Below are 72,089 nucleotides of genomic sequence, written 5' to 3'. Positions count from 1 at the left end.
ACACCCTTTGTGTTGGTGGTCCACCTGGCTCCAGGGATACATATGTCCTCTAGAATCTTATCCAGGCCCTTGTCTGTTCTCATCATTCTCCTGTTGAAGGAGTCTGGATCGTCTTTCAGCTGAGGTAGCTTTAAGATCTCTCTGATCTTATCAGGGATGGTATGAACAATCTTTCCTCTGACCATGGTCCGATATTCATAGAAAGCAGTTCCAGATAGTTTTTGCTTGTCAGTCTGCCACATATTAGCATAGAACTCCTGGACCATATTCCTTCCCACTTTCGTTTCAGGATTAGCTAGGACTTTCCAGTTCCTGATTCGAATTTGCTCCTGGATCTCCGGATATTCATCTTCTTTTAGATCGAATCTAACTTCCGGGATCACTGATCTCAGACCCATTATTTTGTTATAATGGTCTGAATGTTCTTTAGATAAGAACTTCCCTTGATTCCAAAGTGGTTTTGGAACGCTCTCTTTCTTGCCTCTTGGAGTGGGTTGTTTTCCTTTGGGAGCCATGATCTTAGTGATCGCGGATAAACACACCAAACTTAGAGGTTTGCTTGTCCTCAAGCAAAAGAAAAGAAAGGAGAGGGATAGAAGGAGAGCTAGGTGCAATTGTTGATGGGAGGGGAGGGAGGCCGAACTCAAATTTATAGGGAGGGAGGGTGGGTTTTCGAAAAAAAGAGATAAAGATATGATAAAAAGATTTATTTGGAAAAGATAAGATAGAAGATATGATAAGAGAAGATATAGTTTAAAATTGAGAGGATATGAAAGATTTTTGAAAAAAGATAGATTTAGATTTTGAAAAAGATAAAGTGGAGGTTTTGAAAAAGATATTGATGAGTTGAAAAGATAGATTTGTAAAAAATTTTGAAAAGAGTTGGATTGAATTTGCAAAGAGGGTTGGTGCTTATGGATTAAGATATATTTGATATTTTTAAGGTAGGGTTTTTAGAAATTATGGAATTTAGAAATCAAGGTTCTTAACATGTTTATGTAAGAAATCATTAATTGAAGTAAGAAAATCAAGATTGGAATGAAAAAATATGAAGAAAAATGAACTTGCCTCCTCCCCATCATCCTGGCGTTTGAACGCCCAAACACTGCCTGTTTTGGGCGTTCAACGCCCAAATGCTGCTCTCCTGGGCGTTCAACGCCCAGCTGCTGCCATTACTGGCGTTCAACGCCCAGTGGGTGCCCATTTCTGGCGTTGAACGCCCAGATTGCTACCATTACTGGCGTTCAACGCCCAGTGGATGCCCATTTTGGGCGTTGAACGCCCAAAATACACTTTTACTGGCGTTTTCTTGCTAGTGAGCTCTTTTTCTCTGTTTTGTGTGCCGAGTCCTTCTGTAACTCTGTGGACTTATACAAATGATTCCTCACCTTAGTGTCAGTGAACTATATATAAACAAATAAAAATAAAAATAAAAATAGGGCAAAATACTTAGAGGATTGTTGCCCCATGGCTGGGTTGCCTCCCAGCAAGCGCTTCTTTATTGTCTTTAGCTGGACCTTGCTGAGCTTTTAATCTAGCTTCAGCCTTGAGCACTCTTGCTCAATGTTGCCTTCAAGATAGTGCTTGATTCTCTGTCCATTGACAATGAACTTCTTATCAGAATCAATATCTTGAAGCACCACATAACCATATGGTGATACACTTGTAATCACGTATGGTCCTCTCCACCGGGATTTCAGTTTCCCGGGAAATAGCCTGAGTCTAGAGTTAAACAACAGAACCTTCTGTCCTGGTTCAAAGATTCTAGATGACAGCTTTCTGTCATGCCACTTTTTTTATTTCTCTTTATAAAGCTTGGCATTTTCGAACGCTGTGAATCTGAATTCCTCTAGCTCATTTAGCTGGAGCAATCGTTTTTCTCCTGCTAATTTGGCATCAAAGTTTAGGAATCTGGTTGCCCAGTAGGCCTTATGTTCCAGTTCCACGGGCAGGTGACATGCCTTACCATACACGAGTTGGTATGGAGAGGTCCCTATAGGGGTCTTGAATGCTGTTCTGTAAGCCCACAGAGCATTATCCAAGCTCCGTGCCCAATCCTTTCTACGGGTATTTACTGCCCGTTCCAGGATTCTCTTTAATTCTCTGTTAGAGACTTCAGCTTGCCCATTAGTTTGTGGATGATATGGAGTAGCCACCTTATGGCGAATTCCATACCGAACCATGGCAGAGTAAAGCTGTTTATTGCAGAAGTGAGTGCCCCCATCACTGATGAGTACTCTAGGGACACCAAACCTGCTAAAGATATGTTTCTGGAGGAACTTCAGCACTGTTTTAGTATCATTGGTGGGTGTGGCAATGGCCTCAACCCATTTTGATACATAGTCAACTGCTACCAGAATATAAGTGTTTGAGTATGATGGTGGGAAAGGTCCCATGAAGTCAATTCCCCATACGTCAAACAACTCAATTTTCAAGATTCCTTGTTGAGGCATGGCATAACCATGAGGCAGATTACCAGCTCTTTGGCAACTGTCATAGTTACGTACAAACTCTCGGGAATCTTTATAGAGTGTGGGCCAATAGAAGCCACATTGGAGGACCTTGGTGGCTGTTCGCTCACCTCCGAAATGGCCTCCATATTGAGATCCGTGGCAATGCCACAGGATCCTCTGTGCTTCTTCTCTAGGCACACACCTATGGATTATTCCGTCTGCACATATCTTAAAGAGATAAGGTTCATCCCACAAGTAGTACTTTGCATCAGTAATTAATTTTTTCTTTTGTATCCTGTTGTACTCCTTGGGTATGAATCTTGCAGCTTTATAGTTTGCAATATCGGCAAACCATGGTGTTTCCTGAATGGCAAATAAATGCTCATCTGGAAAAGTCTCAGAGATCTCAAGAGAGGGGAGGGGCGTCCCTTCTACTGGCTCTATCCAGGATAGATGATCAGCCACTTGGTTCTCTGTCCCTTTTCTGTCTCTTATTTCTATATCAAACTCTTGCAGAAGCAACACCCATCTGATGAGCCTGGGTTTTGAATCCTGCTTTGTGAGTAGATATTTAAGAGCAGCATGATTAGTATACACAATCATTTTTGATCCTACTAAGTATGATCTGAACTTGTCAATGGCGTAAACCATTGCAAGTAATTCTTTTTCTGTGGTTGTGTAATTTTTCTGGGCATCATTTAGAACGCGACTAGCATAATAAATGACATGCAGAAGCTTGTCATGCCTCTGTCCCAATACTGCACCAATGGCGTGATCACTGGCATCACACATTAGCTCAAATGGTAACGTCCAGTCTGGTGCAGAAATGACTGGTGCTGTGACCAGCTTAGCTTTCAGCGTTTCAAACGCCTGCAGGCACTCTGTGTCAAACACAAATGGCGTGTCAGCAGCTAGCAGATTGCTTAGAGGTTTTGCGATTTTTGAAAAATCCTTTATAAACCTCCTATAGAATCCTACATGCCCCAGAAAGCTTCTGATTGCCTTAACATTGGTAGGTGGTGGTAATTTTTCAATTACCTCTATTTTTGCTTGATCTACCTCTATTCCCTTGTTTGAGATTTTATGCCCAAGGACAATTTCCTCAGTCACCATGAAGTGACATTTTTCCCAGTTTAAAATTAGGTTGGTCTCTTGGCATCTTTTCAGAATAAGTTTCAGGTGATCAAGACAGGAGCTGAATGAGTCTCCATATACTGAGAAGTCATCCATGAAGACTTCCAGAAATTTTTCCACCATATCAGAGAAAATAGAGAGCATGCATCTCTGGAAGGTTGCAGGCGCATTACATAGCCCAAATGGCATCCTTCTATAAGCAAACACTCCAGATGGACATGTGAATGCTGTTTTCTCTTGATCCTGGGGATCTACTGCAATCTGGTTATAGCCTGAGTAGCCATCCAAAAAGCAGTAATAATCATGACCTGCTAGTCTTTCTAGCATCTGGTCTATGAATGGTAAAGGAAAATGATCCTTTCTGGTGGCTGTATTGAGCCTTCTGTAGTCAATACACATGCGCCACCCTATAACTGTTCTTGTAGGAACCAGTTCATTTTTTTCATTATGAATCACTGTCATGCCTCCCTTTTTTGGGACGACTTGGACAGGGCTCACCCAGGGGCTATCAGAAATAGGATAAATAATCCCAGCCTCTAGTAATTTGGTGACCTCTTTCTGCACCACTTCTTTCATGGCTGGATTTAGCCGCCTCTGTGGTTGAACCACTGGTTTGGCATTATCCTCCAATAAGATTTTGTGCATGCATCTAGCTGGGCTTATGCCCTTAAGGTCACCTATGAACCACCCAAGAGCTGTCTTGTGTGTCCTTAGCACTTGAATTAGTGCCTCCTCTTCCTGTGAATTTAAAGCAGAGCTTATGATCACTGGAAAAGTGTCACCTTCTCCCAGAAACGCATATTTCAAGGATGGTGGTAATGGCTTGAGCTCGGGTTTAGGAGGTTTTTCCTCTTCCAGAAGAAATTTCAGAGGCTCTTTCATGTCCTCTGAATCCTCTAAATCAGGCTGAACATCTTTAAAGATGTTTTCCAACTCTGATTCAAGACTCTCAGCCATGTTGATCTCTTCTACCAAAGAGTCAATAAGATCAACTTTCATGCAGTCTTTTGATGTGTCTGGATGCTGCATGGCTTTGACAGCGTTCAACTTGAATTCATCATCATTGACTCTCAGGGTTATTTCCCCCTGTTGGACGTCAATGAGGGATCGTCCAGTTGCTAGGAAGGGTCTTCCTAGAATGAGAGTAGCACTCTTGTGCTCCTCCATTTCCAACACAACAAAGTCAATGGGAAAGGCGAATGGCCCAACTCTGACAATCATGTCTTCAATCACGCCTGATGGGTATTTAGTGGAACCATCAGCTAGTTGGAGACATATCCGGGTTGGTTTAACTTCTTCAGTTAAGCCAAGCTTTCTGATAGTGGATGCAGGTATTAGGTTGATGCTTGCCCCAAGATCGCATAAAGCTGTCTTGGTACAATTACCTTCTAATATGCATGGTATCAGAAAACTCCCAGGATCTTTAAGCTTTTCAGGAAAGCTCTTCAGAATGACTGCACTGCATTCTTCAGTGAGGAGAACTCTTTCTGTTTCTCTCCAATCCTTTTTATGACTCAAGATCTCTTTCATGAACTTGGCATAAGAAGGTATTTGCTCAAGTGCTTCTGCAAATGGAATCTTTATTTCAAGAGTCCTGAGATAATCTGCAAAGCGAGCAAATTGCTTATCCTGCTCCTCTTTCCGGAGTTTTTGAGGATAAGGTATATTGGCTTTATATTCTTCAACCTTAGTTGCTGTAGATTTACTGCCTACAGAAGTGGTTGAAGAAGCCTTTTTAGAGGGGTTGTTATCAGCATTTGTGTGTGTCTGATCCCTCACTGGCAATTGAGTGCCAGAGTTAGAAACTGGAGTGACGTTAGATGCCAACCCTTTGTCTGTTCCTGGCATCTGAACGCCAGAATTATGCCCATTTTGGGCGTTCAGCGCCAGATCCTGCCCATTTTGGGCGTTCAACGCCAGATCCTTGCCCATTTTGGGCGTTCAAGCCAGATCCTTGCCCATTTCTGGCGTTGAACGCCAATCCTGCTTTGTTTCTGGCATTGAACGCCAGTTTTGGCCATGATCTGGGCGTTCAGCGCCAGCCTTCCACCAATTTTCTGGCGTTTTAGCGCTAGAATTATTTTTCCCTGGGCTCTTACTGTCCTCAGGTGAATCTTGGGTGGTTTGCTCATTTCTTGGCTTTTTGCTGCCTTGAGGTGGGGTATTTAATGTTTTCCCACTTCTTAGTTGAACTGCTTGGAATTCTTCTGTTATTTGCCTTGACAGCTGCTGCTTTGTTTGCTTAAACTGTTCGTCCATATGTATATTAGCCATCCTTGTCTCTTGTAGTCTATCTTTGAACTCGGCTAACTGCTTTGTTAGAAAGTCCAATTGCTGATTGAATTCAGCAGCTTGTTTTACAGGACTGAGTTCAGCAGTTGCTGTTTTAACCTCTTCTTTCATGGAAGGGTCACTGCTTAGGTACAGATGCTGATTCCTGGCAACTGTATCAATGAGCTCTTGAGCCTCTTCAATTGTCTTTATCATGTGGATAGATCCACCAGCTGAGTAATCCAAAGACATCTGAGCTCCTTCTGCAAGCCCATAATAGAAGATGTCTAACTGAACCCACTCTGAAAACATTTCAGAAGGGCATTTTCGTAGCATCTCTCTGTATCTCTCCCAGGCATCATAAAGAGATTCATTATCTCCTTGTTTAAAGCCTTGGATGTCCAGCCTTAGCTGTGTCATCCGTTTTGGGGGAAAGTATTGATTCAGGAATTTTTCTGTCAGCTGTTTCCATGTCCTTATGCTGGCTTTAGGTTGGTTATTCAACCACCTCTTAGCTCGATCTTTTACAGCAAATGGAAACAGTAATAGTCTGTAGACATCCTGATCTATTTCTTTATCATGTACTGTGTCAGCAATCTGTAGAAACTGTGCCAGAAACTCTGTAGGTTCTTCCTGTGGAAGACCGGAATACTGGCAACTTTGCTGCACCATGATAATGAGCTGAGGATTCAACTCAAAGCTACTGACTCCAATGGAGGGTATGCAGATACTACTCCCATATGAAGCAGTAGAGGGGTTAGAATATGACCCCAGAGTCCTCCTGGACTGTTCATTTCCGCTTAGGTCCATGATGGAGAAAGGGAGATGATATAAAAATTATTTTTATTTATTTATTTATTTATTTATTTCGAAATCAAAATAAAATAAATAAAAATGAGTGAAAGATTTTCGAAAAAGTGAGGAGAGAGAAAGTGGTTAGGAGATTTTGAAAAGGATATGATGATTTTTGAAAAAGGTTTTAAATTTTGAAATAAAAATCTAAATTTTAGAAATAGATTTCGAAAAAAAGATGCTTTAAAATAGAGAGAAAAGATATTTTTGAATTTTTAAGAAGAGAGAGAAAAACAATAAGATAGCACAAGATTTAAAATTTTTAGATCTAATGCTCCTTGTTTTCGAAAATTTTTGGAGGAAAAACACCAAGGAACACCAAACTTAAAAATTTTAAGATCAAGACATAAGGAAAACTCACGAACACTTTGAAGACTCACAAGAACACAAGAACATGAAGGAAGAACACCAAACTTAAAATTTTTAGAAAACCAAACTAAATTTTTTGAAAAACACAGAAAAATCAACAAGAAAACACCAAACTTAAAGTTTGGCATATGATTTAATAGAGAAATTATTTTTGAAAAATATTTTAAAAAGAAAATAAGGATTCTGAAATTTTAACACGACAATAATAAGAGACTCTAAACAAAAAAAGAAATTTTTCCTAATCTAAGCAACAAAATAAACCGTTAGTTGTCCAAACACGAACAATCCCCGGCAACGGCGCCAAAAACTTGGTGCACAAATTGTGAATCACACTTTTCACAACTCGTACCACTAACCAGCAAGTGCACTGGGTCGTCCAAGTAATACCTTATGTGAGTAAGGGTCGAATCCCACGGAGATTGTTGGTTTGAAGCAATCTATGGTTATCTTGCAATTCTTAGTCAGGAAGTCAATTTTATTTATCAGTTGAATTGCGAATAAACAAGAGAGCATGGGTTAAAGGTTACTTGTTATGCAGTAATGGAGAATATGTTGGAGTTTTGGAGATGCTTTGTCTTCTGAATCTCTGCTTTCCTCTGTCTTCTGATTCACGCACGCACGTCCTTCTATGGCAAGCTGTGTGTTGGGGCATCACCGTTGTCAATGGTTACATCCCCTCCTCTTGTGAAAATGGTCCAAATGCTCTGTCACAGCACGGCTAATCATCTGAGGTTCCCGATCATGCTGGAATAGGATTCACCCTCCTTTTGCGTCTGTCACTACGCCCAGCACTCACGAGTTTGAAGCTCGTCACAGTCATTCAATCCCTGAATCCTACTCGGAATACCACAGACAAGGTTTAGACTTTCTGGATTCTCATGAATGCCGCCATCAATCTAGCTTATACCACGGAGATTCTGATTAAGGAATCTAAGAGATATTCATTCAATCTGATGTAGAACGGAGGTGATTGTCAGACACACGTTCATGGATTGAGGAAGGTGATGAGTGTCACTGATCATCACCTTCTCCATAGTTAGGCGTGAATGGATATCTTAGATAGGAACACGCATGTTTGAATGGAAAACAGAAATACTTGCATTAATTCATCGAGACACAGCAGAGCTCCTCACCCCCAACAATGGAGTTTAGAGACTCATGCCATCAAAGAGTACAAAGTTCAGATCTAAAATGTCATGAGATACAAAATAAGTCTCTAAAAGTTGTTTAAATACTAAACTAGTAGCCTAGGTTTACAGGAAATGAGTAAACTATAGCAGATGGTATAGAGATCCACTTCTGGGGCCCACTTGGTGTGTGCTGGGGCTGAGATTTAAGCAATTCACGTGCATAAGGCCATTTTGGGCGTTCAACGCCAGGTTTGGATCCATTTCTGGCGTTGAACTCCAAATTATAATCCTTTTCTGGCGCTGGACGCCAGAATTGGGCAGAGAACTGGCATTGAACGCCAGTTTACGTCATCTATCCTTGAGCAAAGTATGGACTATTATATATTTCTGGAAAGCCCTGGATGTCTACTTTCCAATGCAATTGGAATCACGCCATTTCGAGTTCTGTAGCTCCATAAAATCTACTTTGAGTGCAGGGAGGTCAGAATCCAACAGCATTAGCAGTCCTTTTTCAGCCTGAATCAGATTTTTGCTCAGCTCCCTCAATTTCAGCCAGAAAAATACCTGAAATTACAGAAAAACACACAACTCATAGTAAAGTCCAGAAATATGAATTTTTCCTAAAAACTAATGAAAATAAACTAAAAACTAACTAAAACATACTAAAAACTATATGAAATTAACCCCAAAAAGCGTATAAAATATCCGCTCATCATGGAGCTACAAACATTGGTGGGAATTCCTGGATGAATACAAGCATAAGCCACCATAACAGGGAGCTCACTAAATGTCCAACTTAAGGACTCTAACTAAAAGTGCTAGGTGGGAGACAATCCACCATGGTATGATCGTTCCTTCTTCATTTTTTATTTAGTTTTATTTGTTTTCAAGTTTTATTTTATTATATTGAACCTGGAGTTTTGCATCACATTCATATTAACATTACATTCTACATTTTTTCAGATTTAAAAAAAAAAAAACACGCACGTGACGCGGCAGCGTCGCTGACGCGTCCGCGTCACAAGTGCGTTGTGAAGAAAAGAAAGCAAACAGAAAGTCACGCAAAAGCGTGGCTGGAGGCGCGCCATTAGCACAAATTGAATCCACGTGACCGCGTCGATGACGCGTCTGCGTCATTTGGAAAAATAGCCTCCCACGCGACCGTGTCACCCACGCGGCCGCGTGACCTGAAATCGGCGTAAAAATGGTGTATGGCAGAAAGTTGAGCTGGAGTTGGGCTGGACTCATGCTGGAAGCCCAAGCCCTACCACGCGAACGCGTGCCCCATGCGTCCGCGTCATTTTTAAAAGAAAGGCCACTCACGCGACCGCGTCGACCAGGCGATCGCGTCACCCAGAATTTTGGCAAAAAGAGTTTTGAACAGAGAGTTGCGCGACCGCGAGGCTGCTCTCGTGACCCACGCGTTCGCGTCACCTGACCTTCTTGCGCACCACGCGACCACGTCACTCACGCGTCCGCGTCACAAGCGGCGCACAGAATATCCAGTTCAGCCAAATTTCTTATCTTTTCTTCTCTAATCCTTATTTTTCTTATCTTTTCTTATTTCTCTCTTCTTCCTTTCTTATTTTCTTTCACCTCCATCTTATTTTACTTAATTTATTTGCATATTTCATTCATTGCATCTTAATTTTGTGCATATTTTTATTTTCTTTTCTAAAATTAATTATTTCTCCTTTGGTGTTAAAATTTTCTTATTTAACTGTTGCATCTTCTCTTGAATTATTTTAGGTGCTTAGAGACTTGTTTTATTCTGGTTAGATAATATTATTTATATCAATGCCAATCTTTTATACCTGTATTACTTTTACATTGACATGAATTTATATTATCTCTCCTTACCCACACTCTCTTCCCTATTGTTGCAACTTTTTGCACTCTTGATTTGCCATGTACTTCTATTATTTTCTCACTTGCATGTTGTAGCTACCATGTAATTGAGACCCTTATTTTTGGCATTAACCAACCCCTGTTTTATTTGGTCTTTGCTTTGGGTTACTTTTCTTCCCTTTTTCTTTCAGGATGGCCACCAGGAAGAGAATCGGGAGACATTTACATGGGAGAGACAAACAAGTTCCTACGCACATTCCTTGATGAGAAAAGCATCAGTTGAAACAACCCGTCCACCTGCACATCTCAACATGCACCGAGGACGGTGCAATCTTTAAGTGTGGGGAGGTCGATACCGACTTCCAGGGGTTAGTTACCTTCTTTTCAACACCAATACTCTTATTTTCTTTATTTGTTCATTGTTGCATCTGCATATTTGATTGCATGTTTATTTGATTTTGTGCATTTAGTTACTACTTGGTTAAAGTAACAAAATTCTTCTAAAGACCCTATTTTTGAAAAATTTCACTAATTTAAATTGAAAAAAAATTTGTGTTAAATTTGTTTGAAGTTGTATTTGGAACATGGTTTTTGAGCCAAAGAACACACAACCTGTGAGATTTTGAGCTTATTTACATGGTTACATAAATTTTTATTCCTGTGTGTTTCCTTCTCTATGATTGTAATCTATATTTTGTTCCAATCTATATGTCCATTATTTAGTGTATTTACATGCTTGCATATGATTGAGGCCATTGTTTGATTTTAGCTCACTTATCCCAAATAAGCCTACCCTTTAAATCACCCTTGTCATCCACTTTGAGCCTTTTAATCCCCATTTATTCTATATTTTACCACATCACTAGCCTTAAGCGGAAAACAAATTAATTATCCCAATTGAATCTTTGGTTAGCTTAAGATAGTGTGTTAATTAAGTGTGGGGAAACTGTGGGAACTTGGGTTAATAAGGGAATGTATCATGTTTCTAATTTTGAATATTGGAAAATTTGGGTACCTATTCATGTAAAACAGAAAATTAAAAATTCCATATGCATTGATATGTTATTCTAGTTTTTATGTCTCTCTAAAAAAAATAAAAAATAAAAAATAAAAAAATAAAAAGAGAGATAAAAAAGAAAAAAAGGAAAAAAAATATATAATATAAATAAATAAATAAGGGGACAAAAATTACTCCAATGTTAAGTTAATAAAAGATCAATGCATATGTGATAAAATTAAAGAAAAATTGATACATGAGTATGTAATGCAAAAGTGAAGACTATGGATAGCTAGGCATGATTTTAGAGTTATATAGAGTATATGTATGTTAGGTAAAAGTTTAGGTTAATTAAAGATTCAATTCAGAAAGCTCACTTAGCCATATACATATACCCTTACCCTTACCTTAGCCCCATTACAACCTTGAAAAGACCTCATGATGTTTGCATTGCTATATTAAATATTGTTGATTGGTTAGGTGAAAAACAAATTTTAGAAAGCATGACTAGAGAAGAGTAGAGTGATTGACCCTATACACTTGAGAGATTAGAGTGATATACACTACTAGTAAGGGTTCAAGGCTTAATTCTATGCTCCCTGCTTTCATGAGCTATCTTCTTACAAATTTACTTGCTTTTTATTGTATGAATTGAATTAGTGAAATCTGATTTATTTTTGTCTTGGAGAACTTATTTATTTTTAACCAAGTAGGTAGAAACATTTCTTTGCATGTAGTTGCATTCATATAGATAGGTTGCATTTCATACATTCTACCATTCCTCTTCATCTTTATAGCTTCTCTTGAGCTTAGCATGAGGACATGCTAATGTTTAAGTATAGGGAGGTTGATAAACCACTATTTTATGGTTTATCTTGTACTCAATTGAGTGGTTTTTATCAACTCTTTACCCACTTATTCATACTATTTGCATGTTTTACATTTTCCTTCCTGGTTTTGTGCTATGATTGAAAACATGCTTCTTTGATCTTATATTTGCTTATTATTAATCCTCTCTTATTACCATTAGATGCCTTGATATGTGTGTTAAGTGTTTTCAGAGATTATAGGGCAGGAATGGCTCAGAGGATAGAAAGGAAGCATGCAAAAGTGGAAGGAATACAAGAAGTTGGAGAAATTGCTAAGCTGTCCAGCCTGACCTCTTCGCACTCAAACGGCTATAACTTTAGCTACAGAGGTTCAAACGACGCGGTTCCAGTTGCGTTGGAAAGCTAACGTCCGGGGCTTCGATTTGATATATAATATGCCATAGTTGCTTTGACGCTATGCGACGCGACCACGTGCTCCATGCGGCCGCGTCGCAGTGACGAAAATCAGCATATTTGAATTCGCAACCAGCGAATTCTGGGCTGTTTCTGACCCAGTTTGCGGCCCAGAAAACATAGATTAAAGGCTATAAAGTGGAAGAATGCATCCATTCATGAGGAGGCTCTCATAATTCACTTTTCATGTTTTAGATGTAGTTTTAGAGAGAGAGGTTCTCTCCCCTCTCTCTCTTAGGATTAGGATTTAGGACTTCTCTTAGTTTTAGGAGTGACTCTCGATCCCAGGTTTAATGTTCTTTTCTGTTTAATTTCGTTTCCATTTTTATTCACCTTAGTACTTTAATTGATATTTATCTTTTGAATAATTGGCTTATGGCTTTCATGTTATGATTTTCTTTATTAATGCAATTGAGGTATTTTCAGATTTGTGATTTATATTTAGCTTTTTACATTCTTGGTTTTAGTTAAGAAATCAGTAACTCAGGAGTTATCCAATTCAACAGCATAATTGATAATTGTTATCTTGCCAATTGAATTGAATTTCAATAATCCCAATCTTTTCTTAGGAAATAAATAGGATTCGAAGATCAAACTAATTAATCCCTTGACTTTCCTTTACTTTAGTAAAGGTTGACTAAGTGGAATTAAGATTCAACTTTCATTATTATTGATAAGGATAACTAAATCTGGACTTCCAATTTCTCATACCTTGCCAAGAGTCTATTTTATTATTATTATTTTATTTTACTTGTCATATAACATATTCCCACCTTACTTCCTAAACCCCAAATTTACAAACTCATAACCAATAATAAGAACATACCTCCCTGCAATTCCTTGAGAAGACGACCCGAGGTTTGAATACTTCGGTTATCAATTTATTTAGGGGTTTGTTACTTGTGACAACCAAAAACTTTTGTAAGAAAGGTTGATTGCTTGGTTTAGTAACTATACTTACAACGAGTTTATTATAACTTCTAAACCATCAATCTTCGGTTCTTCACACTTATGACAAATTTCAATTTTATATATATATATATTATTTTTATTTATTTATTTTCATTTTAGCATTTTGCTTTTTAATTTGATTGAATGTTATTTATTTTAATTAACTTTAATAAATTAAACAAAAATAAAAAAGGATACATTAAAAAATAAAAAATTATTGAATATGAAATAGAATAAAAAGAACCAATAATGAAAATAAATAATTTGGCGGCAGTTTATAGAATCGCTGCAAAAAGATTGTAATATTTGTATTTTGGTTTTAGCAGCGGTTAGGGGTGCACATGGGCCGGATGAAGCCGGGTTTGATGTGACACAGATCCGACCCGAAATATACACCGGGTCTATTTATTAGACCCGAACCCGATGAAACCAATACACTTTCGAACCACAATTATACCGGGTGAAAATCGGGCCGTTAACATTACATTACGTTGATACCTTCTTGTAAGCTAGCATGTAAAAATATCCATGTTTCCAAGACTCCAACCATTATTTAACATGGTAAAATTCACTTAGAAAAATATAACAAGAACCAACCCTTCTTTAAAATTAAAGCATAACCACAATCAATACTAAAGCAAAACCACAATCAATACTAATATTGTATAATAATACCAAATATTTAAATCAATACAAATAATACAATATTATGCATTAGTCTAAAGTCTTATGCATTCTAAACATAAAACATTAACTTATAGTCTTATAATGACTAATAACACAAAATATTAAGGTTTACAATACTTAAATTCCACATAAGAATAGTCATGATCCATCACTAATAACACAAAATATTAATTGTGTATGATGACTGAGCCACCGGGCCGACTTCGGGTGACTCGAGCTATGGCCCGGACCCGACCCGAAATAATGACCGGGTCTATTTTTGAGACCCTTACCCGGCCCTAAACCCGATGAAATCACACCAAATTAGCCCCTAAAGTGTTCGGGACCGGGCCGGGCCTTCGGGCCGGACCGGGTCTGTGCACCCCTAGCAGCGGTTGTGAAACCACCGCAGTAAAAATGACAAGTTTTGGTTCCTTGTTGACATATTATGGCGGTTCAAAACCGCCACTAAAGGATAAGCCGATAAGCAGTATTTGTTTCAACTGATTAACTGCTGTTGAATATGTGTGTATGGTAGTTCATTTATTTTATTGGCAAAGTATCATAACCGATATATACATTGGATTCTAATCAGCACGCGAAGCGCGGGTTGTATTATACATGCTAGTTTAGTTTCATATTTAAATGGAATCAACTTATCTTTGTCTTAATTTGCCTTCCACAACGGTTCTTAATGCCAATTTTCCATTAATTAGAGAACACTGCAGGTCTTTAAACACTACAGCGCTCAATTCTCTCAAAGTCTCAACCACATTAATATCAGTGTTTTCAAAGGCATTTCATTTCAGAGACTAAATTTTGATAGAAAAACAATACTTCCGCTACAACCTACAGACTGAATAATTTACAGGCAAAAACAACAATATGCTTCCACCACTTTGCATTGACTTCTTTACGAGCTAATTACTCTAACTCTGAGTTAGTAATTGACTTTCGCTGTGTCACACTTTGCCAAGGCGAATACGTAACGGCCCGTGAAATAAGGTATACTATGAATGCAACATATGCAGTTGTTAGCACGCACACTACAGTGCCGACTATTGCGCCATTCACTTCGTGCGAGAAGAATTCCAGCAGAAGGTAGCCATTGATCACTATCACCAGAGCAGTCACGAGCCATGAAATAATCTGCAAACACATAGGAAGCCACTCAGCAATCAGCACTTTAATCTAACAAAAACAAAAAATCGAGCAGAGTATTGGGAAGAATTCGCAGTTAGTACAGAAACCAAATTCGATTGAAGTTCAGAGTAAACAGATCCTCTAAATTGAAAAATTCACTTCTATGACAAGAATAGATTTCCACCATTGATTAAATACTTTTGTAGGAGCCATGACAGAATGCACCTCGCTGATCAATGGTGGAAACCTACAGTAACCTGGTCAAGTGGATTTTCCAATTGAGTGAATACACTCTTATAGTCCAGTGATGTTTTTAAGAACCCTAACAACCAATGTCAATTCATCAAAGCTAAAACCAAATATACCATAGAGCAAGTTCAAAACAAGCAGCAGCATCAATCGACCAAAATTAACAATCAAAAAAAAAAAAAAAGAAAAAGATGAAATTACAAAACTAAAGTAAATCTTAAAATATCAAAGTTTAAACAAGCCTTCTCTAGCTTCACAGATGACATTACAAACTTGTAATTAAATTATAATCAACAATTAAGCTTGCAAGTAAAGCATGTATGAAGTATAAACAGACCATGCATGTGAGTGCATTGACTGCTCAGAATGTTTTTGGGCTTCTTGTATAATAATAGGATAGATATTCAGGCAACTGACACAAACTTCAATTAAGTGAGCATAAAAGTACAATTTCATCTACAAGATAACACAAACAACATTCTAGATGTTTGGCATATGACTCATGCCAATTATGGAATTTCATGCAATTTCCAACTGCGGGATTATCCAATAAACTGAATTGCATAATATAAGATATTGAACACACCATGATGAAAATAAATAAATAAATAAATAACAAGTATAAATAATATTGAGTTTGGCATTTTAGAGTAGTGAAACTGGTTCTCTAGACACACAACACCTCCCCTTTAATTTCTCAAGACAGGATAGTAAAATTGTGCTTCCGTTAGTTTCGTCAGAAGCAGACTCTAAATTCTTTATTGCAAAGGAGACTAAGGATTCACATCAGTTCTAACTTGTCGGTTGCCTAAACTGCAGGACAGAAAAAACCAAGTAGCTGCTTCTGAATTACCTCCATCAGTCCATCCTAATTCAACCAAGTTTAATTTAATGGATCAATAGAAGATATATATTTATATAACGGGCAGTCCGATGCACAAGCATCCCGTGTTAACGCAAGGTCATGGAAAGAGCTGCAACCAAAGGATGTAATGTATGCTGCCTAACCTGATAATTACATCAGTGGCTGTTTTCACGGCTTGAACCCGTGACTATATATAAACAGAAATTTCGTACAAAATGAAATTATTTGACATCACAAAGTACTTCAAATGTAAAAATATATTGATAATATGTATCTAGTAAGTGACTAATGTGATGAAAGTGGAGACGAGAGGATCATATATACCTTGAGGACGGGGCCAATTCTGAAACTTCCCATTATCTGCTCCTTTGACACCAAACAAAGCAAGGGAATAAGTGCAAAGGGGATTTGAACTGACTGAAGAACATTAAGCCACTCATTCAGAACATCTAACGATTGCTCAGAGGTGTCGAAAATAAGAGCAACTATCATAGTTGGAATAATTGCAAAGCTTCGTGTAATTAGTGCTCTCATCCATTTTTTCAACCTTAAATTTAGGAAACCCCCCATGATAAATTGACCTGCATAGGTACCCGTAAGAGTGCTACTTTGTCCTGCTGCTAATAACCCAATACCCCATATATACAGTATTGGAAATAGTCCACCCCCATACTTCTCCTGAAGATACTGTCCTGCATTTACAAGACCAATGTTGTTTGCTAGTTCCGTACCATAAAACCCCTTAGCAAAAACGGTTGTGACAAATATATTAATAACAAAGGAGACTATAAGGGCCATGGTGGACTCTATTGAGTAATAATTAAGAGCTTCTTGAACTCGGCCTTTATTCCGGTGATCAACCCTCCTTGATTGAACAAGCGCAGAGTGCAAGAACACATTATGAGGCATAATAATGCAGCCCACAACTCCAACAGCCTGCTGTATAGTTCTAGAGCTAAGCTTCGGAATCAAAATACCTACAAAGGGTAAAGCATGCGCTGTATCAGCTCTAAAGCAACATAACACATAACGATTTACTTTCTAGCAAAGCAATTTGGAGAATTTACTTAAAGTAAACTTTGGATAAGTTCAAATGAATGAAATCAACTACTTACCAAGAAGCAACTCCTTGCCACTGGGCTTTGTTTCACCAAACATCCATGCAAAGGCAACCGCCATTATCGCAATGAGAACAGCAAAAACAGCTTCCAGTTTCCGCACACCATAATTCTCCAGAAGAAGAAAAACAAAACTATAACAAACAAAACAAAACAAAATAAAACAACCATATGTCTCAATGTTTGACTTGGGATTACTACAAAATACAAAGACATGATTTAACAAACAAAAATGCTTGTTTTAGTAACTTCCATCCAGGTTCCAACATTTTAATTAAAACTCAAGGATTCCATTCCACTGAAGATTCGCCCGGAAATAAATATTTCTTTTCTTTCTTTCCCTCTAATCTCAAATGAGACCATCAAAATCATTGATACCTTCATAAAAGCAACAATTTTGAACATATCTTGCAAAATGTTACTCCTCGAAGTTCCAATCTATTACTGTCACTTTTTGGTGTGCCCTTTTCGTAGCTCCTTGGATCAATGTATAGCAACAGTAACAATGCCAGAAACACCAACATTGACAGATAAAACTCATAGTAGATGTAAAAAAAAAAAATCAGCTATCAAATCAGTCACCAGTATAAAATACATGTTGAACTACAAAATACGCCCTAAAAATGAGGGGAGATAGCATTTTTGTAAAACGAATTTTTGTAAACCGAAGAAACCAATAAACACCTAAGGATAAAACTTGCTAAACTAGACTACAATTTGAAAAACATACAGTTTGGCACAAATAATGTAAATCTAAAATCTAACGAAATTATGCTAAACTGACCACAAAAAAAAAAAAAAAAAAAGCAGGCCAAAAAAGGAAATATAAAATTTACCAATCAAGAGCAGTTATGGTGACTCCAGCCCAAAGAGGCACAAAGCCATTACTAAGGATCCTTATAGCAATAGCACTACCAATAACCTCCTGAATATCAGAACCAATAAGTGCCACCTCAGCCATAACCCACAGCACGTTCCGAGCCCACGTCGGGTACTCCTCCCGACAAAGCTCCGCGAGGTGCCTGCCCGTTGCCACGCCGAGCCGGGCCGACAGCAGCTGGATCAGCAGGCCCATGGCTGTGGCCCACATGAGCAGCCACAGCAGCGAGTACCCCGCAATGGCACCGGCCTGCAGGTCTCCTTCCAGGTTCCCTGGGTCCAAGAACGCTATGCTCATGAGAAAGCCCGGGCCCGTGAATAGCCATAGCTTCCTCCATGAGAACGGCGGGGCCCGGGCCCAGTTCCCGGACTCGTACTCTGACTCGTCGATTCCAACTACCACGATCTTCTCGGAAGAATCGTAGGCTGTTTCCTCGAACTCATCGGCTTGTTGCGGTGAGTCCAGTAAGAGCGGTTGCTCGTGTTCTTGTGGAGTTGGAGGCATGGTTATGGCTATGGCTATCGAATTGAATAATGTTTGATTGATGGAGGGTTATTATGTGTGAGAGTTCTAATGGGTATTGTGAAGGGTCACTGTCCCCTTTTATGCTTTTCTGGCTTTTGAATTTCATTCATTTATCATGATCCGCTTGAAAGAAACTTAAATCTAAACTAAAATGAGTTAATTTAGTAGAAATGACTAATTAGCTGAATTTTGGGGAAAAAGAAATTATCTACAGAGTTGGCAATTGGGGAGTGGAATTTTAAAAAACCAAATTGAAGAGAGGTTATATTATTGTATTATTATTTACCACTCCAAAGTAGAGATTTTAAGGTTTTTTTTTTAAATTAACATTCTCAATAAATAAAATTAAGAATTTAATTATCTTGTGTTTTAACTTCTAAAGACATATTTTAAAAACACAATAATAAATTTTTTTAAAATTTTTGATATATTCAATGTATTAAAAATATAAAATAATTTATTTTCTAGTAACTTTTAATAAATGATTTTTTACGATATTCTTAAAATTTACTTTAAAGCACATATTAGCAAGCCTCATTAAAATGCAAATCTTTCTGTCTTTCTTGTTTCAACACAGCTTTATTTATTTTAGGATAAAAGTGAGTACTTTTATTCCCGAAATTGAAAGGTTAATTTATTTAACAACGGCTTTAAGGATAAAGATCTGGACTATTTGCACAACTTGTGTGTTTAATTGTATTTAAGATATATAAATTATATTTAATGGTTTGGGTATCTTGTAGTCGTAGTTGTAATCACATGAGGAGAAAGTGTTGTTTGTTAATGTGACTTGTTTCTTAGCTTTGCTATGCTTTGATACTGATATGCCATGCTCGTGTTGAATTGTACGGCTGAGGGGTCGTATGAGTGCAGAGCACACATGCGTGTGTGGGCGCAACATGTAAGTTTAGCTACATGTCAGCTTCGGAGAAATGATTCAACTTATTTTACATCCATGTCATCGTTATCTGCATGGTGGGAAAGGAATAAAATGATGGGAAAAGAATAAAAATGGATATTATTATAGGATAATGGATATTTAATTATTTATTATGAAACCAAAACATATTTGTATAGGATTTTATACGCAAGGGAGTAAGTGGATTTAGATCATTCTATCAACCGTATTATCTATTCATAGTATATATTAAAAATAGTAATTAAATTAATTATTTGTATAAAATATATATTAAAAATAAATTAAATAATATATTTATATATAAATATATGATGATTATCTTTTAGTATACATATGATGTTTTGTAATTTGATTATTCTATTAAAATTGAATCGATTTAATTTAATTGTTTTTAATAATTAATGAGTAATCATCAGTATAATTGGATCCATTCTTATTGGACTAGATATCAAATTTAGTCTTCCAAAAATTGATCTAATTTGAGTATCTAATTTTATTCTATATATTTAATTAAAAAATATAATTTATAATGTTGATTGTGATATTAATCTATTATAATGTTGATTTGTGATGACAATTTGTAGTTTTAATCTAGTTATTTTTTTCTTTTTTTTTTAAGTATTTATAGCATTTTTCATCACTTTTCTATAATTTTTTATTATTTACTTTTTTTTTTATTTTAATCGGGTATCTGAATACTAGAACTAATTCTAGCTGATTTTTAGTCGAACTAGATTAATTCGAATCTAAATAAAAAATATACTGAATCTAGTTTAAACCGATCTGATTAGATTTTAATTAGTTTGGGCATTTTTTTATATTTAAATTGTACCAATTCAACTCAATTATATTTATGCTTTTTGAATTAATAGTTAAATTCCTTTTTGAAATATCACTCATTCTTTAAATTAGTCCTTAAATGATTTTTTTAGTTATATTAGCCTTTGAAAAATAAAACGTGAGTCAAATTGGTCTTTCCGTTAATTAGATGATGACATATCACGTTAAGTGTCACGTGACATGATGACGTGGTACATTAATACAATGTGTCACAAGATGATTAGTTGACGTGTCAAGACACCTAACACATCATGTGTCCGCTTTTTAATTTTGATATTGGAACGATGATGGTGTATGAGAATGATATGGGGGTGGTAGGTGTCTAACCAAGATGTGGGTTCAGGGAACTAAGAACTCTGGACCCTCCGAGTGCAGAAACAATACCCACGGTCCGAGTTCGTTGCATTTGTATCTGCTTGGAGTAGAACTCGGACCCTCCGAGTTGGCTAGGATCACGCACCGTCCGATTTCTGCTGTACCCAATCGCACGGTCCGAGTTGGCTGGGAGGAGGAACACGCGTCGCATCCCCGCTGATCCAGGAACGGTGCCCCTAGAAAACACACAAAGAAGCCACTCTCTCACCATCCGAAGACACACTCACACACCTTTCACTCTCACAGTCTCCTTCTTCTTCCTTTCTCTTCCTTTCTCTGGGCTTTGCATGGTGGAGGAGCATTAACAATGTCCAAAAAATACAAAATCAAAGATGTTAATCGATCTGAGCTGCATATTATTCATTATCTCAGTGATCTTGATTATGTAAGTATTTTTTTTAATTTTTTAAAATTTTATAATTTTCATTATATTTATAGTTATTAATATTTTAAATTTTATTATTATGATTCTTATTAGAGATGCTGCTGAAGAATAGTAATAGAATGGTTAAGACTAATTTTTAAATTTTTTTGGTTTGATGAATTTAAAAATTTTTTAACAGATTATTAAAAATGTTTATGGGGATTAGGAAATTTTTTATGATTATATTGTTGTTTGACATGAAGTTCAAGAACATAAATAGAAAGATTATGATTATTTAATGATTTTTTGTTGGGTTTGTTTAAATTAAATTAATATTACAGATTATTAAATATATAAATTAATATTAGAAAATTTTTTAATATTATGTTGTTGTTAGAGGTGGAGTTGAACAAAAAAAATAGAATGATTATGAGGAATTTTTTAATATTAGTTATATTTTTGTTTAAAATTTTTTTGCTGAATATTAGTTAAAAATATGATGATAAGAAAATCTTTTACGATTATGATGTTGTTATGTTTTGTTTTATTGGCTGTAATATGCAGTAGATAATGTAAATTTTTTTATTTTTTTTAATATATTATATGTAAGTCAATCTTATTTAAATGTGTTTTTAAATAGTTAATATAACTGTTTTTGATTTTGGTTAAATGTTAATTTTATTGTTAGTACAATAAAGTTGTAATGCTGAATGATTAGTAGCGTTATTTTAATTAATCCATGTTATAATTATTTTATTGAGAAAATTGAAATATTTTTAATTTTAGTAATTATTATTAGGAAGCTAATTATTACCGTTATTAGAGTATGAATGATGGGATATACTCATTGTTACTATTTTTTTATACAGAGGAAAAAAATGTTTAAGAAAAGAGTAATTAAATTAAATTTTATTGTAGATGTTGTAATATTGTTGAGAATATCGATTAGGAATATATGTGTTTGTAATGAGTTTCATTTGCAATTATGAATAATTTTTAGGATTAATTACATAATTTTAGAAGTTATTAGAAGAATTAGTTGTATAAGGATTCAATAAATTGATTGATGATGGTAAGTTAGTAATTGTTAATTATCTGACTGGTAAGTTGTTATGTTTTTTTGTAGAGTTCAAGAATGTTGACATGTAACCATCCGCTTCCTCCGGATCGGTACAACGATAGGGTGGAGGATCATTTGCGAATTACCGGGTTCTATCATGCGTCTCAGATTGGGATAGTGCAGTGTCAGAAAGCGTTGGTAAATGCTCTAATCGAACGTTGGCACCCAGACACACATACATTCCACCTTCCCATTGGTGAATGCGCTGTGACACTTGAAGATGTAGCTTTAATTCTTGGTCTTCCCACAGATGGTCTTCCAGTAACAGGTATGACTATGAGTAGTTTTGAAGCCTTGGAGGCTGAGTGTTTGCTTGAGTTTGGCGTTGCACCGCGAAGGGAGGACTGTAGATCTAGCTGCATAAAACTCACGTGGCTGAGGAATGTAAAAGAGAATATAGAACTAACTGATGAAATAAATATACAGAGGTATGTTAGGTGCCACATTATGTTGCTGCTTGGAACCATCCTGCTTGGGGATAAGTCAGGAGCAGGTGTTCATTGGAAATTTCTACCCTTGTTACGTGACTTTGTCAATATTGGACAGTATAGTTGGGGCTCGGCATGCCTTGCACACCTTTATAGGGCATTATGCAGGGCATCTCGCTATAACTGTAAGGAAATAGATGGTCCACTAACACTTCTGCTCGGATGGGCTTGGATCCGACTGCCATATCTATCGCCGGTTCCTAGAGAACCCCGCAGTTTTCCCCTAGCAAACAGGTAATATTATGTTACAATGTACCCATTTCTTGATATTTAAGATTCAGTTGAGCTAATTGAGAATATCATTTTAGGTGGCGTAACTGGGAGCGTACTGACCGACGATTCAGATATTTGAAGCTAGATCACTTTAGGAAGGCCTTTGATGAACTTCAGGAAGGACAGGTGTGTTTTAGGGTTAACAAGTTTTCTACCAAAGCATAATGCATTTTAATTTTTATTTGAATTGTGGATTGTAATGATGAGTATCCCGAATTTTTCCAGTTTGTCTGGGTTGCTTATGCTGTGGATTGTGTGGACCCAAACATAATTCCTGCTGAAATCTACATGCAATCGGTTGTCTGGAGCGCTACAGTTCCATTAGTGTCATTTGAATGTATCGAGTGGCATGCCACGGATAGGGTCAGGCGACAGTTCGGTTTCGTTCAGGACATACCCAGTCCAGAGCAGAATTTAGCTAAGGCGCATGGAGAGGTTCTGACTGGTCCTAAGAATCTTAATTGGGCCACGGCACCGAGTCATTCAAAATGGGTGATGCACTGGACAAACAGGTATCACTACCTTCTTGATCAGCTTCCCATGCCTTCACAGCATCCCTTGGACTATTACATGAACTGGTACCGTACAAAATATGGAAACCGCTTATCCTTGTCGAATGTTGTGGGTGAGGAGAATGATGAAGGTAACCAGGACATGGATGCAGGTAATGATGATATGGAAGGGGGTAATCAGGATTCAGATGAGGGTAGTCAGGATATGGATGAGGACAATAAAGATCAGGAGCCACAAATATCACTTCCAAATCCGCCTCAACAAGAACAACCTCAGCCCTCAACCCAGTATCTACCTCAGACACAGTTCACCCCATCATTTCCAGCGTAGCAACAATATTGGGGTATGTCACAGTTTGATCCAGGCGAAGGAGGTTCTTTTAGCCAGTTGCTTGGGTTCATGGCTGCAGATGCAGCACAGTCACAGTATGGCCATCAACCTGATTTCATGCCAGGCAGGTATTCATTGGATGCCAGGTATCCAGGCCATACATCATCCGTTGCTTCTGGAGGGTTCGTATCTGTTGATTCTAGTAGGAGCGATGGTGGACGGGATGTCCTTAATAGTCAAAATCCTAGCCGTGTTAACATGGGACCTCTTCAGGAAGACACTAACACACAAGAAGGAGACACGGATGAGGAGGAAGATATTGAAGAGTTTGATGAGGATGAAGAATCTCGTAACGATGGTATTATGTTAAATATTTTACTTTATGTTTTCCATATTTGAGTTTATATTGTTAGTAAAATTGGGCTCTCTTGTTGGCTTTTTCTTCTTGATTTGTTGTGTATATGTTGGTTATGGATATGTAATATGCCGCAGCTAGTTGTTTATTCCTTTATTGTATACAGGTCAGGCACTCAGTCCGGGTGACAACATCAAAGGTTACAATCTACGGATTGATCCCCCACGTCGGAGCGCTAATCGTTTCACTCCTTCTGTATTTAAAAAAGCGGCCAAGAAATGCAAGAACCTTGTGAAGGATGTAAAGTGGGCAATGAGAAAGTAGTTGGTTATTATATTTTTTTTGGTATTTCGTATATGTTGGAAAGTATGTACTAATGACCTCGCCAGATAGTTTCTAGTGGACTTTGTAATGTTTAGAGTAATTACTTTATGTTGGACATTATGTAATAATAAATAGCACTAGTGGTCATATTATATTGTATTTTAATTGTGAATATGTTGTAGTGATATTAGTGTTTTACTCATGTGGAGTATGCAACAAAGTTTCATAAAATCTTAATATGCTCACACAGATTTTGATGCAATGATGTACTAACCATCAAATTATATAAGGCCACAGATATGTGATAATACTAGATTGTCATACATTATAAGGTCACAAATAGTAGGTCATGTTACAAACATTTGCTCATTCAGGTTATATTATACAATCTCATCTTAAGTCTGGGACCCTATGGGGCACCTCTGTTGGTGTATGGACCAGCTGTCTGACGGCATCTGCTACGACTATGTCCTTCAGCCCCGCATAGAGTACATCGCCTAGGACGACGTAACATCCGCGTGTCCATCTCATTCAAAAAGCGCGTCATCCTTGGGCGACCTTTTGTTACCCGTCTCAGGTACGGATTCGGTATGAACCGAGGTCCGTTGTAAGCAGGCCATGTAGCCGGATTACCTAGTGGCCTAAACCTTGCTCGGTACACCCGCCGCACTTGGTCCATCTTATAGACATCATGCACGTACAGTTGCCAATCCAGTCGCTGATTGGCACAACATGCGAATACATGGCTGCAGGGGATCCTGTCCACCTGGAACTCACCGCAGTCACATCGTAGGCCATGTAGATCGACTGCGAACTCCAGTCCGCTTGGCATCTCACGAACCTCAAAGACCTCATTCTGGCGGTCAAAGCAACTAACCTGAATATTTCCTGATGTAAGTTGGTTTGCATGCAACTTCAAGGTCACGACCTCAGAAAATACATGGCCCGCATTGATCCTTGCTTCCGCCTCCGCTCTTTTTCGGGTGAATAACTCATTTAACCTGTAGAATGTTGCCTTGACAAGAGCAGTAATGGGGAGATTGCGTGCACCCTTCAACACCGAATTTATGCACTCCACAAGATTGGTTGTCATGTGACCCCATCTGTACCCACCATCAAAGGCCAATGCGTACTGCTCGCGAGGAATGCGGTTTAACCAGTTTGTGTATGCCTCGCCACGTTCCCTTAACCTCTGGTAACGCACCTCATACTCCCGCACCGTCCTAGAATATCCTGGTAGATAACAACATACGCAAAGCAAAGGAATGGAGGTCAACGGATTTACGTAAGGAAAATATATTGATAAATTGCTTAAATTTCATAAATGGTTACCGATGTTGACGACCAATTTTTGGAGGTACGGTGCCTTGAACTTTCTCAAAAAGTTTGACTCTATATGCCGGATGCAAAACATATGAAAAGCTCTTGGAGGTGACCACGCTCCGTTACTGCGTTCCACAGCTGCATTTATGGATTCGTGCCTGTCGGATATTAGACCCACACCATCACGAGTTACAACATGTTGACGCAGGTTACTAAGGAAAAAATGCCATGCATCAGAGGTCTCTCCCTCCACAATAGCAAACGCAATTGGGACGATATTGTTGTTGCCATCTTGTGAAACTGCCACAAGCAAACAACCCTTATACTTTCCGTACAAGTGAGTCCCATCTACTTGGACAATTGGCTTACAATGTCTGAATGCCCTAATACAAGGGTAATAACTCCAAAATACACGATGCATGACCCGAATATCCCCCACTAACTCATCGCCTTGGTATGCAGGCATAGTCTCAAAATGGACAACAGCTGATGGCTCCTTGTGACACATGGCCTCAAACCATATTGGCAACGCTTCATAAGATGCCTCCCAACCACCAAATATTTTTTCAACTGCCTTTTGCTTAGCCAACCATGCTTTCCGGTAACTGACGGTGTAGTTGTACTTCGATTGGACTTCTGCTATAACCGATTTTACCTTTAACGATGGGTCAGCCTCAACCAGTGGCTTTATTGCTTCTGCAATTGTGATAGAATCTAGCTTCAAATGATCCTGTGAAATGGTGGCTCTTGTACATGTGTGACTACCATTATACCTCCTTATAACCCAACAGTACTTCCTGCTGATCAAGCTTACCCTAATAAGCCAATCACATCCTTTTCCATACTGTGTACACTTGGCATAAAATGTCAACGGCTCAGACTCAAACAACCTGTAGTCTACGCTTCGTCGTATGCTATAGTCCTTTACCGCCTTAATAACAGCTTCTCTTGAACTGAACTCCATCCCTACGCGAAATTCACCGTCTTCCACAATAGGAATTTCTGTTGGGACAACAAGCACAACAATAATTTCAATAACACGTACATATTTAAAAAACGATTGTAAAGGTTAATCAAATTTAACTGAATCCAGTACGCTATAACTCCAAACCTAACAACATGTTATGATCTCACTCCAGACAATTAAATAACAGAAGCAGCATATTGAAAAACCATAACGGGTTTGCCGGTTCGACCGACAAACAAAAATGAACCGAACCGGTCTAACTGGTTAGACCGACAAACCAATCAACCGGACCTAACCGATCTGGTTCGAGGTGTTTCAACCGTAACAAGGATAGATCCAGCGCACAATATTATTACAAAGGCATACTATGGACAATTTAATTATTATTTTCTATTTAATACCTGTAGCATATAAAAGTAAAAAAAAAAAACAAATAGATCTAACCTAGCTTCCTCATAACTCAATCAATCTCTAACTAAAATAGGACTAACACCACGTTTACGCACCTGCAGTCATATATTCTGGAAATTCTGGAACATGCATGGCTTCCAAGTCTAAAACTCGCATGAAGGAGGGCTCCTCAAACGGAACTTCATTCGCGAGTGCATTTGCCACTTCTGTCACATCTGGGGCCATGGTTCCATCATCTTGATCTTCCTCTCCATTTGGAGCAACAAATTCATAATTGCTTTCGAACTCTTCTTCACTGTCACTGTTATAATCTTCCCGTACAATATTTCGGTCAACCTCAGATTGTTCAAACTCAACATACAACTCGATGAACGAGATCTGAGACCGGTTTTCAATATACATTGAAAACATCTCCTGCATGCTCGCTTCGTCCGTCACATATTTAGTTTGATACTGGACGAATCCGCCAAACACCGGAATGGGATATCTGTATAGTATACACGATATCTTTCTTGCCCTCTCAGAATCAATCTTTTCACATATTACACCTTTCAGCTCTTCAAATGAGATAATAAAAGGAATGACAATATCTAGCGAATTTTCACAAATAAATTTAACTCCTTCACTCGTTTGTAACAAAATCTGACCAAAATAATATATTTTAAGTAATACTCTATCACTCATTTTTCCTCACTCACCACAAAAAAGAGAGCATTAATTTTAAATACTAGACTTCCAAAGTTTGGATCTGAACCAGAGAGAAGAAAGAAGAAGCTGCTCGAAGGAAGAAGACGGCACAAGGCTCCCACCAGTTCACCTCACACTTTTATATCATCATCTATGCTGAAATCGGACCCTTCGACTAGGTTAAACAATAATAAAAAAAAAAATTTCGTACGCCAACACGGACCATCCGAGTTCCCTCAATCTCCACAAAACGGAGGGTCCGTGTTCATTGTTGCCAAACTCATACCTTCATCACCTAACTCGGACCCTACGATATGCATGCAAAATTCCTCTATGTGATATCGTTGGGTCCGATTTCATGCATGCGAATTTTATCTCTACCCAAACAAATCGGACCCTTCGATTTGTTGCTAAAGATTTAAAATTCAAAGAAAACGCAGGGTCCGATTTTCCTCTGCCCCGCTGACAAAAAATCTGTCCCACAAATATGTCTGTTTCACCCTTGAGCCATATCGGAGCAAAGCACACACATGCCCCCCATTTCCAAAAAATTGAGCCTCATGTGTCGCCTAATATGTAAAAATCAAAATAGTTCTTGAAAATTCAGATATAAATTATTTTCATCTCTAAGATTTTAAAAATTAATCATATTAAACTTTATATAAATATTTTTTTCTTCATAATATTCAATTTAAAATATTTTTTGATAGTACTAATTATTATTTTTTAGACCTTAATAAACAAAATTCTCTTTACATAAAATAATAAAAATAATAAAATTATTATAAAATTATTTTATCATTTGTATTTTAAAATTTTACATTTTCAAATTGTAATGTTTTTTATTTAAACAAGTTTATCAAATTATTGTTGATTCTATATTTAAAAATTTAATATTTTAAATCTCACTAAATAATATAGTAGTTATTTTAAAATTTAAATTTTTTTAAATTATAATTTTTGTTATTATTTAATTTAAATGGTAAAATTCAATAATTGAAAAATCGATTTGTGGAATCACTTGTTGAATCTTAATATTTTTTTTTAAAATAACTACTATATTTATTTAGTGAGATCTAAAATATTAAAATATTTAAAATAATTACTATATTTATTTAATGAAATCCAAAATATTAAAACTAGTTATATACTTAATTTTAATATTTTTATTTTTACTAAATAAATATAGTAGTTATTTTAAATATTTAAATCTTTTAGATGTCATTAAATAAATATAGTCGTTATTTTAAATATGCTATATTAAAATATTAAGATTAACCAAGTAATCAAACAAATCAGTCTTTTAATTATTAAGTTCAACCATATAAATTAAACAATAATAAAATTATAATTTTAAAAAATTTAAAAGATTTAAATTTTAAAATAACTACTATATTATTTAGTGAGATTTAAAATATTAAACTTCTAAATATATAATCAACAATAATTTAATAAACTCATTTAAATAAAAAAAATCACCATAAAAAATTATAATTTAAAAATGTAAAATTTTAAAATATAAATGACAAAATAATTTTATAATAATTTTATTATTTTATGTAAAGAAAATTTTATTCATTAAGGTCTAAAAAATAATATTAAAATTAGTATTATAAAAAAATATTTCTAATTTTTTATTATAAAGAAAAATAAAAGAAATTTATATAAAGGTTAATTTGATTAATTTTTAAAATTTTAGAGATAAAAATGACTTACGTAGTCTAGGGACTATTTTGATTATAAATAACTTTTTTATATGTCAAGTGACACGTAGCGTGTTAAGTGTTATTGGTACGTCAACTAATCATCTTATGACATGTGGCATTAACCTATCACGTCATCATGCCACGTGGTACTTAACGTGATACGTCATTATCTAATTAACTGAATGACCAATTTGAGTCACGTTTTATCTTTCAAGAACTAATATAACTAAAAAAATTACTATGAGACTAATTTGAATGAACGATTTTTCAAGAACGAATTTGATTATTTTTTCATTTGAAACATTGTTATAGTATATTTATTATATGTTTATTGTTTCTATTAATCAATTATGGTAAAATATAATTTTTTTTTGTCAAATAAGATTTTTTTTAAATTCTATTGGATTGTTAATTAGTGATTATTTAGAAAATATAAACAAAGCATATTAATTTGTTCCACTAATAAACCCTCATTAAAAAAATGATAAACAAAGTAAGTGAAAAAGAGGGAAAAATATATGAAAAAATCAGGTTAATTTTCAATTACAAACTTAATTTATTTAATAGAATATTTGTAATATTTTTCTAATTCATGGGAATAATAATTTAGTTCAAACTTGTGAGGACTTGGAAACAATCATTGATAAGGTGGAACAGAAGCTTAGCTTATGGAAAGCGAAGGTTTTAAATAAAGCAGGTAAGCTTGTACTTATCAAGTCGGTGTTGAATAGCCTCCCCATATATTACTTAAGTCTGTACAAGATGCCGAAGGCAGTGGCGGATAGGATTATTGCATTACAAGGAAACTTTATGTGGTGTAAGGAGGATGGTACATCTGGTATACCTCTGGTAAAATGGGAGTTGGTCCAGGCCCCAAAAAAAAGCTGGGGGACTGGGGGTTGGTGATGCAGTGTTGAGGAACACAATGCTTCTGTTTAAGTGGTGGTGGCGATTTTCCAAGGAGGAGTGCCCGCTGTGGAAGAAGATTGTGTGTTCGTACAACAAGTTAAACCCGGATGTCATGCTTCTAACTCAGCCTTTACCATCAACAGGAGGACCGTGGAAAGATATTTGTCAGCTGAGTATTAAAGAACCACGAATTCGTGATAAGGTGGTGAGGGGCCTGGCAATGACAGTAGGTAATGGCAGGAAAACCCGATTTTGGGAGGATATCTGGCTTCAAGATGATGCTCTGAAAGCGACTTTTCCAAGACTATTCTCTATTTCAAGCCAACAAGGATTTTTAATTGGGGATTGTGGGTTTTGGAATGGGGTAGACTGGATATGGAATTTTCAATGGAGGAGAGAATTGTTTCAATGGGAGATGGAACTTCTCCGTCAGCTCCATGAGAGGTTAAGCCCAGTGCAGCTTTCAGTTGGGCGCGAGGATAATGTCATGTGGAAGTTTGAAAATAAAGGAGTTTTTTCTACGAAATCAGTTATACAAGTCATACAATCGGAAACAATGTCGGATGAAATCACAAGCTATAGCTTTACAAGTCCACTTTGGAAAGGTTTTGTGCCTCCGAGGATTGAGCTCTTTGGGTGGTTTGTACTCGTTGGTAGAATTAACACCAAGGAGCGGTTGACTAAACTGGGAGTTAACATTCAGAGTGATAGCACCTGTGTGCTGTGTACTAAGGAAAGCGAATCGGCGGAGCATTTATTTCTTCAGTGTGAGGTAACATGGCAGGTTTGGTGTAATTGGGTGCGCTTGCTTCGGAGAGAGTGGGTAATTCCTGGAACCGTTAAAGATATGTTTGAAAGCTGGCGGGGCATGCACAATAGACAACAAGGACACCAGATGTGGATGACAGCGTTCTTTGCAGTGATATGGAACATATGGTTGGAACGCAATGCTCGGATCTTCAAGAGTACAAGGGCAAGCATTGAGGTAATTCAATCAAGGACGGTGTTGAGCTACACAGAGTGGTGTGGATATGAACCCGTGTGACTTGTGGGCAGTCCTGAATTACCAGGAGCGTGTTGTGTTCTGGGGGTGGATCTGTATGTTTATTTCCTTCTTTATGTATGCTCCACTTTAATGTGTTGAGCTTCTTTATTTCAAAAAAAAAAAAAAATAATTTAGTTCAAACCAAAAAATATTAAAAATGAAAAACTAACACATAACACAGTCGTATAAACTTTTCACATAAAAATTATATATTTTCATGAAATAAAAGGACTATATACTTTTCATATGAATTTAAAAAAATGTCAGGTCTTATTTTTTATTTAAGATTCATTCATTCATTCATAATACAACCACATACTAAACCATATATAATTAGTTGGATAAAACATACCAAAACTAAACAATTAGCTAAGCTTTTATTATTAGAAATTTAAAACATACGAAAATGAATTGACAATAGATGAAGTTTTAATAAAAAAAATTAGTAAAATAAAAAATAAGAGTTTAATCACTATTAAATTAAAATAATAAAATTCATATATAAAAATTATAAATTTAATAATAATTAATTTATTACTTTATTACCTTATAATTTTTTCCGTTTTGAGGATCGTTCACAAATTCACATTGAAAATGGCATGTACGAGCTGAGTGTTATTTAATTATTTTACATTAATGTTTCATGATTAGGAAAATACAAAGAATGAAGGCGCAGAGAAGCAAGGAATTGAATCTGCCAAGCGTGCCTGGGCCACAAGCTAACATGCGTCATTGTCGTGCATGGCTCGTGTATACACGGCCTCTCACTCCATTGCTTCTCATTTTGGTTTTTCTTCCTTTTGGTAAATTATTATTGCTTTAGTTTTATTTGAGATGTTTCATCTTTGTTTCTAACCTTTTAAATGTTTTATTTTTGTTTTAAAATTTTTCATAAGATTTAAATAAATCGGAAAAGATACTAACACCAACGTAATTATTTAAATATTAGTAACCGATTATGCTAAATATATATTAAAAATTAATTATTAAATTAAATTGATCATCTATTTAAAATAAATACACGTTAAAATATATATTTACACATAAATATATAATAATTGATATAATAATTAATTTTTTATATATACATAATTTTTTTATTAACACATTTATTATTAATATATTTATTGTTCTTATGTTGGTCTCATTACCAATATATTTATTCATTAAATAAATTTTATATTCTCTAAAATAACCACTATTAATTTTTTGCTTGCCTATAATTTTTTTTTTTGACTGAAGAAAACTTTCATTTAAGAAAATAACTAAACAGCACTTACATATTACAGAAGAAACATTAGATCTGCCTTGCCTATAAAATTATTATCACGTGACTGTTACAATAGTCAGCTATATAGGATTAACTTAATAAAAATAGTTTGATATAGGTAGTTAGATGTTAATAGAAAGTAGTTAATGTTAACTAGCATAAGTTAGTTAAAATATATACATATATGATTATAATAAGATTTTACTAATTACTTTTATTATTTTACTCGTTTTTTTGAATTGTTAATTATTTTTTTTCTTTTTTTTTTCTCTCCTCTCACCTTCAATCCTTCATTGTGTTTTGAACTTCAAAGTTTTTTTTTTATAATAAGGTGAATTTTTTTTTCTTTTTTTTTTTTTCATTTGCACAACTCATATAATAGAGATTAATAAGAGTGCATCGTCTTTAATTTTTGTACCTATGAAAAACGAGATCAACGAATGGGGGAAAGGAAGATCTTGGTTTGTTCATTTCTTTGGTGACTCCATAGCGGATTCAACTTCGAGGGATGATGATTCCTCAAGATCCGATATTCATACTCATGCTCGATTACCCAATCTGCTCACTCAATGACAATCACAACTCAGTCATGACAATGTAAGCGCTCTTTTAGATTATTCAAGTGTGTTCTTTCTCCACTTTAGAAAAAGTCCATTGATTCCAACACTTTCTCTGAAATTAGACGCTAAAAACTATAATGAGTGGTCACGAGCAATGATGATTGTGTTGAAGTCCAAGAATAAGCTTGGCTTTGTGATGGTATATTACCGAAACCTATTGTGAATGATCTAAATTTTTCGCATGGGACAAGTGTACTTCCTATGTAGTGGCATAAATTCTTCAATTCTTGAGCAATGAAATTTCGAAAAGTATTATTTATAAAGTACCGTAGATATTTGAAAAGATTTAAAGCATCGTTACTATCAAGGTATATCTTTAAGATTATGGAATTGAAAGAAAATTTGTACTCATTGAAGAAGGAAAATTCAAGCATAACAAATTACTTCACAAGACTGAATGTTATTTGGTAAAAGTACCATTACTCCATGTGATTCTTATCATTTTTCATGACAAAAGAAACTACGTTTTCCTGTATGTGGTATAAAAATAGATTGTTGTTTTGATCTCATACATATAAATATATGGAGACATATTACTATTCTTTCTATTTATGGTTATAATTACTTCTTTATCATTGTGGATGAGACAAGTAAATTCAGATGGTTATTTTTTATAAAACTCAATTCACAGCTAGCAACATTGTTACAAGCTTTTATTAATCTCATTCAAACACAATTCAATAAGACAATTAAATGCATACGTGATAATGGTCCCGAATTTAGACTAAAAATATTTTTTGGTTCAAAAGGTATACAACATTAGACTAGCTATGTTGAGACTCCATAACAAAATAGTGTTGTGGAGAGGAAACATTGAACCATCCTCAACATAATTAGGGCTCTCATATTTCAATCTAACATTCTAAACTTTTTGGTACTTTGTTGTTAGTCATGTTGTACATCTTATTAATCAGTTCCCTAGCAGAAAATTGTATGAAAAGTCTCCATTTCAAATTCTATTTGATGAACTGCATGTCTTATTTAAAAAATTTAAAAGTGTCTGGTTGTTGTTGTGATAAGAATGCCTTATCACATCTTATGTGGATGCCCATTTTTTATAAGATATAGTTTCTCAAGGATGATTGTATTTAATATAGTTTGAAAAAGTAAAGCCTTGCACATGTATAAATAGGGGCATAGGTCGAGGCTTTTGATACACATCAATAAAGCATTTCTTCTCTCTCTATACGTATAATATAAAGCTTTTCTTTCTCTTTCTCTCTTCATATACTACAAATACAATATTAATATATAAATTATCGTTATTATGGTAGGATATTAATATTAGTGAATATTAATACTAGAGTCCTTCATTTACACTTCTTTATTTTATCTTCCTTATTTAGTTATTTTATAACACGTTATCAGCACGGAGCTCTAACGAAATTTTAGAAAGACTTCAGGTAACAAATTTTTATTATGTCGAAACTCTTTCATCTTGAATATAATGCTTTTGATATATCTAGAAACAATTATTGATCATGGATACTATATGCTAAAATCCATCTTGATTCAATGGATCTTGGAGATACCATTAAGGCTGAAAATAATACATCCCAGAAGGATAAAGCCAAAGCTATGACTTTTCTTCATCGTCATCTTGACGTATGATTGAAAAATGAATATCCCACATTAAAAGATCCTGCAGATCTGTGGAAAGACCTTGAAGAAAGGTACAATCATCAAAAGACGGTGATACCTCCTCAAGCCCGATATGTTAGAAAAAACTTTCTCGACCTTCCATGCCTCGAATGTGCTCCTGCAGTAGCAATCGAGAAAAATGATTTAAAAAATATTTTGAGATAATTTCTTGCTTTCTTGTTGCTGAACGCAACAATGAGTTGCTGAACGCAACAATGAGTTGCTCTTAAGAAATCATGAAGCGCGCCCAACTGACGCCGCCCCATTTCCTGAAGTAAATGCGGCAAATTATCACTCTAGAAGAGGTAAATGGCAAGGTTTTAGCAACAAGAAAAATTATGGAAGGAGAAGGAATTATATTCAAAAGAGAGGATCTCACCAGAAGTGGGATAAAGAAAGAAACAATGGGCAAAGTAAATCAATTGAGGATAAATGCTTCCGTTGTGGTGGAGAGGGCCATTGGTCACGTACATGTCGTACCCCAAGGCACCTAGTTGATCTTTATCAAGCATCCTTGAAAAAGGATGACAAAGGAAATGAAACAAATTTTGTTTCAAATGATGAAAATTCCACCACTCATTATGATGTATCTAATTTCTTTAAGGATTTTGAAGGAAATATTGGCTATTTGATCAATGATGGAATAGTTTGATATGTGTATGTGTTTGTTAAGTATTCATATGAATAATTTTACTATGCATGTACTTCTACTCATTTTATTATTATTATCATTTGTCTTTGAAGAAAAATGGTAAGGACATATTCTGAAGATATTTGCCTTGCAGATAGTGCAAGTTCGCATAAAAGTGATATATATTTTACCATCTTGTGCCAAAAGAAGAATATGTTAATACTATTATTGGCTCAAGAAATGTGATAGAAGGCTCCGAAAGAGCTATAATTTTGTTTCCTGGAGGAACAAAATTTATAATAAATAATGCACTATTATCTACCAAGTCTCTGAGGAACTTGTTGAGTTTCAAAGATATTCGTCGAAATGGATATCATATTAAAACAATGAATGAAGAAAATAATGAGTATTTATGTATCACAACTCATGATTTAAATAAAAAGGTTATATTAGAAAAGTTACCCTTACTTTCATCTGGGTTATATTATACCAAGATTAGTACAATTGAATCACATGCCATTGTAAACCAGAAGTTTACTAGCCCAAATGAATTCATAACTTGGCACGACCGATTGGGTCATCCGAGAACAACCATGATGTGGAGAATTATTGAAAACTCTCATGGACATTCACTAAAGAACCAGAAGATTCTTAAATCTAGTGAATTTTGTTGTGCTGCATGTTCTCAAGGGAAGTTAATTTTAAGGCCATCACCAGTAAAGATTGGATTTGAGTCCCCTGAATTCGTAGAAAGGATTCAAGGTGATATATGTGGACCTATCCATCCACCATGTGGATTTTTTAGATATTTTATGGTCCTGATAGACGCATCTTCGAGATGGTCACATGTGTGCTTATTATCTTCTCGCAACCTGGCGTTTGCGAGATTACTAGCTCAAATTATTCGATTAAAAGTACAATTTTCAGAAAATCCAATCAAAATAATTCGTCTTGATAATGCTGGTGAATTTACTTCTCAAGCATTTGACGCTTATTGTATGGCTAATGGAATAAGTGTTGAACATCTAGTAGCTTATGTTCACACACAAAATGGGTTAGCAGAATCACTTATTAAATGCCTCCAATTGATTGCTAGACCCTTACTTATGAGAACAAATCTCCCAACTTCGGTTTGGGGGAATGCTATTTTACATGCCGCAACACTTATTCGTTTGAGGCCAATGAGTTGCCATCAGTTCTCTCCTATGCAATTAGCTTTTAGCCAGCAGCCAAATGTTTCCCATTTAAGAATATTTGGGTGTACGATATATGTTCCCATTGCACCATCTAATCGCACCAAAATAGGATCCCAAAGAAAATTGGGGATATATGTTGGATATGATTCTCCCTCTATAGTGAGGTATCTTGAGATACAAACTGGAGATGTATTTAAAGCCCGGTTTGCAGATTGTCATTTTGATGAATCAAAATTTTCAACATTAGGAGGAGAGAATAAGCTTCCTAAAAAGGAACTTAATTGGAATGCATCATCGTTGATGCATTTAGATCCTCGATCAGGACAACGTGAACTAGAAGTTCAAAAGATTATACATTTGCAAAGAATAGCAAATGAATTGCCTGATGCATTTTCTGATACAAAGAGGATAGCCAAATCTTATATACCAGCGGAAAATGTCCCAATTCGAATTGATGTCCCAGTAGGACAAGTAGCCACTGAAGCAAATTCACGCCAGAAGCGTGGCAGGCCTGTCGGTTCCAAAGACAAAAATCCTTGAAAGAGAAAAGAGGTAAATACTATTCCTGTTGAAAAAGACATAGCAAAGACATCTGCAGTTGTCCAAAATTCTGATATGATTTTAATGCCAGAAGATGTTCAGGTACCTGAAAATTGTGAAAATGATGAGATCTCGATAAATTATGTCTTTACAGGAAAGAAATGGAACCAAAATAAGACAATTGTCAATGAAATATTTGCATATAATGTGGCATTAAATATCATGCATGAAAGTAAGGATCTTGAGCCAAGATCAGTCGAAGAATGTCGACAAAGGAATGATTGGCCAAAATGGGAAGAAGCCATGAAGGCTGAATTAGACTCACTTGCAAAACGTGAAGTCTTTGGACTTGTAGTCCGTACACCTGAAGATGTAAAACCTGTTGGATACCGATGGGTATTTGTGAGAAAACGAAATGAGAAAAATGAAGTTGTGCGCTACAAAGCCCGACTTGTGGCACAAGGTTTTTCACAAAGGCCCGGTATAGATTATGAAGAAACGTATTCCCCTATAGTGGATGCGATAACATTGCGTTATTTGGTCAATTTATCTGCATATCATAAACTACATATGCATTTAATGGATGTGGTAACAACCTATTTATACGGCTCATTAGATCGAGATATCTATATGAAAGTCCCTAAAGGACTAAAGATATCTAAACCATCCAATGAATATTCACAAGGGTTATTGGTGCACGAAATTACAATCACACTTTTGCAACTCCGCACAACTAACCAGCAAGTGCACTGGGTCGTCTAAGTAATACCTTACGTGAGTAAGGGTCGATCCCACGGAGATTGTCGGCTTGAAGCAAGCTATGGTTATCTTGTAACTCTTAGTCAGGATATCAATAATTCTCAGATTTAATTGTAAAAAGTAAAAGAACATGAAATAAATACTTGTTATGCAATAATGAAGAACAGGTTGAGGCTTTGGAGATGCTTTGTCTTCTGAATCTCTGCTTTCCTACTATCTTCTTCTTCATGCACGCAAGGCTCCTTCCATGGCAAGCTTTAAGTTGGGCATCACCGTTGTCAATGGCTACTTCCCGTTCTCTCAGTGAAAATGTTCCAAATGCGCTGTCACTGCACGGCTAATCATCTGTCGGTTCTCGATCATGTCGGAATAGGATCCATTGATCCTTTTGCGTCTGTCACTATGCCCAACACTCGCGAGTTTGAAGCTCGTCACAGTCATCCCTTCCCAGATCCTACTCAGAATACCACAGACAAGGTTTAGACGTTCCGGATCTCAGGAATGGCCACCAATAATTCTAGCTTATACCACGAAGAATCTGATCTGAATCATGAGGCTAAGAGATATGCATTCAATCTAAGGTAGAACGGAGGTGGTTGTCAGGTACGCGTTCATAGGTGAGAATGATGATGAGTGTCACGGATCATCACATTCATCAGGTTAAAGTGCGAATGAATATCTTAGAATAGAAGCAGGCGTGATAGAATGGAAAACAGTAGTAATTGCATTAATTCATGAAGAACAGCAGAGCTCCTCACCCCCAACAATGGGGTTTAGAGACTCATGCCATAGAGAATACAATATGAAACATGTAAAGTGTCGTGAGGTACAAGATGAATCACTAAAAGTAGTTTTTATAGTAAACTGGTTACCTAGGGTTACAGAAAATGAGAAAGCTAGGGTGTTTAGTGTAAAAATTCACTTTCGGGGCCCACTTGGTGTGTGATTGGGCTGAGCATTGAAGTTTTCATATGTAGAGACTTTTCTTGGAGTTAAACGCCAGCTTTTGTGCCAGTTTGGGTGTTTAACTCCAGCTTTTGTGCCAGTTCTGGAGTTAAACGCCAGAATTCTTGAGCTGACTTAGAACGCCTGTTTGAGCCATCAAATCTCGGACAAAGTATGGACTATTATATATTTCTGGAAAGCCCAGGATGTCTACTTTCCAACTCATTTAAGAGCGCGCCAATTGAGCTTCTGTAGCTCCAGAAAATCCACTTCGAGTGCAGGAAGGTCAGAATCCAACAACATCTGCAGTCCTTTTTTCAGCCTCTGAATCAGATTTTTGCTCAGGTCCCTCAATTTCAGCCAGAAAATACCTGAAATCACAGAAAAACACACAAACTCATAGTAAAGTCCACATGATTTTTATTTAAAAACTAATAAAAACTGACTAAAATATACTAAAAACATACTAAAAACAATGCCAAAAAGCGTATAAATTATCCGCTCATCAGTTATACTCAGTCAAATTGCAAAGATCTTTATACGGTCTAAAGCAATCTGGATGAATGTGGTATAATCGTCTTACTGAGTATCTGGCCAAAAACGGATTCAAGAATGATGATATCTGCCCATGTGTTTTCATAAAGAAATCTGCATCTGAATTCATTATAATTGCTGTGTATGTTGATGATTTAAATATAATTGGAACTCCTGAAGAGATTCCAACAATTATAAGAACTCTAAAAGAAGAGTTTGAGATGAAAGATCTTGGAAAAACTAAATTTCGTCTCGGCCTGCAGATCGAGCATACAAAAAATGGGATCTTTATTCATCAAACAACATACACAGAAAAGATCTTGAAGAGATTTTATATGGATAAGTCGCATCCATTAAGTACTCCAATGATCGTAAGATCTTTGGATGTGGAAAAGGATCAATTCCGTCCTAAAGAAGAAAATGAAGATATCCTTGGTCCTGAAGTACCATATCTTAGTACTATTGGAGCGCTAATGTATCTTGCTAATAATACGCGACCTGACATATCATTCGCGGTGAATTTACTAGCAATGTATAGTTCCTCTCCAACCAGAAGACATTGGAGTGGAATCAAACAAACCTTTCGATATCTTCATGGAACGGTTGATATGGGATTGTTTTATCCCTATGGATCCAAGTTACAGCTAGTTGGCTATGCAGATGCTGGATACTTGTCTGATCCACACAAAAGGAGATCTCAAACAAGATACCTGTTCACATATGGTGGTACAGCTATATCATGGAGGTCCACGAAACAGACGATAACAACAAAATCCTCTAATCATGCTGAAATACTAGCGATACATGAAGCTAGTCGCGAGTGTTTTTGGCTCAGGATTCTGATCCAATATATTATGTCATCATGTGGACCGATTGATCATAAGATAACTCCAACTGTCCTATTTGAAGATAATACATCATGCATTGCTCAAATTAAGGGTGGATACATCAAAGGTGATAGAACAAAGCATATTTCTCCCAAATTCTTCTTCACTCATGATCTTCAAAATCAATGGACAATTGATGTCCAACAGATTCGCTCAAGTGACAATCTGGCAGATTTATTTACAAAGTCACTCGCAAAATCCTCCTTTAAAAGATTGGTACATGAGATTGGGATGCGCTGATTTTGAGACATTAAATGATGTCGACAAGAGGGAGAGACTGTACTCTTTTTTCCTTGGTCAGGTTTTTTCCCATTGGGTTTTTCTTGACAAGGTTTTTAATGAGGCAGTCCCCATTACTAAAGGATATTGTACTCTTTTTCCTTCACTAAGGTTTTTTCCCACTGGATTTTTCTTTAGTAAGGTTTTAACGAGGCAATAATCCTAAATGGTCATCCAAGGGGGAGTGTTGTGATAAGAATGCCTTATCACATCTTATGTGGATGTCCATTTTCCATAAGATACAGTTTCTCAAGGATGATTGTATTTAATATAGTTTGAAAAAGTAAAGCCTTGCACATGTATAAATAGGGGCATAGGCTGAGGCTTTTGATACACATCAATAAAGCATTTCTTCTCTCTCTCTCTACGTACAATATAAAGCTTTTCTTTCTCTTTCTCTCTTCATATACTACAAATACAATTTTAATATATAAATTATCGTTATTATGGTAGGATATTAATATTAGTGAATATTAATACTAGAGTCCTTTATTTACACTTCTTTATTTTATTTTCCCTATTTAATTATTTTATAACAGTTGTGTTGCTTATTTTACTACTTTAACTGCTAATAGAAGAAAACTAGATAATAAAACTAAAAAGTGTATTTTCTTAGGATTTAAATCAGAAACGAAAGGATACATTATTTTTTACCTGAATTCTAGAGAAGTCTTTGTTTAAAAAAATATGCAATTTTGTGAAATTTATTTTGGATACAAACTAAAAGATGCCACTTTTGATTCTCAAAATGCAACACACACAAGCATACAATCTTATGGCATCACAAATTATGATCTGTTCACACTTGATTTTGATTCACAACATATCATTCATAATTAAACACCTACCCATAGTACAACTTCTCACACACAAACACAAGACAATGCACCATTCGTAACATTACAAGATGCACACGACACTCAAGCATCACTAAAGTACTCAGAGAGCATGCAAATTCATAAAATACACGAAACACATGCATAACACTAAGAAGAACTACATGGGAGAGAAGGCCTCCTTCTTATTTGTAGAACTACCACTGCATGCTAGTGGCTGCATCCACCAAAGCTCAAGTGCCAACCACACAAAGGTATCCACTCTTTGAGGCAATAGACTATAGTGCTCTTTTACAAAATCACAAATCTTTTGTATTGCATATATCTTCTAACCCTGAACCAAAGCATATCAAGAGATTGTAATGCACGAATGTTAGAGGAAAGTCCTTCAAGAGGAGTTATTGGCACTTGAAAGCAATTGCACTTGGAGTTTTATTGATTTACTAGCTGACAAGAGGCCAATCGGGTGTAAGTGAGTATTCAAGATGAAATATAATCCTGATGGCTAAATTAGTGAACTCGTAGCTTTTACCTTGACTTGCTAAGCTAGTTCAGAATTGTAATTCATTGAATCGTAAGATAGAACATAAACGTGACTCGTAAGATATAAAAATTATAGAAAATTTGATTTCAAAAATTAATTTCACATATAATAAAATAAAATATCAAATAAACCAAATTACCCATAGGACTTTAACTAATATATATCATAACAAGTCAAAAGTCACAACTCATAACATAAATTTACAACTCAACTCACAATTCAAAACATAAATTCACATCTCACAAGTTATACGACACTAAAATAACTTCAAGTAGCAAATAAACCAACCAAACTACTAGAATGAACAACTAATTAACTAAAGTCTAAACAAGTCATTTAATAGTCATTATTTATTCATCGATCATAAAATCTTCATGAGTTTCACAAGCTTTCACATTACCATCTTCATTACCAAGAGTAGGCGGAGGAGGTCCTTGGAAAAGTTTTTCAAACTCATCATCATCAAGATAAGGAATTGCCAAAGGATCCTTAGAGGCACCAATAACTCTATTACCACTTGCTCAATCATTCAAATTCAGGATATGAAATTAGATCATCTAAATCTTCTTCTTCTCCATCTTTGTCAGCAACAATCCACTTTTCATCAAAATCCAACTCATCAAGACTATAGTCATAATCAAGACTTTTTCTAGTTTATTTTTTCCTTGCCAATCTTGAGTTCGTCATCACAAACACAATATTATTTATGGTTTTAGCCTTCAACTGGTTTTTTCTTTTTGTGTGAATCTTTTAAAAGTATATAAAAAACATTGGTCAAATAGTTAGATAGAAATTGAAGAATTATCAACCAAATTTATAGAAGTAAATGCAAATTATATTTAATTACTAACCATCTCAGAAGCGCTCCAATTGCATTCACACCTGGATGAGCTACATGTCAAATTTAAGATACGAATTGCAAATTGTTAGAGCTCTGGATGTTGATTTCCATAAGAATCCCACCATTGAGCTGGAGTTTTAGTAGAAATTGCATTTTGAGCTACTTTACTACCAAAAAACTCTTTTCGAGTGTTAAAATTTTCAAGTTGAACATCCATCTTAGTGATTAGATCTGGATTTCCTGTTATCCTTTCCATACAAGCATAAAACTGCTCCTTAAGCTCAGAAGTAACTTTAAAATCAGAGCTATAATGAATTTAAGGATTCAAATAATAGCCAGCAACATGCAATAGCGTATGAAGTTTTTTGTCTCATCTTGCGTCAATAATATCCCCAATAGACATATAACTAAAACATAAAAAAATTAATAAATTAGTTAAAAAATAGAGTATTATTTATGTATTAATAAAATTAAAAAAATAGTTAGGCAATTTACCTTGTCTCAACTCCTCGAAATGTATATCATGTTTTTTTCTTTGTACTTTTCATTTCTTCATAAATAAACCTCATTCCTGACTTTTCTTCTGAATCCACCATACGAACCACATGAAGAAGAGGGTAGGAAGCCCTCAAGCAAATCACCACCTCTTTCCAGAACATCTTATCCAACACCACACTTGCAATTATCTTTCCATCTTTTGTCTTTGTAAACTTACTAGAAGTCCATTGATAAGAAAAAAAATTCTTATTAAGGAATCTTTGTTGTCATTGAGGCATCCTAAAGTAAGGTAAGAAGTTACAAAATGGGTCATACTCAACCTCACTAAATCTTTTCCCTTAGTGTGGATATGTAGTAGTGCAATGAGAACAGTCCTAGCATATATGTAAGTAGTAATCTTTCTACCTTTATAAATTGTGTCCTTGTGAAGTGTTACTTTTTTTTTCCAAGTCTTCTAACATTAAATTAATGCAACGTGCTGCGCAAGGCGTCCAAAACAACTTTTTTTTCTTTTTTATTCGCATTTTCCTGCAGCTTTCTAATTAGCTGTATTGTCGGTGATAACTTGGATGACATTTTCTTCGCCAACCTCTTCAACCACATCATCTATTATTTTAAAAATTTTGTCAGTTGTCTTAGTAATATAAAGGCATTAATAGATTTAAAAAATAGCCCTTTTTAAGACTATTAACCAAAAAATTTAAGATGATCCATCTTTTCTTATCTGATCAACCATCAATCATTATTGTACAACCAACTTGCTTCTAATATGTTCTATGTTCCTCTAGAAATTGTTGAACAAGCTCCACGTATTTTTTCAAAAGAGGCACCCTTAATTCATGGTAGGATGGCGGCTTCAATCCATGTCCATATCTTATAGCTTTCTCAAACATTCTAGTGTATTTCTCGCTCCTTGATACATTGAAAGGGATACCATTTTTGTAGAAAAAAACACTAATCTCTAAATATACTTTCTCTCTCAAATTCTTCTTAAATATATTGTTGATTGTTGTTTAAGTATTAATGCGTGTTTTCTTGAATATGTTGCGCTCTAATTCTTTTCTCTTTCTTTTTTCCCTGATAGTATCATCTTCCTTAGTAGCTCTACCTGGACTTGCCCTACCCATGCTTGTTTTCTTCATCAAATTTACTTACAACCCACTCACAACATCCTACATTTGTTTCTTAACTTTATCACTAATAGCTATACAAACTCTAACATCTTTTTGAGTTCTTGCTAAGTGGTGTTTCAGTCTATAAACTCTTCCTGAAAAAATTCTATAACAGTATTTACATTGTATATTCTTTCCATCTTCTCCAATAGATATTGCATACTCCCATCCTACATCAGTTCTACTTCCAAGAGCATTTTTAGAAACTTTTCTTTTACTAGCAATTCCAGCTATACTTCTTAATTGAGAAGTTGGATTGTTAGTCAGATTTTCACTTGCATTAGTTTGATTCGATGCTATTTCTATTCAAAGATAATTTAAAACAATAAATATTCAACAAGTCGGTTCAATATCACAGCAAAAATTCAACAATTTAACAAACAATATATAATTGTGTTCAAAGTCAATTACAACCATCCAAGTTCAACAACAAAAATGACAAGTAACAAGCCACTCGTGGATTTAACTATTATAATCTCAATAAGATAGTATTGCCTAGTAACAAGCCATTCAACAATTTTAACAAAAAAGACAAGTTCAACATGCAAAGTGCATAAGATAGTGTTGCCTAGTTATAGTTACTACTTTATTATAATCTCAATAATCCATATTGTTGATCAATTTGATGCTATAGCAAATAAATGGTTGGGAATTGGAATGATTAATGAACGAACCAGTTGAAAAATTAAAGTTTAAGATGGTCACCAGAACATGACTGAAGTATGACAATTTGCAAATTTAGTTACTAAAGTGTACAAAAATATACATAAAAGGTACCTGATCAGCAGTGAAAATAATCCAAGGGATTGCTAGATTACACTTTCCATAATTATGTAAGAACACAGCATAATCCTGTTTACTGATAAAAAAAATACAACACATACCTCTTCCTATATCAGAGTGAAGCAAATGCAAAATAGGTTGATTCATGAGCAAATTGAACCTTAGAATAGTTTAGCATTCAAAAGCATAATAAAGAATACAAATATTTGAAAAGAAAAATAATCAAAATAAGAAATCTGTACAAGTTGATCTTTCTTAATGTAATCCAAAAATCATCAATTAAAAATGAAACTAACTAGATCCAAAAATCATAAATCATAATACAAATTCACAATTCAACTCATATGTCAAAATATAAATTCACAATTCACATGTTTATATGACAATAAAAGAAATTCAAGTAGCATATAAAATAACTCAACTACTAACAAAAAAGCAAATCAACATGCAATATAATCAAATAATAAACAAGCACAACAACTTCTAAATCCAAAATGACAAGTAAGAAGCCACACGTGAATTAGAATCCTAAATTTCTAAGTATCACCATAATTTAAAATTTAAAATCATCATTTATAGAGCATATCATTCACTTCGTAGGACCTTTTTACTGAACCAAAAGTGCAAGAACTGTACCATTATAAGCTTATTAAGTTGCTTTCAATATAATGCTTCACTGAAAGATCAAATTGCATTCGGACCACTTCACTTTGATTTTGGGAACTTTTTCCTCATATAGTCATATCAAGTTTCGTTAACAGATTTCTTTCAAATAAATAAATGTTCTTATTTTTTTTGTCAGAACTCAAAAGTTGCAGCAGTCTAGCAGAGGTATTTGATTACTCAACATTGAATATTTGAGCATTTGAATTGAGATATTGAATAGAGAGATGAGGAAATAAAATCAAACAATAGAGGGATAAAAGAGATTTAATTATTTAATGCTTACCTAAAATCACACAACAAGGGAGGAGAAGAGAGTAGCACGCAGTAGCAACCAGGAACATCAAAGGGCAACGACACAGAGGACAGAGCAACAACGACAGCAAGTCTTTCTCCTTCGAACACAATACCCACAGGCCACAGGTGGCACCACAGCAAGCCTCACCGGTCACAGTAACGCAGCCAATTAGAGAGTAGAGGGATTTCTGTCAGAATTCAACCTCTAGAGATTAGAGCGAGGGAAAGTGAGAGATTGAATGAGGAGAAATTGAAAAGACAGTCAATTAAATTGCTAGGGTAAATGTTTAAAGTGAGAGAATTTGTCCTTTACTTCTGATTGGGCTATTGGGTTTGACTTTCTTCAAGAAAATCGCTTCTGGAGACTTTCTTCAAACTGGAATGCAGCCTCGCCAAAAACTCGCAATTCCATCATTTGAGTGTTTTCTTCCCGGAGATTCCGCACGAAGCTACATCCTGGAAGACCAGAAGCATATACGAGACAGGAGGGAGAAGAAAAATCGTAGAATCGTGCGATTCCACGAGTTGAGTTGCGAGTTTAACTACCAGGTGGCACAGTAGAACACCACAAAACTCAATTGGTTGCACGAGGTTACACCCAAAGACATGGATTTGAATTTCTTGGCACTTTCAGCCTTGTGATGAAAATGACTGCCTTACGCATGTTACTTGTTGTTGCAATAAGTAGAAATTGATTCCTACATCAGCTCCACATCAACATAGTATTTTTGCTTGGAGACTTGCTAAACAAGTATACGTGTGAGCGCCTTTAAGTCTTAATGTTCCAGATAGAAAGGTGTGCAAGCTGGATCGATCCCTAGACCCTAATAAGTAAAGTGCCTCTAGGGCCTAGGCCATTCAAATGTGGAATTTAAAGCTAAGTGGAGTTTTACAAAAGAAAGGCTTCATCTAGTCAAAGTATGATTATTCTCTATTCACCAAAGCCACGACCAAGGGATACACAATCATCTTGGTATACGTGGATGATCTCATACTCTGAAAATGATATGGACGAGATTTATAGTGTCAAAAGAGTCTTGGATGCAAAATTCAAGATTAAAGATATAGGCAAATTGAAATATTTCTTAGGGATGGAATTTGGTAACAATTAGAAGAAACTAGCTATTTGCCAACGAAAATATACTCTGGATCTTTTGGAGGAGTTTGAAATGTTGGGAGCCAAGCCAGCAAGCACATCCATGAAATACTCGACAGCTCTCTCTAAGATTTAGGGACAAGATTGAATGATTCATTGAGGTATAGACAACTTATTGGGACATTGTTATATATCAGTAACACCCGACCCTACATTTCTTATGCTATTCGATGTCTAAGTCAGTTTTTTGATTGTTCCATTGATAAACACTTTTAAACAAGTCTCCATATCCTTAGATATTTGAAGAGTAATCCTAGTTCTGGCTTATGTTGACTCTGACTGGGCAACGTGTCCAGACACGAGGAGATTGGTAACAGATTACTGTTTTTCTTGGAAGAGACCTTAGTTTGTTGGCATAACAAAAAGCAAACCATGGTCTCATGCTCTTAATCTGAAGCAGAATATAGACCAACGAGTCAGGCAATCTGAAAAGGACAATGGTTGATGTATCTTTCCAAGGAACTTCAAGCAAAGCATAAGACACCATTTGCTTTTTCTTGTGACAATCAATCTGCCTTTCACAGAGCTGCGAATCCTATCTTTTACAAGAGGGCAAAATATTTGAAGGTGGATTGTCATTAGGTCAGGAACAAAGCTCAAGAAAGTGTGGTAAAGTTGCAATCAATCAAGACTTAACAATAAACTAGTGACATTTTCACAAAGGAAAATTCTACTATGCTGAGGGCAAAATCTGTCCGCACCCACTGATGATACATGTATTGAGTGTAGTTGGAATGCGTGTCGAAAAAGAAGTATTGTCGTCGAAATACTGGATGATGATGCCAACAAAAGTTTTTGTAGGCCCCGCACTTGGCAGGGTCTGTGCCAGTTGTCGGTGCTTAGCAAACCATTTAGAGATGATAATGAATGCAGTTAACAATAATATAATGGGTGTAATTAATAATATTTTACATTAAATTGGCGGACCAGTTAAATTTTTTTGTTTGGTTCTGTTGGCTGGTCCAAAATAATTAATTACCTAAATGGGCCTTTGAAAGTGGACATGTAGATGTGGTGGTCTGGTCAAAATGATGATCTTATAAGAAGAATGGATCATGTTTGGTTGGGCTGTGAATAAAAGATAAAATGGTGTGGAGAAAAAAAGAAAGATTGGGCACACTGAATTTTATATGGGTATACGAAATGCAAATAGTCAAAGCGCTAAAAAAAATGATAGATGAATACACTATCCTAAAATTCAAATAGTCAAAAGAGATTTAAAAAAATAAATCAAGAAAAAAGTTGTTTCTAATACTATACAAGAAAAAATAAATGCCAAGGGTTATATTTAGACTTCTATAAACAATAATATTAAAATGATTATTTAATATATTAATAATATAAAAAAAATAGAGAATAAAATTATGAATTTTTTTTAATCATATTATAACAGTTGTCATTTTTATACATTAAATTAATCATTTAAAATTTATTTGATATATGTTATATCAGTATATGTAATTATACTAAATTTTATGTGTATATTAAAAATCATATTATATTATATATATACATTGGCCCATAGATTAAAACCTTTTATATATATATATATATATATATATATATATATATAAAACAATGGACTCATGAATAATAAAAATTATTATTTTAGAATAATACTAAATAAAAGAATAATTTAAAATTTAAAATTTAAAACTATTAATAATTAATGTTGCATAATATACATGGAAGTAAAATAATGTTGCATAAAATTAATGTTGTATAAAATTTGAGAAATAAAAATGTGTCACCGAATATTTTTTCTTATAAGTAAAATAATGTTTTTTCTTTCAAAATGAACTAACTCCGATTTCCACTTAATTTTATAAAAAATGAATATAATTTTTTTACGGTAATATGTAATTATTTTTTTATATACATAGAGAAGAAATATATTTTTTTTGAATCATGATATATAAAAACTGATTTGTTTGTATGTACGCAACAGATTTTACACCTAATTAATTATAATGGTATACACGATAAATTTTTTTTGAATGATGGATAATGAATGCCAAAATTAAGGACTAATAAAAAATTAAACCTTTTCCCCTAAACATAATACCTAAAAAAAATTATTATTTGAATTTTTATATGCAGAGGGAAGCTAATGCTAGGGTTTTGGTATGGTACCAATTTGCTTTGCATCAGAAGGGGGGGGGGGATGAGTTCACAAATGACGGGGGTAGAGGGGTGCTGACGCAGGTTAGATTCTCTTTTTTTATTTTGGTTTTAAAAACATGAAGCCTTTGGATCCTTTATATTTGAACGGTTAAGGGCGGTAGTCCATCTCTCGCTAATTAGCTTAAAATTTTTCCAGGCCCATCTAATTTTTTCACCAAACTGAAGCCTGAATATGAAAACAAAAAAAATTACTATATTACATTATATTTATTTTCTAATTAATTAAGCTATTAATATTTCTTAATTTATTTGTTAACAACCTCGATTTTAACAAGCCCTTTTGAATTGTGCACCAGCTACCTCTAACTGCAACACGTGCAGAAGCATTGAATATTTTAGTAGGACACGTATTCCCACCACGTTAGGACATGCAGCATCCGCACCTGCGAAAGAATCTTTCTTTCAGCACTATATAGCAGCTCCCTAAAAAAGCACAATCTCCAGCACACTTCATTGCTTGTCATGGCAAGTTAGAATTATTGAATCTCTATACTTCGAACTTGAAAGAGAGTATCACGTTACTGTTATAGTGGTTAGCTATAACTTTAATTTAATTAAAATAGTTTGTTATAGGTAATTAGATATTAATAGAAAGTAGTTAGTGCTAACTAGTATAAACTAGTTAGAAATTGTTATGGACTCACGCAGTCCAGTCCAAAACAACACGGCGGATTAAGAACGACTCCCCGACCCAAAGCCCGAACCACCCTCCATAATAGGGAACCCGGCAGGTCGGTCCCCCGCGCCCGGCCCAAAAGCGCATGCCACCACGCCTAGCAAACCGGTTGGGTTGGCTCCCTCGGGACAACACCCGAAGTCCCGATCCGAAGTCCAGGACAACCAGCACCTCCCACGTGGACAGGGACAGCTCACGAGCATCCTGGCCAGTGGGCTAGGTCATCTCTGGGCCCGTCCAACACAACATATAAGGGAAGAGGTCAGCACTCCCCCCAAGGTACACATCATCTTACCTAATTTGGCTATCCTCTCGTACAGACACTGACTTGATCGTCGGAGTGTCCTTGCAGGTGGCCATCCCCCCTTGTCCGTTCTACCACTGCTCCCGCCGACCTCCGACCCTGGACCAAAAGCCCACTCCGAGTTACTTCAGGGTCTCGCCATCTCATCCCTTCACCATCATCCGACCCGTCGAATACCCGAGAACCTCAGGTAACAAACATTGGCGCATCAAGATTCTTCTCCATAACCGAGAGCGCCTTCCCGGTATCCCGTTTTCTCTTCTTAGGGTTGCTAACGACCTACAAATCATCATCAGCAAACCCCAGATCCTCCTTATCAAAAAGAGCTTCCGCCTCCACCCTCGGATTCCCTGAGGTGTTCTCAGGGGGGCCTCAACCTTCTCCGACTGACCTTGGTCGGCCCCGTCAGCCCGACCACTGCCCTCCCCGACATCCCCCTGGTCCTAACTCGCCGAAGGAGTCGCCGAGGAGTCCTCACCACCCTCACCATCCCATTGGATGAGGTTCATCAAGTCAGCCAAAGTTTTCCTCCCACCAGCCATGGAAACTGTAAGCAAAGAAGAAGGAAAAAGCAAAGGCGTGAGTGACAGAAGAGCAAAACACAAAAAATGCAAAAAGTAAAGGAACTCACGAACATACGACCGGCCGACCTCACGGTCCCCCATAACCATACGAGGGTTAAGATTTTTCTCGCCAAAAATTGCCAACAAGATATCGGCAATATTACGGTCTTCCGGACTCAACCAATCATAGGATATTTTTATCAAATAGTCGGATCCCGTCCCGAAGCTCCAATAGGTCGGGATCCGCCTCTCCCCATCGGCAGTAAGCTAGAAAGGTTGATGACCTTCAATTGCCCTAACCTTGAAAAAAGTAGACTTGAAGCCGTGGAAGGAATCCTCAAAAAGGCCAAAAATCCTACGACCTTCTTGGGCCCTAAAGAACATATATCCCTTCTTCGCCTTCCCCTGGCGAGAAGGGTTCGTGAGAAGAAAGAAGTAGAGGAAAAAATTTACAGAGGTCGGAAGCTCTAGATATTCACAAACCATCTCGAAGCACCGGATGGCAGCCCAGCTGTTCGGGTGCAGTTGCGACGGAGCGACATCGCAACGGTTCAGCAAGCCCATGACAAAGGGGGAAAAGGGCAAACGAACTCCCAAGGTCGTGAACATTGGTTCATAAACCCACAACCAATCAACGACTCGTGGCGCCACCAGGTTCTTCTGGCAAACACGCTCCCGATTAGCAGGAACATAGACCTGATAAAATGCTTCCTCAGGACCATCTCCACATAAGAGCCTAGCCTGGCGCAAGTCCTGGAGGCCCTACTTCGTGACCTTGGAAGGGGTATCCTTCACGTCGGAAGAAACCCAAGCGTAATGATCAACAAAGTCGGCTAGCGGTCGCTGAGCTTGATTCGAGAGAACGAGGCGCTCGGCCATACCTACAGCAGGGGCGGCACCACTTAGTCAGAACGGGAGGTCGGAAACCCCCAAAACAGTAAAAGAAAAACTTCAACTCCCTAAATCACCCTCTAGATACCCCTACACTAACCCAGAACTCAAGCAAAAACCCATGAAAAACCCAGTGGCGCCCCCTCTAAAAGAAGAAGCGGCAAAAACAAGCAGAAGTCCAAGCATGCATAAAAGAAAGCGCACAAATAACAAAAAGGAAAGAGAAAAACAAAAGCTGGAAAGATCAACGTACCAGGAAAAGATGAAGAAGGACGCCAAAAGTAAAGACAGCAACAGAGGCAAAGCAAAGAAGAACGAGCAAGCAGCAGCAAGAGCGAAAACGCAAATGGAAGCAGCAGCAACTCGAGGGAACAGAAGGAAGAGAAAACGAAAGTGGAGAAATGGGGAGGTTGTGAAAATAAAAAAGGGGGGAAAAGAGTGTAACCGTCAAGGAGAAGTGCCAAAAGGCAGGGGCACATTCGTCATTTCACACGAATTTCAAAATCGCGAAATGATGGGTATTTAATTCCCGGCGCAGAAGCCAAGGAGGCAGCACCAGGAAGAAGAGAGATAACCACGCGTGGAGAACACGAACGGCGCCAACGAACTCCCGAAGAGAGGGACACATCCCGACTCGGCGGTGAGTCAAACACGCCCAGTCACGGGCTCTACACCCCAAAACTGACGTGTTTGGGGGCACTGTTACAGACTCACGCAGTCCAGCCCAAAACAACACGGCGGATCGAGAACGACGCCCCGACCTGAAGCCCGAACCACCCTCCATAATAGGGAACCCGGCGGGTCGGTCCCCCGCACCCGGCCCAAAAGCGCATGCCACCACGCCTAGTAAACCGGTCGGGTCGGCTCCCTCGGGGCAACACCCGAAGCCCCGACCCGAAGTCTGGGACAACCAGCACCTCCCACGTGGATAGGGACATCTCACGAGCATCCTGGCCAGTGGGTTAGGTCATCTCTGGACCCGTCCAACACAGTATATAAGGGGAGAGGTCAGCACTCCCTCCAAGGTACACATCATCTTACCTAATTTGGCTATCCTCTCGTACGGACACTGGCTTGGTCGTCGGAGTGTCCTTGTAAGTGGCCATCCCCCTTGTCCGTTCTACCACCGCTCCCGCCGACCTCCGACCCTGGACCAAGAGCCCGCTCCGAGTTACTTCAGGGTCTCGCCATCTCATCCCTTCACCGTCATCCGACCCGTCGAATACCCGAGAACCTCAGGTAACGAACAGAAATATATATGACTGTAATGAGACTTCACTATTAATTTTGCTATTTCACTCATTTTCTCGAGTTGCCAACTCTTTTTCTTTTTTTATTCTCTCTCCTCTCACCTTCATTCTGCTTAGAATTTAAAAGTTTTTTCAATTATATTATTAAAATATTTAATTAACGATACACATTAATAATATTAAGTATTTCATATATATTTAATATATTTAGTGATAAAAAAATTAATCAATTTAAAATAAAATATTTCAAACCTTAAAAGTAAGACGAAGACTTAATCAAATAGTATTTTTTCTATTTCCTTTTTTATGATTTCTTTAGTCACAATTATGTTACTGAACTTGAATTAGTGAAGCAATCAACTATGTGATAATCAACTTATAAATTGTACGTAATTTCTTATCTTGTACGTTATTAATTTAAGGGTTCATGCTACATGATGAATATATAAAAATGAGTTATCTTATAAAATGTATTTTATATATACAACAAAGTTTGATTATGCTATAGAAAAAAATATTTGATTAGTTTACTACGTTATATTTGACTATTTTAGTAGTCAATTAATTTATTAAAAAATATATAAAATAATATGTATAAATATATAATGTAAATATATAATGATTAAATTTTTTTTTTGAAAGCAAAAGAACTCAACACACTAAAATGGAGCAGACTTTGTCGAATAACACAAACAAACAGGCAACACCAAAAAGTACCAACCATCAAGGACTAGAAACCCGCGTGTCATCTTCGGCATAGCCATCAACAACATTAGGGAAGAACACCTCTCCACTCGTCGCACCTAAGCATGGTCATGTGGAAGATTTCTTCAACTCCTTTGCTTTTATTCTGAAAAATCCTCCTATTCCTCTCCATCCAAATGTGCCAAATGATCGCACAGAAGCACCTCAAGTGTTGCTTTCGATCCTCCTTTCTACAAGGCTCATCTGTCCAACTTAAGAAATGGTCCTTCATCAATCCCGGAACAGACCAGAGCCGGCCAAACACAGATAACCACGCACTCCACACCTGCCAAGCAAATTCACAGCCAAAAAATAAGTGATGGACCTGTTCAACCTTGTTAGTACATAAAACACAACTCTTATCATCTTGGCTAATAATCCCGAATCGACTTAGCCGGTCTTTGGTATTCACCCTGCCTACTAGGACAAACCAAGCAAATAGCTCCACTCTTGGTGGAACCAAACCTTTCCAGACACTCTTCGTGAAGCTGTAGCTGGTTACCTCCTCTGAAAGCATTCCTTCTTGTAGCACCTGCACAAAGAAGTTAGTCGAAAAGATACCAAGTCTATCAAATTTCCACACAACTCTATCCTCTCTAGCGTTCACTAGCCTGACAGGTCTCAAAGCCTCATGTAACTGACTCAGAAGGTCTAACTCCCACTGAAAAAGCTCTCGCCTCCATTGGAAATTCCAAACCCACTCTAACCCATCCCAAAATCCAGAATCCCTAATGACCGAACCACATTGATTTGAAACAGAGAAGAGCCGGGGAAACCGTTCTTTCAAGGACCCACAATGTAACCAAACATCCTCCCAAAACCGAGTCCAACGTCCATCACCAATCTCCAAAGCCAGGCCAGTAATAACCTTCTCCCTTAGATGTTGCTCCTTAATTTGTAGATGGCAAATATCCTTCCATGGCCCCCTTTAGTAGGCAACACTTGAGTGGATAGTAACTCATTCGGCCTCAGATTATTACAGGAACAGACCACCTTCTTCCATAATGGGCACTCTTCCTTAGCAAAACGCTACCACCACTTAAACAACAGTGCAGTGTTACGAATCATAGCATCTCCAACTCTCAGTCCACCCAACTTCTTAGGAGCCTGCACCATCTCCCATCTCACCAACACCATACCGTTCTTCCCATCCTCCTTACTCTATAGAAATCGTCTCTGTCAGGAAATTAACTTCTCCGCCACTGCCTTAGGCATCTTATACAGGCTCAAATAATACACTGGTAAGCTATTCAAGACTGACTTGATGAGCACCAATTTTCCCGCTTTGCTTAGCACCTTAGCTTTCCAAAGGCTCAGCTTCTCTTCCACCTTATCGATGATTGGCTTCCAGGTCTTAACAAGCCTTGGATTAGCTCCTAAGGAGACTCCGAGATATTTAACAGGGAGGGTACCTTCCTGACAACCCCATAGCCTATACATACTCTGTACCCACTGCTCTTCACAGTTGATAGGAATCAAGCTGGACTTTTCGAAATTGATATTGAGCCCTGACATCAACTCAAACCAACGCAGCAGCCGCTTGTAATTTTTCATAGTCCCATCTTCTGGTGGGCAAAACAGAATAGTATCTGATAAACCCATATTTTATGATATATATTGTGCTCAATTTAAGTGATTTATTCAATCCTTCACTCACTTATTCATGTAAATTACATGGTTTTACTTTCCCTTCCTTATTATGTGATGTATGTGAAAAACATGTTTCCTATGCTTTAAAAATAGTTATTTTAATTACCCTTATTACCATTCGATGCCGTGATTTGTGTGTTAAGTAGTTTCAGATCCCCTAAGGCAGGAATGACTTAAAGGATGGAAAGGAAACATACAAAAATAGAAGGGAAGCACAAAATGGAGTCTTTGAAGAAACTGGCAGTAACGCGAACGCGTGACTGACACGGACGCGCGCCTTGAGCAGAACTCAGATGACGCGTACGCGTGAACGAAACGAACGCGTGATAAAGAAAACTCCAGATGACGCGACTGCTTGACCCACGCGGACGCGTGACAGATGCCACCCACCAGAAATTGCAGAAAACGCTCCCGGCGATTTCTGAAGCCCTTTTTGGCCCAGATCCAAGTCTAGAAAGCGCAGATTAGAGGTTATAAAGTGGGGGAATGCATCCATTCAGAGGAGGCCTTTTCAATTTAATTCACTTTTCATAATTTATATGTAGTTTTTAGATAGAGAAGTTCTCTCCTCTCTCTTAGGATTTAAGATTAGGATTCCTCTTAAAGAATTTAGGACTTTTATTATTTCAACTTACAATTTCTGTTCAATTACCAGGTTTAATGTTCCTTTTATTTATTTTCCCAATTTAATTTATGAACTCTTCCATGTTACATTTGATATCTTTATTAGTGCAACTTGAGGTATTTCAGAATTATGATTGCTTTCCTTTATTTATATAAATAATTTAGATTTTTCCCTTTTGGCTTAAATTGATCAATTGGAGACTCTTGAGTTATCAAACTCATCGTGATTAATAATTGTTATTTTTGCTAATTGAATTGGATTCCAATAACTCTAGTCCCTTCTTAGGAATTGGCTAGGACCTGAGGATCAAACTAATTAGTCCACTTGACTTTCCTTTACTTTAGTGAAGGATAACTAGGATATGAATTCTAGTTCTCATACCTTGCCAAGAGTTTATTTTATAATTATTTATTTATTTTACTTGTCATTTAAATTACTTGTTCCTTACTTTCAAACCCCAATTTGCAAAACTCATAACCAGTAATAAGAACACCTCCCTGCAGTTCCTTGAGAAGACGACCCGAGGTTTAAATACTTCGATTATCAATTTTAAAGGGGTTTGTTACTTGTGACAACCAAAACGTTTGTAAGAAAGGATGATTGCTTGGTTTAGAAGCTATACTTGCAACGGCAATTTATTCTGAATTCTAAACCGTCAAACATCCGTTCTTCAAATGCAAAATAAAAAGGATCAATGCACATGGGACAAAATTAAATTCAATGCATGAGTTTGCAATACAAAGAGGAAAAATTTGGGCAAATAGGTTAAGAAATTTTGATTTATAAAGTATGTATGTTAGGTGAGATCTTAAGACTAATCAAGGATTCACTTATTAGCTCACTTAGCCTTATACATACACCCTTACCTTTACCTTGGCCCCATTACAACCTTGAAAAAGACCTCATGATTTTTGTATGTCTGTATTCTATAATTGTTGATTGGTTAGATGAAGAACAAAGTTATAGAAAGTAAGGATGGAAAAAGAATAGAGTGATTAACCCAATAAACACTGAGTGACTAGAGAGTAAACACAAAATCCAGTGAGGGTTCAATAACTCATCACTATATATCTATTCTTAATTGTAAATTGTCTTGCAAGTTTGTGAAATATTTTTACCCATCTCAATTGTAAAAGTGCTTTAAACATTATCTAAGGTTTGGCTATGCATACATGATTCCTTGAGGATATGAATTATTTCAACTACATGTAAGCTTTATATACAAGTGAATAACAATTAGAATTGCATGATTCATTTAGGTAGTTGCATTTAGAATAGATTGCATTGCATGAAAATTCCACCACTTTAACCTTACCTTACTCTTCATCTTGGATTTAGCATGAGGACATGCTATTGTTTAAGTGTGGGAGGTTGATAAACCCATATTTTATGATATATATTGTGCTCAATTTAAGTGATTTATTCAATCCTTCACTCATTTATTCATGTAAATTGCATGGTTTTACTTTATTTTCCTTATTATGTGATGTATGTGAAAAACATGTTTCCTATGCTTTAAAAATAGTTATTTTAATTACCCTTATTACCATTCGATGCCGTGATTTGTGTGTTAAGTAGTTTTAGATCCCTTAAGGCAGGAATGACTTAAAGGATGGAAAGGAAACATACAAAAATGGAAGGGAAGCACACAATGGAGTCTTTGAAGAAACTGGCAGCGACGCGAACGCATGGACGACGCGGCCGCATGCCAGCGCGAAAAGGCAGCGACACGAACGCGTGACTGATGCGGACGCGCGCCTTGAGCAGAACTCAGATGACGCGTACGCGTGACCGAAGCGAACGCGTGATAAAGAAAACTCCAGATGACGCGACCGCGTGACCCACGCAGACGCGTGACAGATGCCACGCACTAGAAACTGCAGAAAACGCTCCCGGCGATTTCTGAAGCCCTTTTTAGCCCAGATCCAAGTCCAAAAAGCGCAGATTAGAGGTTATAAAGTGGGAAAATGCATCCATTCAGAGGAGGCCTTTTCAATTTAATTCACTTTTCATAATTTAGATGTAGTTTTTAGATAGAGAGGTTCTCTCCTCTCTCTTAGGATTTAAGATTAGGATTCCTCTTAAAGGATTTAGGACTTTTATTATTTCAACTTACAACTTCTGTTCAATTACCAGGTTCAATGTTCCTTTTATTTATTTTCTCAATTTAATTTATGAACTCTTCCATATTACATTTGATATCTTTATTAGTGCAACTTGAGGTATTTCAGAATTATGATTGCTTTCCTTTATTTATATAAATAATTTAGATTTTTCCCTTTTGGCTTAAATTGATCAATTGGAGACTCTTGAGTTATCAAACTCATCGTGATTAATAATTATTATTTTTGCTAATTGAATTGGATTCCAATAACTCTAGTCCCTTCTAAGGAATTGGCTAGGACCTGAGGATCAAACTAATTAGTCCACTTGACTTTCCTTTACTTTAGTGAAGGATAACTAAGTGGGATTAAAACCCAATTATCATCACCATTGATAAGGATAACTAGGATAGGAATTCCAGTTCTCATACCTTGCCAAGAGTTTATTTTACAATTATTTATTTATTTTACTTGTCATTTAAATTACTTGTTCCTTACTTTCAAACCCCCAATTTGTAAAACTCATAACCAATAATAAGAACACCTCCCTGCAGTTCCTTGAGAAAATGACCCGAGATTTAAATACTTCGGTTATCAATTTTAAAGGGGTTTGTTACTTGTGACAACCAAAACGTTTGTAAGAAAGGATGATTGCTTGGTTTAGAAGCTATACTTGCAACGGGAGTTTATTCTGAATTCTAAACCGTCAAACATCCGTTCTTCAGTATCATCAGCAAACTGGAGGTGTGATAGCTCCACACTGTCCCGACCAACCACCAACGGAGAAATACGTCCGTTCCTAACTGCCTCACCAACCATTCTATGTAAGACATCTACAACCAGCACAAACAAGAAGGGAGAAAGCAGGTCACCTTGTCTCAATCTCCTTTCCATCTTAAACGGTTTAGATGACGAACCATTAATCAAGACCGACATAGAAGCTGTGGTCACACACTCCATGACCCACGTCCTCCACCTGCACCCAAACCCCATCTTATCCAGCACAATATCGACAAAACTCCACTTGACTCTGTCATAAGCTTTTTGAAAATCTAACTTGAGTATGGCTGCCTTTTTATTTCTCCTTTTAAGCCAGTGCACTATTTCACATGCTATGAGAGCTCCATCATGAATTTTTCTACCTTTCACAAAAGCACTCTGAGTCTCCCCTACCAACCCTGGCATCATTGCTCTCATCCTTCTAACTAAAACCTTTGAAATAACCTTGTAGACATAGCCAACCATACTGATGGGTCTGAGATCTTTAATCTCCTTCGCACCAACGAACTTAGGGGCCAACGCCACCCACGTAATATTGGAGTCTGTCGGTAACCTAGAAGTTTGAAAGAACCCGATCACTGCTGCCATAAATTCAGCCCCTATCTCATCCCAACACCTCTTAATAAAATTCATGTTGTACCCGTCATTGCCTGGCGCCTTGGATGACTCACAATCCCACACTGCCTCTCTAATTTCCTCCGTCGACGGCATCGCCTCCTAGGCCATAGATTCTTCCTCAGCTATCCTTGCCACCAGACCATCTCTAAACCCCAACAGAGGAGAACTCTCCTGATGATACAGATCCTTATAAAACTCTCTAATAACTATCTTTATTCTAGCTTGATTCCTTACCAGTCTCCCATTAACTATCAGAGTATCAATCCGATTATTCCTCCTCCTTGCTGAGGCTATATTGTGGAAGTACCTTGTGTTCCTGTCCATTTCCTTTACTTGCCTAGACCGAGACATTTGCTTCCAGTGAATTTCTTTCCTCGCATACCACCGCTCATAGCAAGTAACTAGCTCCTTCCTTCTAGCCTCCATAGTTCCATCATACACTCCATTACTTACCATATCATCAACCTTTTTGATCTCTTCCTCAAACTTCAAGATCCTCTTGTCCATCTCATCAAAGTTGTCCGTATGCCATCTTTCTAACGGCCCGTTAACGCCTTCAATTTGTTTGTAAACTGCATCTCCCCTAAGCCTCTCCATTCCTCCTTAACCATTCGAAGAAAACCTTCATGTGAAAACCACGAATCAAGGCTTCGAAAAGGCCTAGGACCACCCCTTAACCTCTTTCCTTCCACAATAATTGGGCAGTGATCAGATAAGTCCCTTGGCCCACCTCGTAACCAAGTCTCAGGAAACGCCTCCAACCATTCTATGCTTAACACAACTCTATCAATTCGACTACATGAACGGCCTCGAAGCCATGTAAATTTGCGATTTATAAGCGGCAGATCCACTAAGTGTATGTCTTGAATCCAAATCTTGAATTCTTCTGCAGACAATATAATGATTAATTTATTAGTTAATTTTTTATTTATAAATATTTTTTTTTGATTTCAAAGACAAAATTAATATATTTTAGTATGGATATTGAAAATAAAATTAATACTTTGGTTTGAAACACATTTAATAATATACTCTTCTCTATAATTAATTGTTATAAATATTTATATAAAAAGAAAATGGCTCATGGAGTCCTTTTTTTTTTCGGGTTTTTTTGAAGTTTTTAGTGAGCCATTATAGTATGGATGGATTGAATTATGTAGTGTGTCAAAACCCAACCCAATAAACACCATAGTCCAACAAGCCGAATTATTCTACCGCGTACTTTTTCTTGTCCAACATTCAGAATTAAAAGAAAAAAAAATTCGACCTTCTCGGTGAATAATTTGGTGGTCCTCCTACCAAAAAATATCAACATTTCCGGATACACACTTTAAATATGTTGTCATCATATCCTGTCCAAAATATAAAAATATGTTGTCATATGAATAGTTCATGTATTATTAAAAAGTTATTAGTTTATATTTTTAGAATGTTAAATTTAATTTTATTTATTTAATTATTAAGTTATAAATATCTCATAAATTATTATAGTCATTATTGAGTGATTAGAAGTGTAAAAAGTCTTCTTTTAATTTTATGATAAAACCATGGTGTGAACAAGTAGTGAGGTTGAGTGAGTCTCTTTCTTGTTGTATTGGAAAATTAAATAGAAGATTGAACAAGTCATTTCGATTCCATTCTCAAACTATGGTATGAACAAATTATGTTGAGTGAATCTCTTTCTTATTACATTAAGAAATTGAATAAAAAATAAAATAATTCTCTTTATATTTAATTTCAACTTATTGTTTTATTGTTTTATTTTTATTTTAATTTATGTTTTTATTGAATTTCAATCTTTGTTTTTTTTTTTTATCTCCGAGTTTTATCATTTCCTCAATTTTCGCTGAGGTTGGTGAAAAATGCACAGATATCTTCCACATTTGATTCCATGGTTCATAGTGTTCGGATTTTTTTTGGTAGGACTTTGGAAATTTTTTTTAATGCAAAATGAATATTTTCTGTTTTGCAATTCACCGGATTTTGATTGTGGCCTATAATGATTTGAAATATTCAAATCTTGAATAAGAATTTCTACCCTATACAAAATTCTTAACTGCAAACACCAAAACAAATTTAAATTTTTTATCTAACTTTTCTAACGACTTTTAGGATATATTGAAATTGTAAGAAGAGCGCGAGAAGAAGAATTGAGTTGTGCTTTGATTTCTTTTCATCTAAAATAAGAATTTAAGAAAATTTCAAGTCTTTAAATTTATATATAGTGGATATATCTTAGCGTGTTCGATTAGTAAGTTTGTAAGTTCTTTAAAATACATTTTGAAGTATCAATTATAAAAGAGACACCCTCTGAAATTTTTAGTAGATTTTAGATAACTATTAAAGTTGTCTCTGAGTTATCTCAGATATGAGAGTAAATAACCATTTCTAACCATGAAAGATTCGAACGCTGACATTTTTATCCATAAAAAATGAAAATTAAAATTATACTCATAAAAGATAGGCTTTTATAGACAAAATTATCAAAATCCTAACAAATTAAATACAATTCCCAAATTACCTTCTAATATATCTTAACTCTAACCTCTAATTTTATCCCATATCACTGTTTCTCCAATCTCAAACCCTACCACCACTTTTATCCTCAACTACATTATTGCTGTCATCACCACTACCACCACTGTCACCTGTGAAGTGCCAATCGGAGAAGCCAGGGCCCACGGGAATTCCGGCAGCGAGTATGGCACGGAGGTCCGGCGGGATGGCGAAACCGAACTCGGCCTTGGCGCGTGCGAACTCAGTGTCGAAGAGACCCGATTGGACCTGAACACCTGACTTGCGTAGATGCTTTATGACTTTATTGATGAGCGAAGAGAATGAAAGGAGGCCGTTTTTTACCGGGAGCAAGGATGGTGCGGAAGTGGTTAGAACGGAGGCGGCCTGGGATGATAGGCGACACAAGCCCGCTATGTGGGCCGGATTTAGACCAGTCATCCACTGGTCCACGTCCACCATTATGTTGTGTTTGCTGAAGTGGGTATGTAGTGTTGTTGTTCTGTTTTTTGTGGGTATTGGGGTTGCAATTCCGTTATGTAGTTTGTTTTAGGTGTTTAATGGAGAGAAAGAGCTTTGTGGCAGAAGAAGAGTTGAAATGCTTAGGAACCCAAATCAGAGGAGGATTATGAAGAATAAGGTGAAGGAGAAAACGAAGCCAATGGTACAAAAATTGAAAAATGGTGAAATTTTTTAGCTGTGTTCTTTCTCTTTGCTATCTGGGTATTTTTTATTTTGGAAAAAACAAAGCAATTCTTTTTTTTTTCTGTTTTTACATGAAATGAGATCTATGATTGGATTCTGATAAAAACAGAAGAGAATGTACGAGAGATAAATAAAGTTTTGGATTTGGTGAGTTTTACGATGTGTATGTTCTACGTCTTCATTGATGATGATAATGGATAGTGATGGTGGAATTGAACGTGATGATGATAATGGATAGTGATGGTAGAATTGAACTTGTGTTGGGGTAGTGTACAGGAGCAGTAGAAGTGGTGATGGCAGTGGTGATAATGGTGATGGCGGCAATAACGGTGGTAGTCAGAGATAAAAGTGGTAGTAGGATTTGAAATTAAAAAAATGGTGGTGTAGAGTAAAATTAAAGATTAAAGTTAGGTTATATTAGAGGGTAATTTGAAAATTGTATCTAATTTTTTAGGATTCGGATAATTTTGTCAGCAAAAGCCTGTCTTTCATGAATATAATTTTAATTTTCATCTTTTATGATTAAAAATGTCAGCGTTCGAATCTTTCATGGTTAGAAATGATTATTTACTCCAGATATGACAAAAAAAAATAGCTTCTGAATTTAAGACAAATAAATAAGCAATGAATGTAAAAGATAAGGATTCAGAAGAAGTACACAACGTTTTGTATTTTGGTTTAATATGTTGAATGAATCTAGTTGGATCAATATAAAAAAATTCGGTTTATGACAACAATTCAATTTAATTTTAATTATTTATTTTTACTTAATATATTAAAATTATATTTTTTTAACTAATTAAAATGAGGTGTCAATTTTTCATAAATTTTTTTCTCAAATAAATTTACTATAATTATATTACAATTAGTATTTAATGCATAATGCATGATTATACTAATTTTTCCTCCCAAATAAATCTTTCAAGAATTTTTGAAGAAGTTGAAGATATTACTGAAAACACGACTGTACACTACAAGGTTTTTGTTTATTTGTGGAGGTTTTTTTTTCTATTTGTGGAGGTTTCAAACCCCCACAAAAAGGATTGTGGCAGTTTTAAAAACCCCCAAAATTTGAGGTGCCACGAGCTCCTTTGTGGCGGTTTTCTATCCCTTTTGTGGGGTTTTGTTCTAGAATTTTGTGGCAGTTCTTGGTTAATGTTTGTGGCGGTTCAAAACTCCCACAAAAAAATTTTCCATTTTAAAAAGAACAGCTATTCTATGGGGGTTTCAAACCTCCACAAACCTATCAATATTATTTTTAAAATATTAATCTAGATGTTAGAATTACATTATTATACTAATTATTTACTATTTAAAAGAAATATTTAAGCAAAACATTAAAAATGTAAAAGAAAATTAAGATATTACATACTTAAACAAAAGAAATACTTTAAAAAAAAAATCAATATAGTACATTACCATCATTTTCAATCACATTAATTACAACAACAAAATATTAAAAGTAACATGTATTAAACATATAATAATTAGAGAACACTATGTACATAAATATATATCTCAAGTGAACTAGTGTCCAAACCAGCACTAGCCATTTCTTCTATTCTTTTCTTCTATTCTTTTTTGAATCTACAGATTCTATATTTTCTATTTTAGCTACTGAAAAGTAATAAAGAAACAAATATAAAAGGCTAAGAATAATTAACATTAAAATTAAAAAGGATACAAGTACAAACCTCAGAGATGCATGTTGTTCAATATGAACTCATTTTCAAGGGCTTCAGATAAAAAATCAGTTGCATTTACATGTGACTAGTGCTGAAATAGATGTAGGATGATTTATGCATTAGCTTTTGACTTATCATTAAAAGGCAATTAGATGAAATTATTTATATGCTGAAAAATGCATGATAATAAACATTGTGTAAGTGACACATTAACATGTGACTAATGCAAACTAATTAGCATGCTATGTTCAAATCAAGATATCAAATTATCAAATTTGGCTCTGGAAGCATAATATCCTAAATCATACAAGTAATTTCTTTTTCCTTTTGTTTTACCAGAGTCTAGAGATGTCAAAGTACGGTTTAGTCTTTCTCAAGCTTATCTATTTTTCAATTCCCACCCCTTAATTGGAACATTTACATCTTGAATTAATGGGAACCATATAAAATTTCAAACACAAGTTCCACGTCCATGTTCACATTTTCAATTCTAGTAATCATCATATTTATCCATAAAGAAGAAAAATAGTTGAATCTTAAAGACTTTCACCTGAAGTTAGGGATGCTCAGCAACTTCGAAGGTATTGGACCAGCAAACTGATTATTCGAAACATCCCTGCTCAAAACATGTCAGAATGGCACAAATATAACAAATAAAGAGGATAAAGTTTTATCATTTCCTACAACACAAATTGAATACAAAATGGGAGAAGCAACAAGCTTACATGTCAGTCAGTCCAGTCAATGAGGATAAAGAGGCCGAAATTCTTCCGGTAAATTGGTTGACCGAAAAAAAACTGCAACCACAAACCATTATGTCCATTAGAACAATATATGATGGAAAGGGCCTAGTATTAGAGAGCTAGATTATTACATACAAGTTTCTCAGCGTAACTGGCAAATTGGATGGAGTACTTCCCCCAATATTGTTGCTGCTTAGATAACTGTTCAAGGTAAAGAAAATGATGAGTAAAGACAATGCAACAAAATCTTATACGCACAGTAAGAAGGATGAAAGCTGTAATTCATGAACTGAGGAAAAGGCAATATAGTCACAGCCTCACAAGCGCACTCGCGCGCGCGCACAGACACACACACTCAATGTAGGGAGAATTATAATTACATTACTGAGATGGAAACAAAATTCGCCAGATTATTGCCTAGTTCTCCTTGCAAGTTTGTGACATTCAGAACTCTGTCATAAGTAAGATGACAAGAATTTTTACATTTTACAATTGCCTACTTCAGTAGATATCAATTAAACAACCGGATAAGAAGAATCATGCAGAAGAGATAACAACATACATCTTTTGTATGAATGTACCAATTATCAAATCAAGAGCATTTCATCAATAGGTGCAAATACTAATTGAGCACAAGCCCCAATTGCATTTTTATCAACCCCACAACAAAGCTGCCAAATCAAATTGCATAATAGAAAGTTAAAATAAGAATCATTTACATAAAAAATATAAAAAAAATAAGACCAAAAAGAAGTATATTGGCTATATTATATTATAAAGGAAAATGCATGACCTTCTATCCGAACTACCTCCAAAAACTGCACAAATTAAAGTAAGGAATAAATTAGCATACAAATAACTATATTACATTATAAGAATAATATTTAAGATTTAAGATTAAAATAAATTCAAATTAATACCTCCTCATGCTCAATAGTTTCGAACAAGCAAAGCTGGATTGATTAGTGTCTTATAGACACGAAAAAAAGGCAAGCCTATCTTTCAGAATATTCAACACCTTTAGCAGCTTCTTACATGTAGATATTCCATTTCTTGCTTCCTTCATAGGGTTCTTGAATCCAACCTTGCATTTGCCACAACTCTTCTCGGTTCTTATTTGATTCCCTTCCTGTTGAGAATTTCAAACATTAATTATTGGTAAGAATCTTCAAGCATTATGTAGAATACAATCTTCAATTATTGAACCAGATCTAGATATTTGCTTTTGCATCATGCTATTAGTTTTTCAATGAAATTAAAATTTCTAGTCCACACACTCAAAAATCGAAATCATGTGAATGGCATAGCTATTTTGAAACTGATGATTTTGAGACAAATTTGTTTGCTGGTACCTCAATGAAATTGAGAGTAGAATGAGCATCATCCATGTCCTCCAAGAAGTAATTAGCCAAGTGAAATTGATGAGATGAGGCTAAAACTCTTCTTTTGCATTTCTTATTTCCCAACCTTTCAATTTCCTGTCACAAACAATTATAGAAACAAGAAACCTACTTCATGCTAAATCCATTACTAACTATCCTTCCAAAAAAAAAAGTTAGAAAAAGAATTACCTCATAGAAATGAGTATATGATGGATCTGAGATACATGGCTTCAATAATCCTGATCTCAACAAGCCAACACTTTTATCCTTTATGGCTTTGATTAGCTCGGACTCAAGCTCCTTCTCCACCTTTGAAGGAGGCAAATCATTGATTTGCCATAGAATAGCACGAGTTTCCTTGCAAACATATACCGTTCCCTCTCTTCAATCAAAGCCTCAATATGGTTAAGCAAATCTTACTTGTACCTTGGAATCAAATTGCGTCATACATAATTATCACATAAATTAAAATGCAAAATGTGTCATATACAACTTATACCATTGAAACTACGAAATTTAAGTCCTGAACTAAAGAAGAACAAGTAGGAACAAATCCTCACTGCAATTACTCGGAACGACATGAGAATCAGTTCCATGAGATCCGATAGCTTCAAACGCAGCTTCAATCGAAGCTTCCAGAGACTCCTGCTCGCTCGCTTTCCAGATCTACTCAGCCAGCGCCACCGAGTCCGCGCCCAGAGTGCTTCAAGCCGCTGGAGCAAAAGCAGAACCAGCCGTGGAAGACGACGCAGAAGCGGAGGATCTAAAGCATTACATCAACAATATGAATGAAATCGTCACTAAAATACTATCCTAAGAGGCGAGAGCTCCGCGAATTGAAAGGCTCCACGATCACCTCATCCTCCATTCATAACTCCTCCGGTAACGCGTTGACGGAGGAGACTTGGCAGCAGCGGTGGCAAGGAGATGAACGACGGTGGCGATGGAATCAAAATTTTAGGTTTCAGACTCTCCGTCGTTCTCTTTCTCGGGAAGAATTTTTTGTTTTTTTTTTTAATTTTTGGTATGGGCTCAGTTAATATTTATTTGGATTGGGCTTTTTATATTTAATTGGATTGAAAATATTATAACTGTGGGAGTTTTTGTTAATTATTTAAAATTGTCACAAATAAAATAGATTATGGAGGTTTTAATAACTCCCACTAAAAAACTTCCACAAACAAACAAAAATTTTGTAGTGGTATTAGATAATTATGTGCAAATTGAATACTGAGCATATTTGATGTTGTTGAGAATACATGTAATCTAAGAAGTAGCAATATTAACACTTTATTATTTACTATTGTTATACTTTTATAAACAAAAAATTATTGTTTAATGTACAAGTTTTTAAAATTCTGACAAAGATATGGTTATATATTATATTTTTTGTATTTGAACATTGATTTATTATAATTCTTATTGTTTGATTAGTGTGCATGTAAAACTTAAACCTTGATCTTGGCACAATGAAACTGTATTATACGATATTATCTTTTTAATCCATAAATTACAATCATCGGTAATTTTTTGTAGATATTATTTTTATACTTCACATGGTGAAAGAAAGGTATATTTTTATATAAAGTATTTGTTGCAGATATAACTGAAATAGAATTTATTATCTTGGTGATTATTAGATGTGATAGACATTGGTGACCCAGAATTTTTTTGTCAGCATTGCGACGCCACGATGTGGTATGAGGAGAGATCAGAGAAGTCCAAAACAAGATCGTCCAATATTGAGTTCCCAATATGTTGTATGCGAGGAAAGGTACAACTGCCGTTTTTGCAACGTCCACCTCAACTCTTGCAAGATTTAATATCTGGAGAAGACCAAAGAATAAACACTTTAAAGATAATATAAGAACTTATAATAGCATGTTTTGCTTCACGTCCCTAGAAGGTAAAATTGAGACCTCCATTAATAATGAGGCATGTCCTCCCCAGTTCATTGTGAGTGGACAGAACAACCACAGAATTAGAAGTTTGGTGCCAATTGAGGGACAAAGACCAAAATTCGTGCAATTATATATTTATGATACAGAAAATGAGGTCTCAAACAGGATAAAGATTTTTAGGTTTGTATCATGCATTCCAAACTGATTAGATGCATATTAAGGTAGTTCGTACTTTGATTTTGGTTAATTATGAATACTAATATTTTTCAATTAATGTTTTATACAGTTCAAGAACAACCAATGACAACATTGACCAGTCCTTAGTTCTAGACCTCAAGGGTATGATCGATCAACATAATGTTCTTGCTCACACATTTAGGACAGTGAGAAACTACCTGAATCAAGGAGATATCACAAATATAAGGCTGTGGTTATATCAGAAAAGATCAAAGGACGCAAGAGTCTACAATTTACCATCTTCTAACGAGGTCGCAGCTCTAATAGTAGGAGATTTTGATTCTAGAGATACAGGGCATGATATTATAGTTCAATTAAAGTTCGAACATCTACAAAGGATTCATGAGACACACACTGCATTTATTCCTCTTCAGTATCCTATGATGTTTCCTTACGGTGAAGATGGCTACCAAGAAGACATTCCTTTGCGAGAATCTCATAGGGCTGATGAAAATAGAAAGAGACAGCGTGTGAGTTTAAGGGAGTTCATAGCATTTAGAATACAAGAGAGAAGGGTCGAGTATGCATCCATTGTCAATGGCGGAAGACTATTTCATCAGTTCTTGGTTGATTACTTTTCCATGATTGAAGCACAAAGGATAACCTACTATCGAAACAACCAAAACAAGGTGAGGAGTGATATATAAATAGGGATTCAAGATGCAGTTGTTAGGGGGTGAGACTCGTGCTTCTAAAGTAGGTAAACGTGTCATCCTACTCGTGTCCTTCACTGGTGGCATGAGATACATGTTTAATAATTGTCAAGATGCTATGGCAATTTGTAAGAAATATGGATATCTAGACCTCTTCATCACAATGACATGTAACTCGAGTTGGCAAGAGATTGACAAAGTTAACAATCCAAGGAACTTAAAGGTTGAAGACTGGCCAGATATTATCGTATAGAGTGTTCAAAATTAAGCTTGACATGATAATCTCGGATCTTAAGCAAGGAATTCCATTTGGAGTCCTAGATGCAGGTATTGCTCGTCATCCAACTTTATTTTTAGAGAAATGTTCCTTTAGATTGTTATAAAATAAATGGCAAAATATTTTCTTACTTAACATATTGTTGATTTTTTATTATCACCCTTAATTTATCAAAGCACATATATAAAATAGATAGTTTATTTATAACATATTATTTTTTTGTCTTTTTTGGTATTAGGGATATATACGGTGAAATTCCAAAAAAGAGATCTACCACATGCTCACATTCTTTTATGGTTGAATGGAGACCATAAGATAACAACGACAACTCAAATTGACCGGTTAATATCTTCAGAGTTGCCAGATCCTGTTCGGCACCCAAAATTGTTTAGAGCTGTGTCTACATATATGATTCATGGACCAACTCTCTGCATGAAAGATGGATACTGCACCAAATATTATCCCAAAACATTCAGTAGCACCACAATTATCGATGATAGTGGATACCCATCATATAGAAGACGAGACACAGGAGTAGTTATTGAGAAGAAAGGGAGTCCATATGAATAATAGGAATGTGGTTCCATACAATGCATATCTGTTGATATCTTATCAAGCGCATGTTAATGTAGAGTACTGCAATAAGTCAAATGCTATCAAATATTTGTTCAAGTACGTGAATAAAGGTCTAGACAGGGTAGCAGTTAGAGTTTCAAAGGAAGCTTCTAGTGGAGAGAATGCTCAGGTTATTGACGAGATCAAACAATTTTATGATTGTAGGTATTTGTCTGCATGTGAGGCTGTGTGGAGAACTTTAGCTTATGATATTCATCAGAGGTGGCCTTCAGTGGTGAGATTAACATTTCATTTTCCTAGAGAGTAAAATATCATCTTTAAAGATGATGATGATCTTGAGGAAATCGTGGAAGAAGAGGATGGGAAATGTATGATGTTCTTAGCATGGATGGAGGCCAATAAAAAAATTTAAGCAGGTCAAACTTTGACATATGCCGAGTTTTCAAATCAATTTGTTTATGATAGAGAAGCAAGGGAATGACATCCACGCAAAAGAGGGTATTCTATCAGGAGGTTAAACTATGTTCCACCCGATACAGGTGATATCTACTATATGAGAATTTTGTTAGCTATTCAGACAAGTTGCACAATATATGAGTCTATTAGGATAGTTAATGGGATTACATATTCTAGCTTCCAAGATGATTGCTATTCCATGGACTACTGTGTGATGATAGGAAATTTATTGCAACTATTAATGAGGTAGCTGAACTTGCATTTGATCATCAATTGAGAAACTATTTGCGATGCTATTGATATCTAATAGCATTAGCAAACCAGAGCATGTTTAAAATGCAACTTGGACATTATAAGCCGACATAATACTATATGAGAGGAGAAAAGCATTGAAAAATAAAGGTATTTTACTATGTCTTTTTTTATATCAAGATTGTATTCTCTTATTACTTTTATTTTTATTAATAATATTAATGGTTTTATTTTAGAATTACTTATTAAATATTTCATAAAACCATCATGTGCTTTTGCTAGGACTAAACATGACTGATGACGAATTGAAAAATCTTTGTGTTATTGAGATTGAGAAGATACTCAACAGGAATGTGAGATCTTTAAGAGACTATCAATCAATGCTATATCTTGAGATGTCTGATGTTCGCCTTTTTCAGAATAAGCTAATAGAGGAGGAGTTAGCATATGACACAAATGAGTTGACTCATACAAACTTATATATGGAACAAAAGACGACTCATGAGCAAAGGTTAGTATTCGATGAGATACTCAATGATATTATTA

General features: G+C 35.9%; 3 protein-coding genes and 1 pseudogene across 4 annotated transcripts; all 4 read right to left on the bottom strand.

Moving 5' to 3' along the window:
• Positions 1-14,740: 14,740 nt before the first annotated feature.
• Positions 14,741-18,982, bottom strand: LOC107627322 (metal transporter Nramp3.2). Of its 2 annotated transcripts, none has more exons than XM_021119010.2 (4): positions 18,166-18,982; positions 17,327-17,463; positions 16,536-17,188; positions 14,741-15,103 (listed from the first exon to the last, which is right to left on the bottom strand). In XM_021119010.2, the coding sequence occupies exons 1-4, from the start codon at positions 18,711-18,713 to the stop codon at positions 14,879-14,881; spliced, it is 1,563 nt and encodes a 520-aa protein (XP_020974669.1). In that variant the 5' UTR covers positions 18,714-18,982; the 3' UTR covers positions 14,741-14,878. The 2 variants fall into 2 exon arrangements, with proteins under 2 accessions (XP_020974669.1, XP_020974674.1); XM_021119015.2 differs by lacking the exon at positions 14,741-15,103 and adding an exon at positions 15,952-16,214 and having other exon boundaries at positions 18,166-18,855.
• Positions 18,983-25,044: 6,062 nt separating this feature from the next.
• LOC110265565 (uncharacterized) lies at positions 25,045-28,020 on the bottom strand. Its single transcript, XM_088499380.1, has 3 exons — positions 27,432-28,020; positions 25,968-26,960; positions 25,045-25,868 (listed from the first exon to the last, which is right to left on the bottom strand). Exons 1-3 carry the CDS (start codon positions 28,018-28,020, stop codon positions 25,045-25,047), a joined length of 2,406 nt encoding a protein of 801 aa, XP_088355506.1.
• Positions 28,021-43,727: 15,707 nt separating this feature from the next.
• Positions 43,728-51,372, bottom strand: LOC148575961 (uncharacterized; annotated as a pseudogene).
• Positions 51,373-54,618: 3,246 nt separating this feature from the next.
• On the bottom strand, positions 54,619-55,524 carry LOC148575960 (uncharacterized). The gene is made up of 4 exons (XM_088502632.1): positions 55,421-55,524; positions 55,004-55,313; positions 54,819-54,919; positions 54,619-54,673 (listed from the first exon to the last, which is right to left on the bottom strand). Exons 1-4 carry the CDS (start codon positions 55,522-55,524, stop codon positions 54,619-54,621), a joined length of 570 nt encoding a protein of 189 aa, XP_088358758.1.
• Between the last annotated feature and the right edge of the window lie 16,565 nt (positions 55,525-72,089).

Source organism: Arachis ipaensis, chromosome B1, assembly GCF_059453495.1.
Source record: "Arachis ipaensis isolate K30076 ecotype BB chromosome B1, ASM5945349v1, whole genome shotgun sequence".
In the NCBI taxonomy this organism is placed as follows: Eukaryota; Viridiplantae; Streptophyta; class Magnoliopsida; order Fabales; family Fabaceae; genus Arachis; species Arachis ipaensis.
Note: the sequence above shows the minus strand (reverse complement) of the source record. Positions and strands in the feature narration are given on the sequence as shown.

Bases quoted from the DNA above. Each gene is read 5' to 3' on its own strand.
- LOC107627322 (XM_021119010.2), bottom strand. From the start codon at position 18,713: ATGCCTCCAACTCCACAAGAACACGAGCAACCGCTCTTACTGGACTCA. The intron at 17,189-17,326 runs GTAAGTAGTTGA...TACCCTTTGTAG, and splicing joins TGGCAAGGAGTTGCTTCTTG to GTATTTTGATTCCGAAGCTT. The intron at 15,104-16,535 runs GTATATATGATC...ATGTGTTTGCAG, and splicing joins GAATTGGCCCCGTCCTCAAG to ATTATTTCATGGCTCGTGAC.
- LOC110265565 (XM_088499380.1), bottom strand. From the start codon at position 28,020: ATGAGTGATAGAGTATTACTTAAAATATATTATTTTGGTCAGATTTTG. The intron at 26,961-27,431 runs GTGCGTAAACGT...TTGTCCCAACAG, and splicing joins TCCAGAATATATGACTGCAG to AAATTCCTATTGTGGAAGAC. The intron at 25,869-25,967 runs GTAACCATTTAT...GTTATCTACCAG, and splicing joins AAAATTGGTCGTCAACATCG to GATATTCTAGGACGGTGCGG.
- LOC148575960 (XM_088502632.1), bottom strand. From the start codon at position 55,524: ATGGTGTTGGTGAGATGGGAGATGGTGCAGGCTCCTAAGAAGTTGGGT. The intron at 55,314-55,420 runs GTAGCGTTTTGC...TGCCTACTAAAG, and splicing joins GCACTGTTGTTTAAGTGGTG to GGGGCCATGGAAGGATATTT. The intron at 54,674-54,818 runs GTTTGTCCTAGT...TTTGCTTGGCAG, and splicing joins AGAGTGGAGCTATTTGCTTG to GTGTGGAGTGCGTGGTTATC.